The following is a 72,089-nucleotide window of genomic DNA, read 5'->3' as shown; positions in this document are numbered from 1 at the left end:
AGACTAAATGCTTGAAAGTCACCTACTTGAATTTCTGGGAGCCAAGATGGCAGAGTAAGCCCGCCCTATTGACTGTGAAAGCCCAGAGAATATTGCCCCAAGAAAAATCTTGGGATAGTGGAGGGGTACAGCAGACTTTTAGCTTGGGAAGCTAGGGAGATCAATGGGAATGATCCCTCTTGCTGTGGGTGAAGGGGACCAGCATAGGATGGAAGGCATTCCAGCTGACAGAACCAGAGTTCACAGCACACCAAGCCAGTAACCAAGCCCCAAGCCCGCTGTCTATGTATATTGCTTTTAAATGACATAATGAATATAATCTTCTCAAGATTAACAAGTTGCATCCTCCCATATAGGGTTGTAAAGAGTTTGCCCTTATTGAATAATAAAGTTTTTTTTTCTTTTTTTTCTGTTTACCTTTTTATGCCTCCCTTCAGTCTTGCATTTGAAGATCAAGTTTTTCATTGATCTCTGGCCTTTTCATCAGGATGGTCTGGAATTCCCTTATTTAATTGAATGTCCATCTCTTTGCCTGAAAGTTTATGCTCAGTTTTGCTGGTTAGTTGATCCTTGGTTGTAGTCCAAGCTCCTTTGCCTTACAGAATATCATATTCCACTCCCTCCAATCTTTTAGTGTAGAAGCTGCAAGGTCCTGTGTGACCCTGACTGTAGTTCTGCAACATTTGAATGGTTTCTTTCTGGCTGCTTGCAGTATTTTCTCCTTGACCTAATAATTCAGGAATTTGGCTACAATATTCCTTGGAGTTTTCAATTTGGGATCTCTTTAAGGGGTGATCAGTAGATTCTTTCAATGACTATTTTACCCTCTGGTTGTATCACCTCAGTGGTTTTCCTTCGTGATTTCTTGGAAGATACTGTCTAGGCTCTTTTTTTGATCATGGCTTTCTGGTAGACCAATAATTCTTAGATTATCTCTCCTGGATCTATTTTACATGTCAGTTGTTTTTCCAATGAGTTATTTTTCATTTTCCATGACTCTGTTTCTTAGCTAATACCAGCTAGTTTTGATGACTGCTGCTTTATAGTACAGTTTAATATCTGGTATGGCTAGACCACCTTCCCTAGCATTTCTTTTCATAAATTTCCTGGATATTCTAGACCACTTGTTCTTCCAGATCGATTTTGTTATTATTTTATCCAGCTCTGTAAAATAACTTTTTGGTAGTTCAATTGGTATGGCACTGAATAAATAAATTAATTTAGGTAAAGTTGTCATTTTTATTATATTAGCTCAGCCTAACCATGAGCAACTGATATTTTTCCATTTATTTAGATCTGACTTTATTCATGTGAAGAGTGTTTCATAATTATGTTCATAGAGGCCCTGGGTTTGTCTTGGCAGATTGATTCCCAAATATTTTATAGTGTCTGCAGTAACTTTAAATGAAATTTCTCTTTCTATCTCCTGCTGTTGGGCTTTGTTAGTAATGTATAGGAATGCTGAGGATTTATATGGGTTTCTTTTATATCCTGCAACTTTGCTAAAGTTGTTTATTATTTCAAGTAGTTTTTTTACTTGATTCTCTAGTATTCTCTAAGTAAATCTTCATATCATCTGCAAAAAGTGATAATTCAGTTTCTTCTTTGCACATTCTAATTCCTTCAATTTCTTTTTCTTCTCTTATTGATACAGCTAACGTTTCTAGTACCAAATTGAATAGTAGGTGTGATAGTGGACACCCTTGTTTCACCCCTGATCTTATTGGGAATGCATCTAGCTTATCCCCATAACAATAATGCTAGTTGATGGTTTTAGATAGACGCTATTTATAATTTTAAGGAAGGCTCCATCTCCATTTATTCCTATGCTTTCTAGTGTTTTTAATAGGAATGGGTGTTGTATTTTGTGAAAGGCTTTTTCTGCAACTATTGAGATGATTATATGGTTTTTGCTAGTTTTGTTGTTGATATGATCCATTATGCTGATAATTTTCCTAATATTGAACCAGCCTTGCAATTCTGGAATAAATCCTACCTGCTCATAGTTTATTATACTCATGATAACTTGCTGCAATCTTTTTGCTAATATTTTATTTAAAATCTTTGCATCAATGTTCATTAGGGAAATTGGTCTATAATTTTCATTCTCTGTTTTGACTCTTCCTGGTTTGGGTATTAGTACCATATTTGTGTCATTAAAAGAATTTGGTAAGACTCCTTATTCATTTATTTTTCCTAATAGTCTATAATGTGTAGGAATTAGTTGTTCTTTAAATGTTGATAAAATTCATGTGTAAAACCATCTGACCATGGAGATTTTTTCCTAGGGAGTTCATTGATGGCTTGCTCAATTTCTTTTTCTGAGATGGGGTTATTTAGGAATTTAACTTTCTCTTCTGTTACCCTGGGCAATTTATATTTTTGTAGATATTCATTCTCTTCCCTAAGGTTGTCAAATTTATGGGCATACAATTGGGCAAATAATTCCTAATTATTGTTTTAATTTCCATTTCATTGGAGGTGAATTCATCCTTTAAATTTTTGATACTGGTAATTTTGTTTTCTTCTTTTTTAATCAAATTGACCAAAGGTTTATAAATTTTGTTGTTTTTTTCATAAAGCCAGCTCTTAGTTTTATTTATTAGTTCAATAGTTTTCTTGATTTCAATTTTATTAATCTCTCCTTTGGTTTTCAGTATTTCTAATATATTATTTAACTGGGGATTTTCAATTTGTTCTTTTTCTAGCTTTTTCAGTTGCATGCCCCATTCATTGATCTCCTTTTTGTCTATTTCATTCATGTAAACATTTAGAGGTATAAAACTTCCCCTAAGAACTGCTTTTGCTGCATCCCATAAGTTTTGGAATGTTTTATCCTTATTGCCATTCACTTGAGTGAAGTTATTAATTGTTTTTCTTTGGCCCAGTCATTCTTTAGAATTAGATTATTTAGTTTCCAATCACTTTTTAGCTTATTTTTCCATGGTTCTTTATTACAAATAATTTTTATTGCATCATTATGAGAAAAGGATGTTTTGACTACTTCAGCCTTTCTGCACTGGATTGTGAGGTTTTTATACCCCATTACATGGTCAATTTTTCAGTTTGTGCCCTGTACCACTGAGAAAAAAGGTATATTCCTTTTTATCCCCATTGCTTTTGCTTTGTCTGAGATTAGGATTGCTACCACTGCTTTTTTTAACTTTAGTTGAAGCACAATATATTCTGCTCCAGCCTTTTACCTTTACCCTGTGTGTATCCTCCTGTTTCAAATATGTTTCTTGTAAACAGCATATTGTAAGATTATGGTTTTTAATCCATTCTGCCATCTGCTTCCATTTTATGGGACAGTTCATCCCATTCACATTCACAGTTATGATTACTGTCTGTGTCTTTTTCTCCATACTATTTCCCCCCTGTTTATGCTTGTATTTCTCCCCTTTCCCTTCCACTCCTAACAAAGTTTTGCTTTTGACCACAGCATTGCTCAGTTTGCCCTCCCTATTGATTCCCCTCCCTTAAATTACCATTTTCCACTTGGTATTTCTTACTACTGTCTGTAGGAAAAGTTAGATTTCTACACTTATGGGGGTATGTTATTCCATTCTTTAACCAAATCTGATGAGAGTAAAGCTCAAATACTGCTCTTCTCCCTCCCTTCTTTCCCTCTACTACAATATGTTTTTGTGCCTCTTCATGTGATATTATTTACCCTTTTCTACTACCTCCTTACCTCTCCTCCCAGAACCATCCCTTTATATCTCTCAATTATATTTTTATCATAATATCAGTTATTTTATAGGGATATCCACAGTTTTTTTTTAAAAGGTGTTTTATTTATTTTTAGTTTACCACGATATCCACAGTTTATGACTATCCCTTTCAATTGTCATGGTGAGTATACTGTTCTAAAGATGGACATGTATATAAAACTTATATAAAACAAAGTAATCCTATATAAGGATGTAATTAATTAGCCTGATTGAATAACTAAGGTCCCCCCACCCCTGCCATTTACCTTTTTTATGTCACCCTTGAGTTTTGTATTTGGAGATCAAACTTTCATTGAGCTCTGGCTTTTTCATCAGCAAGGTCTGGAATTCCCTTATTTCATTGAATGTCCATCTCCTTGCCTGAAAGTTTATGCTCAATTTTGCTTGGTAGTTGATCCTTGGTTGTAGTCCAAGCTCCTTTGCCTTTCAGAGTATCGTATTCCAATTTCTCCTGTCTTCTAATGTAGAAGCTGAAAGATCCTGCGTGATCCTTACCATAGTTCCATGATATTTGAATTGTTTCTTTGTAGCTGCTTACAGGATTTTCTCCTTGACCTGGTAGTTCCAGAATTTGGTTATAATAAGTCTTGGAGTTTTCAATTTTGGATCTTTTTCAGCGGGTGATAGATGGATTCTTTCTATGACAATTTTACCCTCTGGTTCTAGGACCTCTGGGCAATTTTCCTTAAGGATTTCCTGGAAGATACTGTCCAGGCTCTTTTTTTCATCATAGCTTTCAGGGAGACCAATAATTCTTAGATTGTCTCTCCTGGATCCATTTTCCAGGTCAGTTCTTTTTCTAATCAGATATTTCATGTTTTCTTCTTTTTTTTCATTTTTTAGATTTTGGTTCACTGATTCTTGATGTCTCATAGAGTCATTAGCTTCTACTTGCCCAATTCAAATTTTTAATGTTTTGTTTTCTTCCTTTATCTTCTCTATCTCCTTTTCCATTTGGTTGATTTTTCTTTTCAATGAGATATTTTCTCCAATTATATTCTGATTTTTCCTAACCATTTCCTGGATTTTACCTTTTAAAGATTTGTTTTCCTCACTGAATTTTTTTTCCATTTTTTCTTTTACCTCCCTAATTTGGTTTTTAAAGTCTTCCTTGAGTTTTTCCAGTAGTGCTTTTAGTTCTGGAGACCAGTTCACTTTCCCTTTTGAGGTTTCAGATGTGGGTGTAGTGTCCACGCTGTCCTCTTCTGAATTGGTATTTTGATCATCCCTGCCCCCATAATATGAATCTATCATCTTTGAAAGCTTCTTGCTATTCTTTTTCATGGTGTTTTCTTTTTTCTCCTGGTTCCCAAAGTGGATCGCTACTTCTGGGGCTCAGGGGCTCTGGCCCAAGTTTCTTGTGTTGGGATCTAGCTTTATTTGCTATGGCCTTTGGTTTTGTGAGGTGTGGGGGAGGGGTGGTCTGGCTGCTGGGGTTTCCTCTTCCCCAGGACTGTTCTGTAGAATGGGTGGTCTCAGATCTTGTCTGTGCTGGTATCTGCCACTTCCCCTGGCTATGCAAAGCCAAGTCTGGGGTACTGGCGTTGACTTTAGTTAGCTCCACTCCCTGTGGCTCCATTACTCTTGTTCTGCTGAGGTGGGGCCTGCTGGGACACCTTTCTTCCTGCACTAGTCTCCTTCCTCCACCACAGGAAGGCCCTCCTCCCCCACTTCTCTTGCTACTGAAGACCCCCTTCTGGTTCCTCTGTTTCTCCTGAGTTATTATTTTCTGGGTTTATTCAAGAGAGGGATATGAGTCATTTTACCTGGCCATCCTGACTCCCAGAAGTTCAAGAAGGCACCTTTCAAACCTTTAGACTGTGGGTTGGAAGCCTCTGGGCTATCTGCTCCCATGGTTGCAGGTTCTGTGCTCCGATAGACTCCAGCTTCTGGGATAAGTGCTCACTGTCTGACAAAAACTGCTGGAAAAACTGTAAAATAGTATTGCACAAACTGGGCATAGACCACAGTATGACTGTATACAAGAATACAGTCCAAATCTGTACATGATCTAGGTTTAAAGAGTGATACTGTAAACAAATTAGGGGAGTAAGGAATAGTTTATCTGTCAGATTTATAAGGCGTGTAGAAATTTATGATGAAACAAGTGATAGAAAACATTAAGAAATGTGAAATGGATAATTTTGATTACATTAAATTGAAAAGTTTTTCCATAAAGCCAATGCAACCAAGATAAGGAGGGAAACAGAAAACTGGGAAAGAATTTTTACACCTAGTGTCTGTGATAAAGGCCTCATCTCTAAAGTATATAGAAAACTGAGTCAAATTTATAAGAATACAAGTCATTTCCCAATTGATAAGTGGCCAAAGTATATGAATAGGTAGTTTTCAGAGGAAAAAATTAAAGCTGTGTGTAGCCATATGAAAAAAAAATGCTCTAAATCACTGTTGATTACAGAGATGCAAATCAAAACAACTCTGAGGTACCACATCATACCTACCAGATTGGCTAACATGACAAAACAGGAAAGTAATGAATGCTACAGAAGATGTGGAAAAGTTGGAGCACTAAGCCATTGTTAGTGGAGCTGTGAGCTGATCCAACCTTTCTGGAGAATAATTTTGAACTATGCCCAAAGTGCTATAAAAATATGTATAGCCTTTAACCCAGCAATAGCACTTCTAGGGCTGTGTCACAGAGATCATAAAAACAAGAAAACGTCCCACATGTACAAAAATATTTATAGCAGTTCTTTTTGTGGTGGCCAAGAACTAGAAATCAAGGGGATGCCCATCAATTGGGGAATGGCTGAACAAGTAGTGTTATATGAGTATAATGGAATACTATTGTGCTATAAGAAATGACAAGCAGGCAGAATTTGGAAAAACCTGGAAAGATTTATATCCAGTGATGCTGAGTGAAGTGAGCAGAACCAGGAGAACATTGTAAGCAGTAACAGCCATAGTGTGTGATGACTGATTTTGGTAGACTTAGGCCTTCTCAGCAATTCAAGGACCTAAAACTTTTCCAAAGGACTCATGACAGAAAATGCCATCCACATCCAGAGAAAGGAATATGGAGTTGGAATGCAGAGTGAAGCAGACCCTTTTCTCTTTTATTTTGTTTTGTTTCCTTTCTCATGGTTTCTTCCATTCATTATAATTCTTCTATGCAACACGAATAATGTGAAAATGTGTTTAATAGGAATGTATAGAGCATGTATCGACTTGCACGCTGTCTTGGAGAGGGAAGTGGAAAGAAGGGAGAGAAAATTTAAAATATCCAATGAATGTTGAAAACTGAAAATAAATAAATCAAATATTAAAAAAAGACATCTTGGAAGAACTTTAGGAAAGGGCTATCTCACTAGGGTAGAAGGCGAGCACAGCACAGAGTAGAAGGTGTCCAGGCAAGCCAGTGGGAAGATCTTAGCCAGAGTGCAGATCAGTAACCAAGGCCCACAGTTCTGGCTTAGCAAGCAAGTGGCTCAACAGGCAAGCTATGAGGTCTCCAGCACCAATGCAGAAAGCAAATTGCCAGACGCAGAACCCAGGGCTAAATAGAAATAACTAGCCCCATCCACCCCAGCACTTTGGCCAACCTGCCAGCACCTGAGACCCTGGTGCAAAAAGCCAGGCCCCTGGCTCCAAGCACAAGAATCTTGGGACAATGGCCCCTGTGCCCCAGAATTAGAAGTCAACTTTAAAGGCCACAAAAAAGGCTAAAGAATGAACAAGAAACAGAAAAGAGCCCTGACCATAGAAAGTTACTATATCCACAAGGAAGATAAAAACACAAACTCAGGAGAGGGCAACAATGACAAAATGGTTACATGTAAAGCCTCAAAAAGCAATATGAATTGGTCTTAAGCCCTTCTTGGAAGAGTTCAAAGAGGGTATTAAAAATCAAATAAGAGAGGGAGAAGAAAAATTGGGAAAAGATATGAGAGTTATACAAGAGAGAGTCAACAGCTTGGAAAAGGAAGGACAAAAATTGACTGAAGAAAACAATTCCTTAAAAAATACAATTGGCCAAATGGAAAAAAAAATCTATTGAAGAAAATAATTCTTTAAAAATTAGAATTAGGCAATTGGAAGCTAATGAACATATGAGACATCAAGAATCAGTCCAGCAAAATCAAAAGAATTAAAAAATAGAAGAAAATGCAAACTACCTCATACAGAAAAAAAAAAAAACTGAACTGGAAAATAGATTCAAGAGAGATATTTTAAGAATTACTGGACTGCCTGAAAGCAATTATAAAAACAAGCAAACAAAAAAAAACCACAGCATCTTTCATGAAATTATCAAGGAAAACTGCCATGATATCCCAGAACCAGAGCATAAAATAGTCATTGAAAAAATCCACTCATTACCTCCTGAGTAGGATCCCCAAATAAAAGCTATAAGGAATATTGTAGCCAAATTCAAGAATTATGATGTCAAAAAGAAAACTCCACAAGCCACTAAAAAGATACAATTCAAATATCAAGGAGCCATACTCAGGATTACACAAGATTTAACAGCTTCTAAATTAAAGCATTTGAGGAGGAAGAGTTTGAATATGGTATTCCAGAAGGCAAAGGAACTTGGATTACAACTAAGAATTAACTACCCAGCAATATTGTGCATGTTCTTTTAGGGGAAGAGATGGACATTCAATGAAATAGGGGACTTTCAAACTTTCCTGATGAAATGTCCAGAGCCGAACAGAAAATTTAATCTTCAAATACAAGACTCAAGAGAATCATAAAGAGGTAAAGAGTAAGGAAAAAACATGTATTCAGTGAAGTTAAACTGTTTACACTCCTACATGGGAAGATGATATTTGTAACTCTTGAGATCTCTATTGCTGTTTAGGGCAGTTAGACAGGGTATATGTAGATAGAGTGTGGGGGTGTAAATTGACTTCGCTGTGATGATATAAAAGAATTAAAGATTAAAATATGGATTGTACTGGGAGAAAAGTAAAGGGGAAGGCAGAATAGGAGGGAGAAAATAAGGTGGAGGGTAATACATAGTAATCATAATTGTGAATGTGAATGAGATGAACTCTCCCATAAAACAGAAGTAAACAACAGTGTGGATTAAAAACCATAATTCTGGAATATATTATTCACAAGAAACACATTTGAAACAGAGAGACACACACAGAGTAAGGGTAAAAATCTGGAGCAGAATCAATTATGCTTCTGCTTTAGTAAAGAAAATAAAACAAAAATTGGTAGCAATCCTGATCTCAGACAAAACAAAAACAAGAATACATCTAATTAAAAGACAGAAGGAAGAAAACAACTTCTTGCTAAAATGTACCATAGAAAATGAAGTAATGTGATACTAAATACATATATGTACTAGGTAGTATAGCATCCAATTTATTAGAGGAGAAGTTAAGTGAGTTAGATCAAGAAGTAGTCATCAAAACTATACTAGTAAGGGATCTCAACCTCCCCCTCTCAGAACTAGATAAATTTAACCAGAAAATAAACAAGAAAGAAGTTAAGAAGGTGAAAATAATTTTAGAAAAGTTAGATATGATAGAACTCGGGAGAACACGAAATGGGGAAAGAAACAAATATACCTTTTTCTCAGTGGTACATGGCACCTACACAAAAACTGACCACATATTAGAGCATTAATACCTCACAATCCAATGCAGAAAGGCAGAAATACTAAAGGCAGCCTTTTCATATCATGATGTAATAAAAATTATGTTTAAAAGGGGCCAAGGAAAGATGGACTGAAAATTATTTGGAAACTAAATAATCTAATCCAAAAGAAAAAATAATCCAAAGAATGAGTAGGTCAAACAACAAATCATAGAAACAATAAATAATTTCATCAAAGAAAATGGCAATGAGACAACATACCAAAACTTATGGGATGCATCCAAAGAAGTTCTTAGGGGACATTTATAACTAAAAATGCTTACATAAATAAAATGGAGAAAAAAGAGAAAAATAAATTGGGCACACAACTAAGGAAGCTAGAAAAAGAATAAATTAAAAATCCTCAATTGAATATGAAATTAGAAATTCTGAAAATAAAAGGAAAGAGAAATAAAATTGAAAGTAAGAAAATTCTTGAGCTAATTAAAAATAAGAGCTGGTTTAATGGAAAAAAGACAAATTTTTGGTTAATTGATTTAAAAAAAGAAAGAAGAAAAGCAAATTGCCAGTATAAAAAAAGAGATCAATTCACTACCAATGAAGAGAAAATTAAAGCACTAATTAAGAGCCATTTTGCCCAACTGTATGCCACTAAATCTGACAATTTAAATGAAATGGATGAACATTTACAAAAATATGACAAGAAGAAATAAAATACTTAAATAAACCCATTTCAGAAAAAAAGAAATTGATCAAGCAATCAATGAGCTCCCTAAGAAGCAATCTCCAGGGCCAAATGGATTTACAAGTGAATACCTCTGAACATTTAAATAACAAATAATTTAAATACTAAATAAAATATTTGGAAAAATAGGGGAAAAAGTATTATCAAATTATTTTTATGACACAAATATGGTGCTGATACCTAAACCAGGAAGAGCCAAAAGAGAGAAAGAAAATTTTAGACTGATTTCCTAATGACTATTGATGCAAAATAATTTTAAATAACTATTAGCAAAGAGATCACAGCAATTTATCACAAGGATAATATACTATGGCCAGGTGGGACTTATACCAGGAATGCAGGGCTGGTTCACTATTAGGAAAATTATCAGCATAACTAACCACATCAATAACAAAACTAATAGAAAGCATGTGATAATCTCCACAGATGAAGAAAAAGCTTTTGACAGAACACTGTACCTATTCTTATTAAAAACATTATAGACCATAGGTATAAATGAAATTTTTCTTAAAATAAGTGGTGTCTATCTAAAACCATAAGCAGGTATTGTATGTGATGGGAGTAAGCTAGAAACTTTATTACAAGATTGGAAGTAAAACATGAATGCCCATTATCACCACTATTATTTTATGTATTAGAAATCTTAGATTTAGCAATAAGAGTAGAGGAAGAAATTGAAGGAGCAAGGCAGAGCCAAGAAAGTGGAGTGAAAGTAGTGACATACCCAAGCTTTCTCACAAATTCTTTCAGATACTTCTTAAAAAGTGAATCTGAATAAATTTAAGAGAGGTAGAATTCACTAGGAGATAGACCATGGCAGATTTCCAACTCAGGAGAGTCCAGAAAGTCACGACAAGAGGGATCTGCTGCACCTGGCCAGGACAGCATTGGGCAAGCAGAATTACACCTGACCATACCCAAGCACAATACTGAACAGGAGCAGGCCCAGCCTGCCACCTGAGGTGGTGATCCCCAGGACTCTCAGCCCAGGACAGGAGTCTGTCAGAGCTAAGTGAGACAGAAGTGCAGAGCCTGTGGCAGCAGCAGCAGCTACTCCTGGGGCTATCTGCCCACAGTCTAAAAGTTTGAAACTAATCTTCTTGAACTTCCAGGAGCCATGATGACCCAGTAAACTCTATGAGTTCTCATCCTTACCTTGAATAACCCAGAGAATAATGCCTGAGGAGAAACCCTGGAATAGAGGAGCCAGAAGTAGGGGTTCAGTAGTGTTTTAGCTTGGGAACCTGAGGATACTCCCCCTTGTGGTGACTGAAGGAGACCAGTGCAGGCAGGGAGGCATTCCAGTAAGTCCCACCTTAGCAGATCAGGAGACGTTCCTGAACCCCAGATGGGGTGGAGCATGTAAGCACCATCATGAAGACCCCAGGCAGAAATAAGTCAGGATCACACAGGATCTTGCAGCTTCTACATTAAAAGGGTTGGAGGGATTGGAATATGATATTCTGAAAGGCAAAGAAGCTTGGAAATACAACCAAAATAAAATATCCAGCAAAACTGAGCATAATCTTTCAGGTAAGTGTATTGGCAAGCAAATTGGGACTTTTTGCTGTTTTTTTTTTTTTGTAGTGCTTCTTAGCACTAAGGCAATCAAGTGCCTTTGATTGGGCTTTGCCTTTTTTTGAATTGAGTCTTTGATTGAATCAAGAGTCTTTGATTACCTGCTTAATTCACAAGAAAGCATAAGTCACAATGGCTTGAGTCACAAGTTTATGATGCCCTCTGACCATGAAGGTGTGTGTTTGTATATGTGTGTGTATATATCTATATCTATATCTATATATACATATACATATATATATGCATGTATATATACATACATATGTACATACATTTGCTTTGGGGCTCACTCTTTGGAAGAGTATTCATGTGACTTGGCCAGATGAAACTCTGGGTAGCTGTTAAAGACCCCCTGGTTTTGAAAACCCAGATGTTGGTGCTTTTCCTTTTGGTAACTATTTATGTATTGCTATAGACAGACAGCTAGAATCACTGTCTGTTGATTTGTGTTTATTTGTTCTTTTTATATAATTTCTGCTTGTGACTTCTGTTTGTGTTTTCTCTGAAGATCAGGGTGCTGACTTTTTCCCGTGAAGTAAGTTAATGATATATGTATGTTTAATTAAAGTGAGATTTTAAACCCCTTAAAGTTGCTTTCCTTAGAAAAGCAGATTAAAGACCCTGTGCTAGCAGCCCTTCTATGTGCTGGTGTTATTGGCCTAATACCCCCAGGGCAGCTGCAAGAACCATTATTATTACAGAAAGGAAATGGTTATTCAATGAAATAAGGGAATTACAAACCTTCCTGATGAAAAGGCCAGAGTTCAATGGAAAATTTGATCTTTAAATAAAAGTTGCAAGAGAGGCATAAAAAGGTAAACAGGGAAAAAAGAAAAAAAATTAACTGATATGATGATAAAAAACTTAAGGGATATAAAGGGATTGTAATAGGAGAAGAGGTAAGGAAGAGGCAGGGAAGGGTAAATTACATCACATGAAGAGGTACAAAAATATTAGAGGGAAAGAAGGGAGGGAGAGGAGCAGTATTTGAGCTTTACTCTAATCAGATTTGGTTCTCTGTTAAGTATAGAAATCAAACTTACACTATTGGCAGTAGGAAGGGAAAGTGGAAACAAAAGAGGGAGTGGTTAGAAGGGAGGGAAGGGATAAGAGAAAAGGGAAAGAAAAGGGGGGGGGCTGAGAGGCAGGGAATCTTGAGGGAGGCAGTGATCAATAGCAAAACTCTTTTGAGAAGGGGAAGGGAGAAAGGAGAAATAAAAGCATAAAGGGGGGAATAGTATGGAAAAATGACACAAATAGCAGTTGAAACTGTGAATGTGAATGGGAAGAACTCTCCATAAAATGGAAGTGGATAGCAGAATGGATTAAAAACCAAAATCCTACCATATGTTGTTTAAAGGAAACACATTTGAAACAGGCAGATACACACGGGGTAAAGGTAAAGGACTGGAGTAGAATATATTATGCTTCAGCTGAAGTAAAAAAAACAAAGTGTACCATCCTAGTCTCAGAGAAAACAAAAGCAAAGATAGATCTAATTAAAAGAGATAAGGAAGGAAATCTTATCCTGCTAAAAGGCAATATAAACAATGAAGTAATATCATTTTTACTTAACATATATGCACCGAGTGGTATATCATACAAACTGTTAGAGGAGAAGTTAATGAAGTTACAGGAAGAAGCAGACAGCAAAAATGCACTAGTGGGGGGAAACTCAACTTCCCCCTCTCTAGACTTGATAAATCTAACCTCAAAATAAACAAGAAAGAAGTTAAGGAAGTTAATAGTATTTTAGAAAAGGTAGATATTAAAGACCTCTGGAGAAAACTGAATGGGATTAAAAGGAATATATCTTTATCTCAGTGGTACATGGCACATACACAAAAATTGACCATGTGCTAGAGCATAAAAGCCTCACAATCCAGTGCAGAAAGGCAGAAATAGTCAATGCATCCTTTTCATAACATGATGCAATAAAAATTGTTTATAATAAAGGGCTATGGAAAGATAGACTAAAAAGTAATTGGAAATGAAATAATCTAATGCTAAAGAATGAGTGGGTCAAAGAACAAATCATAGAAACAATTAATAAGTTCATTCAAGAAAATGACAATAATGAGACAACATACCAAAACTTATGGGATGCAGTGTAAGTGGTTCTTAGGGACAGTTTTATATCTCTGAATGCTTACATGAATAAAATAGACAAAAAGGAGATCAATTTATTGGGCATGCAACTGAAAAAGCTAGAAAAAGAACAAATTGAAAATCCCCAATTAAATACCATATTAGAGATATTGAAAACCAAAGGAGAGATTAATAAAATTGAAATCAAGAAAACTATTGAAGTAATAAATAAAGCTAAGAGCTGGCTTTATGAAAAAAAACAATAAAATTGATAAAACTTTGGTCAATTTGATTAAAAAAAGAAAGAAGAAAACCAATTGCAAGTATCAAAAATGAAAAGGGTGAATTCACCTCCAATGAAGAGGAAATCAGAACAATAATTAAGAATTATTTTGCCCAATTGTATGCCCATAAATTTGACAACCTTAAGGAAATGAATGAATATTTATAACAATAAAAATTGCTCAGGTTAACAGATGAGGAAGTAAAATACCTACACAACCCCATCGCAAGAAAAGAAGTTGAACAAGCCATCAATGAACTCCCTGGGAAAAAAAAAATCTCTGGTACCAGATGGTTTTACATGTGAATTCTATAAAACATTTTAAAAATAATTAATTCCTATGCTTTATAGACTATTTGGGAAAATAGGAAAGAAGGAGTCCTACCAAGTTTTTTCATGACACAAATATAGTACTAATACTTAAACCAGGAAGAATCAAAACAGAAAAAGGGAGCCAAGATAGCGGCTGGTAAGCAGGAACTAGTATGAGCTCCGTACCTGAGTCCCTCCAAAAACCTATAAAAAATGGCTCTGAACCAATTCTACAATGGCAGAACCCACAAAACACCAGAGGGAAGCAGGGCTCCAGCCCAGGACAGCCTGGATGGCCTCTGGGTGAGGTCTATCCCACAAGGAGCTGGGAGCTGGGAGCTGGGAGCTGGGAACGGAGTGGATCAGAGTCGAGCGTGGGCAGTGTGGACCATCCAGACCAGAAGCTGGGCGGAGGGGGCCCTAGCACCCTGAATCAGTGAGCTGCGGCAGTTACCAGACTCCTTAACCCACAAACACAAAAGACAGCGGAGAAGGTTAGTGGGAAAAGCTGCGGAAGTAGAAAGAATTCGCAATTCGGCTTCCAGCCCCAGGGGCAGTGGAGGTGGGACAGCTACAGCTGTTGTTACTTCCGGCTCCAGGCCCACCTGGTGGGAGGAATTAACTGGTGGATCAGAGCAGGGGGGCACAGCCTGCCGAAGATCTAAGCCCAGTTCGGGCTGGGGGTTCTTGGGGAAGGAGCAGTGCTGGTGTGGCAGAGCTGGAACCTCCACCCCAAACGTGGAACATAGAACTCGTTAGTCTACAAGCAGTCATACCCCACTGAAAAACTCAAAGGTCAAGTTAGTTGGCTGGGAACATGGCCAGGCAGCGAAAACGCACTGAGATTCAGTCTCAGACTTTGCATTCTTTATTTGCTGACAAAGAAGATCAAAACATACAGCCTAAAGAAGTCAATAAAGTGCAAGAGCCTACACCAACAGCCTCCAAGAAAAACATGAACTGGTCCCAGGCCATGGAAGAGCTCAAAAAGGATTTGGAAAAGCAAGTTAGAGAAGTAGATGAAAAATTGGGAAGAGAAATGAGAAGGATGCGAGAAAACCATGAAAAACAAGCCAATGACTTGCTAAAGGAGAACAAAAAAAATAGGAAAAATACACTGAAGAAAACAACACCTTAAAAAACAGACTAACTCAAATGGCAAAAGAGCTCCAAAAAGCCAATGAGGAGAAGAATGCCTTGAAAGGCAGAATTAGCCAAATGGAAAAGGAGGTCCAAAAGACCACTGAAGAAAATACTAATTTAAAAATTAGATTGGAGCAAGTGGAAGCTAGTGATTTTATGAGAAATCAAGATATTATAAAACAGAACCAAAGGAATGAAAAAATGGAAGATAATGTGAAATATCTCCTTGGAAAAACCACTGACCTGGAAAATAGATCCAGGAGAGATAATTTAAAAATTATTGGACTACCTGAAAGCCAAGATCAAAAAAAGAGCCTAGATATCATATTTCAAGAAATTATCAAGGAGAACTGCCCTGATATTCTAGAGCCACAGGGCAAAATAGAAATTGAAAGAATCCATCGATCACCTCCTCAAGTAGATCCCAAAAAGAAATCTCCCAGGAATATTGTCACCAAATTCCAGAGCTCCCAGATCAAGGAGAAAATACTGCAAGCAGCCAGAAAGAAACAATTTGAGTATTGTGGAAACCCAATCAGAATAACCCAAGATCTGGCAGCCTCTACATTAAGAGATCGAAGGGCTTGGAATACGATATTCCGGAGGTCAATGGAGCTAGGATTAAAACTTATAATCACCTACCCAGCAAAACTGAGTATCATGCTCCAAGGCAAAATATGGATTTTCAATAAAATAGAGGACTTTCAAGCTTTCTCAGTGAAAAGACCAGAACTGAATATAAAATTTGACTTTCAAACACAAGAATCAAGAGAAGAATGAAAAGGTAATCAAGAAAAAGAACAAGCAAAAGAAATTGCAAGGGACTTACTAAAGGTGAACTGTTTTGTTGACATTCCTACATGGAAATATGATGTGTATGATTCATGAGACCTCAGTATTAGGGTAGCTGAAGGGAATATGCATACACATATGTTTATGTATATATATGGGTGAATGTGTATGTATGATTGTGTTTATGTATATATATATACATATATACAGAGATAGAGAGAGAGAGAGAGAGAGAGAGAGAGGGAGAGAGGGAGAGAGGGAGACAGCAGACACACAGGGTGAGTTGAAGATAAAGGGAAGATATCTAAAAGAAATAAAATCAAATCAAGGGATGAGAGAGGAACATACTGAGAGAGGGAGATAAGGAGAGATAGAATGGGATGGATTATCTCCCATAAAGGTGGCAAGAGGAAGCAGTTCTGTGGGAGGAGGGGAGGGGGCGGATGAGGGGGGAGTGAGTGAACATTGCTCTCATCAGATTTGGCCTAAGGAGGGAATACCATACATACCGAATTGGGAATCTTACCCAACAGGAAAGAAGATGGAAGAAGATAAAAAAAAATGGGGGGATGATGGAGGGGAGGGCAGATGGGGGTGGAGGTAGTCAAAAACAAACACTTTCAAAAATGGACAGGGTCAAGGGAGAAAATTCAATAAAGGGGGATGGGTTGGGAAGGAGCAAAATATAGTTATTCTTTCACAACATGAGTATTGTGGAAGAGTTATACATAATAATACACATGTGGCCTATGTTGAATTGCTTGACTTCTTAGGGAGAGCGGGTGGGAAGGGAAGAGGGGAGAGAATTTGGAACTCAAAGTTCTAAAAACAGATGTTCAAAAACAAACAAAAATGTTTTTGCATGCAACAAGAAAATAAGATACACAGGCAATGCGGCGTAAAAATTTATCTTGCCCTACAAGAAAGGAAGGGAAAAGGGGATGGGAGGGGAGTGGGGTGACAGAGGGGAGCGTTGACTGGGGAACAGGGCAACCAGAATATATGCCATCTTGGAGTGGGGGGGGGAGGGTAGAAATGGGGAGAAAATTTGTAATCCAAACTCTTGTGAAAATCAATGCTGAAAACTAAATATGTTAAATAAATTTAAAATAAGGGAAAAAAAAACATTGAAAAAAATTATAGAGCAATTTCCCTAATGAATATTGATGCAAGATTTTTAAATAAAACATTAGCAAAAAGATTGTAGCAACTTATCACTAGAATAATACATTATGACCAGGTTGGATTTATTCCAGAAATGAAAGGGTAGTTCAATATTAGGAAAGCTATCTGCATAATTGATCATATCAACAACAAAACTAGTAGAAATCTTACGATTATCTCAATAGGCGTAAATAAGCTTTAGCCCAAATAGAACACCCATTCCTATTGAAAACACAGGAGAGTGTGGGAATACATGGATCCTTCCTTAAAGTGATAAGTAGCATCTACCTAAAACCATCAACAAGCATTATATGTAACGGGGGTAAGCTCAATGCATTTCCAATAACATCAGGGGTAAAAAACAAAGATGTCCATTATCACCCCTATTATTCAATTTAGTACCAGAAATAGAGTGTTGGGTCAGTAGAATAAGTTAGGTACAGAAAACCCAGTCATCAATGACTATATCAACCTACTCTTTGATAAACCCAAAGAGTCCAGCTTCCAGGTTAAGAATTCACTATTTCACACAAACTGCTCGGAAAACTGGAAAATAGTATGGCAGAAACTGGGCATAATAAACCAATGTCTTATACCGTGCAATGAAATAAAGTTAAAATGGGTCCATGATTTAGATTTATGACTAAACAAGAGATAGAGAGCATTACAAAATGCAAAATGGATAATTTTGATTATTTTACATTGAAAAGTTTTTGTACAAACAAAGCCAATGCAACAAAGATTAGTAGGGAAGCAGAAAGTTGGGAAACAATTTTTACAACCAGTGTCTCTGATAAAGACTTCATATCTAAAATATACAGGGAATGGAGTCCAATTTATAGGAAAAGAACTGGTTCCCTGATTGATAAATGATTAAAGGATATGAACAGGAAGTTTTCAGAGGAACAAATTAAAGATATCCATAGTCGTATGAAAAAATGCTCTAAATCACTATTGATTAGAGAAATGCAAATCAAAACAACTCTTAGATACCACATCTCTCCTGTCAGACTGGCTAGCATAACAAAACAGGAAAATGACAAATGCTGGAGAAGATACGGGAAAATGTGAACACTGTTACATTGTTGGTAGAGTTGGGAACTGATCCAGCCATTCTGGAGAACAATTTGGAACTTTGCCCAAAGGGCTATAAAAATGTGCATACCCTTTGACCCATCAATACCACTTCTATGACTGTATCCTAACAAGATCACACAAGTGGGTAAGGGACCCATATGCACAAAAATATTTATAGCAGCTTTATTTTTGGTCAAAAAGAATTGGAAAGCAAGGGGATGTCCATCAATTGGGGAAAGGCTAAATAAGTTGTGTTATATGAATATAATGGAATACTATTGTGCTATAAGAAATGAGGAGCAGATGGACTTCATAATGACCTGAAAATAATTACAAAATATGATGCTGAGTGAGGGGAGCAGAAGAAAAAGAACATTGTACAAGATTACAGACACACAGTATCTGTGATGACTAACTTTGATAGACTTGGCTCTTTTCAGTGACACAAGGTTCTAAGACAGCTCAAAAAGACTTACGATGGAAAAACTATCCATATCCAGAGAAATAATTATTCAGTCTGAATGCAGATTGAGGCAAACTATTTACTTTCTATCTTTTTTTTCCTTCTTTTTTTGGTTTTGTTTCTTCTTTCTCATGGTTCATTATAATTCTTCTTCACAACTTTACTATTGTGTAAATAAGTTTAATGTGAAGGTATATGTAGAACCTATATCAGATTATATGGTGTCTTGTAGGGAAGGTGGAGAAGAGGTAGGAGGATAAAATTGGGAACTCAAACATATGTTGAACTGAGTGTTGTAAACTAAAAATAAAAAAAAAAATGAAAGAGAAATTGAAGGAATTAGAATAGGCAATGAGGAACCCAAACTATCATTCCTTGCAGATGATTTGATTATACATTTACACAATCCTAGAGAATGAACTAAAAAACTACTTGAAATAATTATCAACTTCAGCAAATTGCAGGACATGAAATAGACCCACATAATTAATTAGCATTTCTAAAAGTTACCAACAAAACCCAGCAGCAAGAGATAGAGAAATTCCATTTGAAATAACTATAGACAATATAAAAGATTTGGGAGTCTATTTGCCAAGACAAACCCAGAAGCTATGTGAACATAACTATAAAATACTTTTCACACAAATAAAGTTAGATCTTATGAATTGGAAGAAAATATCAATTGTTCATGTTTTGGTTGAGCTAATATAATAAAAATGATAATCTTTCCTAAATCAATTTACTTTTTCAGTCATAAGAGTCAAGCTACAAAATAGTTATTTTATAGAGCTATAAAAATAATAACAAAATTCATCTCAAAAGATGAAAAAGTCAGGAACATTAAGGCATTTAATGAAAAGAAATGAATGGGAAGATGGCCTTGCCATACCAGATCTAAAACTATAGTAAAAAGCAGCAATTATCAAAGCTACTTGGTACTGACTAAGGAATAGTATGGTAGATCAGTGGAATAAGTTAGATACCAAAGACACTGTAGCAAATGACTATATTATTCTACTGGTTGACAAAACCAAAGACTTAGACTTCTGTGAAAAGAATTCACTATTTAGTAAAAACTAGGGAAACTGGAAAATGGTGTGGTAGAAACTAGGCATAGGATAACATCTCACTCCCAATATCAAGATAAGGGCAAAATGGGTACACAGTTTAGATATAAGAGGTGACTCCATAAGCAAATCAAGAAAGCAAGGAATAGTTTACTGCGGGATTTATGGAGAGAGTAAGAACAAGAGAGAGAAAATATTGTGAAATACAAAGTGTTTAATTTTGATTACATTAAGTTAAAAAGATTTTGCACAAACAAGCCAAGGCAACCAAAATTAGAAGGAAAGCAGAAAGCTGGGGGAAAAAATTATTACTAACGTTTCTGATAAAGTCTTCATTTCCCAAATATATAGAGAACTGAGTTGAATTTATAGAAGTACATTTCATTCCACCATTGATAAATGGTTGAAGGATATTAAGAGGCAGTTTTTAGATGAAGAAATCAAAGCTATCTATAGTCATATAAAATACTCTAAATCACTATTGGTTAGAGAAATGCAAATTAAAAGAATTCTGAGGTACCACATCATGTCTATTAGATGGCTAATATGACAGAAAAGGAAAATGATAAATGTTGGAGAAGATGTGGGAAAATTGGAACACTACTGCGTTGTTGGTTGAGTTGTGAAGTAATCTAACCATTCTGGAGAACAATTTGGAACTATGCCCAAAGGGATATAAAACTGTGTATATCATTTGATCCAATATTACCACTACCAGTTCTGTATCCCAAAGGGATGATAAAAAAGGGAAAAGGACCTATATATACAAAAATGTTTATAGTAGCTCTTTTTGTGGTAGTAAAGAACTGGAATTTGAGGGGATGCCCATCAATTCAGGAATGTCTGAGCAAGTTATGATATATGAATATAATGGAACACTATTTTGCTATAAGAATTGATGAGCAGATGGTTTTTAAATAAACATTGAAAGATTTGCATGAACTGATGTTGAGTGAAGTGAAAAGAACCAGGATAACCTTGTACACAGTAACAGGTAACTGTGTGATGATCAACTCTAATAGACTTAGTTCTTTCAGCAATACCATCCAAGACAATTCAATAAGTCTCATGATGAAAAATTCTATCCACATCCAGAGAAATAACTATGAAGTATGAATGCAGAGTGAGGCACATTATTTTCGCTTTTTTGTTTTTGTTTTCTTTCTCATGGTTTTTCTCTTTTTTGTTTTTTTTTTTTAAATTTTCAGTTAATATTTTTAGTTTTCAACATTGACTTCCACAAGATTTTGAATTACAAATTTTCTCCCCATTTCTACCCTCTTCCCCACCCTAAGATGGCATATATTCTGATTGTCCCTTTCTCCACTTTGCCCTCCCTTCTATCACCCCTCTCCCCCCATCCTCTTTCCCCTTACTTTCTTGTAGGGTAAGATAAATTTCTATACCCCATTGTCTGTATGTCTTATTTCCCAGTTGCATGTAAAGACAACTTTTTAAAAACGTTTTTAGAACTTTGAGTTCCAAATGCTCTCCCTTCTGACCTCTCCACCCACCCTCTTTGAGAAGGAAAGCAATTCAACATAGGCCACAGATGCATCATTATGCAAAACACTTCCATAACAGTAATGTTGTGAAAGATTAGCTATAATTGCCTCCATCCTATCCTGTCCCCCTTTATTCACTTTTCTCCCTTGACACTGTCCCTTTTCAGAATTATTTGCCTTAGACTACTGCCTCCCCCAATCTGCCCTCACCTCCATCATCCCCTCCCCTCTTATCCCCTTCCCCCCTAGTTTCCTGTAGGGGAAGATACCCAATTCAGTGTGTATGTTATTCCTTCCTTAAGTCAAATCTGATAAGAGCAAGATTCACTCATTCTCTTTCACCTGCCCCCTCTTACCTTCTATTATAACTGCTTTTTTCTTGTTACTTTTATTTGAGATAATTTATCCCATTGTATCTCTGCTGTTCCTTCTCCCAATATATTCCTCTCTTACCCCTTAATTTTATTTTATTTTTTAGATATCATCCCTTCATATTCAACTCACCCCGTACCTCTGTCCATATATATATATATATATATATATATATATATATATATATATATATATATATATATATATATATATATATACATACATATATATATGTATGTATATTCTCTTCAACTACCCTCATACTGAGAAAGGTCTCATGAGTTACAAATATCATCTTTCCATGTAGGAATGTAAACAAAATGGTTCGACTTTAGCAAGTCTCTTATGATTTCTCTTTCTTGTTTACCTTTTCATGCTTCTCTTGATTCATGTACTTGAAAGTCAAATTTTCTGTTCAGCTCTGGTCTTTTCATTGAGAATGCTTGAACGTTCTCCTTTTTATTGAAAATCCATATTTTGCCTTGGAGCATGATACTCAGTTTTGCTAGGTAGGTGATTCTTGGTTTTAATCCTAGTTCCTTTGACCTCCAGAATATCATATTCCAAGCCCTTCGATGCCTTAATGTATAAGCTGCTAGATCTTGTATTATTCTGATTATGTTTCCACAATACTCAAATTGGTTCTTTCTGGCTGCTTGCAGTATTTTCTCCTTGATCTGGGAGCTCTGGAATTTGGCAACAATATTCCTAAGAGATTTCTTTTGGGGATCTTTTTCAAGAGGCTATTGGTGGATTCTTTCAATTTCTATTTTACCCTCTGGTCCTAGAATATCAGGGCAGTTTTCCTTGATAATTTCTTGAAAGATAATATCCAGGCTCTTTTTTTGATCATGGCTTTTGCGTAGTCCAATAATTTTTAAATTATCTTTCCTGCATCTATTCTCCAGGTCAGTGGTTTTTTTTATCCAGTGAGATATTTCACATTGTCTTCCAATTTTTCATTCCTTTGGTTCTGTTTTATAATGTCTTGATTTCTCACAAAGTCACTAGCTTCTACTTGCTCCATTCTAATTTTTAAGGCCATATTTTCTTCAGTGGTCTTTTGGACCTCCTTTTCCATTCGGCAAATTCTGCATTTTAATGCCTTCTTCTCCTCATTGGTTTTTTGGAGCTCTTTTGTCATTTCGGTTAGTCTATTTTTTAAGGTGTTATTTTCTTCAGTATTTTTTGGGTCTCCTTTAGCAAGTTGATGATTATCTTGCATCATTCTCATTTCTCTTCCCAATTTTTCCTCTACTTCTGTTACTTGCTTTTCCAAATCCTTTTTGAGCTCTTCCATCACCTGAGACCAATTCACATTTTTCTTGTAGGCTTTTCTTGGAGGCTCTTTGACTTTGTTGACTTCTTCTGGTTGTATGTTTTGATCTTTTTTGTCACCAAAGAAAGATACTATAGTCTGAATCCTTTTACACTGCTTGCTTGTGTTCCCAGCCAATTACTTGACTTTTGAGCTTTTTGTCAGGGTATGACTGCTTTCAGAGTAGAGAGCATTTTGTCCCAAGCTTCAGGGGTTTTGTGCTACTGTTTTCAGAGCTACTTCTATTCTGAGGTGGTATGAAGCTCCTCTCTTGGACCATGTTCTGGTCTGTGTGTGTAGGCACTTCTTTCTGCCATGTAACCACCAGGAGAACTCCCTCTCCACAGCCATCACAAAGCTCTGCAACAGCAATGCTCCTCCTCCCCCAAGAACTGCCAAGCAGGACTGCAACCCAGATCCAACCAGGGCAAAGTAAGAGAACCTTGCCTCGGCCCCAGCAAAGCAATCTGTGCACTCCTGCTCTGATCAGCCACTTGATTTCCCCGCAATCTGTGGGCCTGGAACTGTAGAAGAAGCACTTACTGCTGGTGCTGCTGCCACTGCAGTGACCTCCACAGCGCAGGGCTGTGGCTGGACAGATCACTTCCCTCACCCAGATCTGGCAGTTTTCCCACTAACCTTCTCTGTTGTCTTTGGTGTTTGTGGTTTGAGAAGTCTGGTAACTGCCACAGCTCAGTGATTCAGGGCCCTGAGGCCTGCGGCACCCAGTCTACTCTGGCCTGGTGTCTTCTGGCAAGGCCCATGGTAGCCTTTGCTCCTGTCCTAGCATGGTGTGATAGACCCTTCCCAGTGACCATCCATGCCATCTCAGGCTGGAGACTTGTTTCCCTCTGTTATTTTGTGGGTTGTGTAGCTCTAGAATTTGTTTAGAGTCAGATGTTTGGAGGGATTTGGGAAAGAACTTAAGCAATTCCCTATTTTCAAGCAGCCATTTTGTCTCTGCCTGGTTTTTCTCTTTTTTTCTGATTCTTCTTTCACAATATGACTAATGTGGAAATATATTTAACATGATTATACAGGTAAAACTTATATCAGATTCCTTGCTGTCTTGGGGAGGGTGGTGGAGACAGAGGGAGGGAGAAAAATTTGGAAATTAAAATCTAATAAAAGTAAATGTTGAGAAGTATATTTACATGTAATTTAGAAAAAATAGTATTAAATATGGAAAAATAATCACCACTAAAACATTTAGTTTTCCTGTATTTTCTTATTTTTTGATAGTTTGTTGGGTTGAGGTAGAATTTTATAGTGACTTTATTTGAATATCTCTAGATATTTTATAAATTCACATTGGTTAATGAAATAATTTATTTTTATTTTTACCTCATTAACTATAGCTCATTTTTCTTCATTTAAAAAGTATTCAAACACTTTGACTGTCTGTTTGAGAATGGAGTGTGGTACATTGGGGCAAAAAAGAAAAAAAAAACATTCCTTTTTGGATCAGAAAACCTGATTTCATATCCTGATTCAATTACTAGTGGTTTGATCTTAGCCAACTAATTTAGTTTCCTTGGGTATAATTTTCATGATCTTTAAAATAAGGGGAATACAATAACCTTTTAGTTATAAATTCATGATTATATCAATACCTTTTCATGTTAGAGATCTGTGTCAGTTACCTACAGAATTTTTTAATCTCAGATTTTTTGCCAGAAATACTTGATAAAATATTTCCTTCTCAAAATATCCAGAGGTATTTCCAAATTTTAGCTGAATTGATTTTGATTGAGTTATTTGAATTTTCATAGTTGAAATGGTCTAACAATTTTATGAAACCTTTTACCTATAATTGCTTACACATTTGGCCTATGCATAATGATGAGGGATATAAGTTTCCATTCTCCTTTAATTGTTTTTATGCTACACATATATATTTATATATACACATATGTATGTATGTATATATATATGTATATGTATACACACACACACATATATATACATACATACATATATATATATATTTAGAATATTTATTGTTTGGGGATTTATTTTGATGTATGGAACAAGATGATGATCTAAAATACTTTTTTTGGCAAAGTTCATATTAAATTGAGGATTCTTTCACCAGTAATATTTTTTTCAAATCATTGATTTTGTGTAGACTAAAAATGAGACTGCTATACCTCTAGTTCTTTAACATATTAATTTAATTGATGTAATTTTTGTCATCCAATATCAGAAAATTTTGAAAATTACTTCCTTGTAGAATACTCAGATATCTCAAAGCATCCAGGGCCCTAACCTGCTATTTTTAAAATATCTTTTCATGTTCTCATTTTTCCCTAAAATATAATTTTGTTATTATGTAACTGGCTCTTTTAACATATCCCTTTAGTACTTGGCTATAGGTCTAAGAACATAGAATTAATGACACAGCATTATCATGGCTATTTTATTGCAACCAACCCCAAGACCATTAAATATCACTAAGTATTTAGGTTTTCTTTTCTAATAAAATAGTTCAATTGTATTTATGTGTATAGTTAGTGTTTTATTAGATTAATATCTAGATTTTTTAATCTATTTTATCTTCAATGATTCATCTCCCCACCACTTCTTTGTGGCTTTTTAAAAGTAATATGTAGATAATTTATGTCCAATAATGTAATATACAATAACATACAATGATTTTATAGCTAGGATTTCTAACAGTGTGCCAAATAATAGTGGAGAGATGAGACTTCCTTTCTTTACCCCATATCTTATTTGGAGACCTTCTAGTGTTTCTCTGTTACAAATAATGCTACCTAATTATAGATTTTAGATTATTTTTTACCACATGAAGGAAAGTTTCTTTAATTCCTATGATTTTTCACATTTTTAACATAAATGAGTTATATATTTTATAAAAGATTTTTTGTGTCTATTGAGATAATCCTGAGTTTTCTTTTTAACAGTTATTCATATGATTTATTATGCTTATAGTTTTTCCTCATGTTGAATCATCATTGTATCACTGGTTATAATTTGTATGTGTATGTGCAAAAAAGATAAAAGTAATATGGGGCAATGGGAAGAAATAGAAACTGAGGTATCAGGAAAAGCCTTATGTAGGACGCGTGAGCCAAATACTGGAAGACACTAGGGATTCTGAGAAATGGAGAGGAAGAATGAGTGAAATCTAGGCATGGAAGACAACATAAAAGTCTTGAGAGAGGAATTAGAGAACCATGTATAAAGTTTAGCTGTACAACCATATCTTTGCACAGAGTTAATGTGTAATTTCTCAATAAGAAAAGAGAAATAAGAGGCAGCTAGGAGGCTCAGTTAATAGAGCACTAGTCCTGGACCTGAACTGAGTTCAAATTTGGGCTCAGACACTTATGAATTCTGTGATCTTGGGCAAGTCACTCAATCCTGATTGCCTCAAAAAAAAGAAGAAAAAGGTGGCAACTAAGTTGTGAACTACTCTAAATGCAAAAAGGGAAGCTTAGAGAGCCAGTAGAGTTTGAGTAGGGGAGACATAAGGTTGAATTTGTCAATCACTCAATAAACAATAATTAAGTCTCTTCTATGTCTCAGGTACTGTGCTAAGTGTTGGGAATAGAAAAGGAAACAAAAGATAGTCCTTGCCCTCAAAGAGCTTGTGGTCTCATGGAGGAAATAAGAAACAAACAAATGTGTACTAATAAGGAACATATAAGATAAATAGGAAATAATTAAAAAGGAGGCACTATAATTAAGAGGCATTGAGAAAGTCTTCCTATAGGAGATGATATTTTAGTTGAGATTGAAGGAAATCAGGGAAGCCAGTAGGCGGAGACAAGGAAGGAAAACATTCCAGGTATGGGGAATAAGATAACATACTCTGAGATGAGAAATGGAATGTTTTGTTCCTGGAATAGGAAGGAGGTCATTGTTATTGAATCAAACAGTATGTACTGGGGAAGAAAGTATAAGAAGCCTGAGAAAATAGGCGGAGGCTAGAAAATGAAATCTGAGTGCCTAACAGAGGCATTTTGTATTTGATTTGGTAGGCAAGAGAGAGCCATTGACATTTGTGGAATGAAAGGAGTGACATGGTTGTACTTGTGCTTTAAGAAAATCACTTTAGTAGCCAAATGGAAGACAGACTGGAGCGAGGAGTGACTTGAGGCAAGCAGATCCACTAGCAAGTTATTGAAATAGTATAGGCATGAGGCGATAAAAGCCTGCTAGAGGCAGTAGAAGAGATCATGGTATATTCAAGAGATTTTGCAAAGATGAAATCAACAGGCCTTGGCAAAAGAATGGTACAAGGAGTGAGAGAGAGTGAGAAGTTGAAGATGACTTGTAAGTTGTTGCCTGAGTAACTGAAAGGATATCATTGCCTTCTATAGTAATAGGGAAGTTAGGAAGTGTAACAGGGGTGGGCAACCTGTGGCCTTGGTGCCATATGTAGCCATCTAGGTTCTTGGATACAGCCTTTTGACTGGGTCCAAGTCTTATAGAATTAATTTTTTTATTAAGGGGATTTATTCTGTGAAGTTTGGACTCAATCAAAGGGCCATACTTGAGGACCTAGTGGGCCACATGTGCCCTCAAGACCACAGGTTCCCCACCCCTGGAGGGAAAAAAAGATAATGTGTTCCATTTTGGACAGATTGAATTTAAAATGTTTATTAGACATGCACTTCAATATTCTTGAAAGGAATTTGGAGGTAGGAGTTTGATGGTCATCAGAGAGGTTAGGGCAGGATAGGTAGATCTGAGAATCATCAGCAAAGATGATTAAATAGATAATTAAATCCATAGGCACTGATAAATCATCAAGTAAAGTAGTTTAGAGGGAGAAGAGAAAACGGCCCAAGACAGAACCCTGTTGAACACTTAGATGAAGATTTGGCAAGGGATGCCAAGAAGGTGCAGTCTGATAGGTAGGAGGAGAACCAGGTGAAAATGGTGTCCCAACTACCCAGAAGGAAGAGAGTATCAGGGAGGAGAGAATGATCATCAGAGTCAAAGGCTGCAGAGGTCAAGAAGAATGAGGATTGAGAAAAAGAATTACAATTTATAATTTAGGCAAATTAATTGACAGTGTTATGAAGAATTAATTATAGAGCAGGAAGAAGCAAAGCAAGAGACCAATTCTGAGTCTATTGCAATATATTAAAAACTTCAAAAATACTAAAGAACTTTGAATACAGTGATCAATCATCATTTCAGAAGACTGTTGATAAATAATGCTGTCTACTTCATTATAGAAAGATGACAGATTAATATGCAAAATGGGAAACATTTTGGATGTTTTGCATGTGGCCAACGAGGGACTTTGTTTTTCTTAGCTATACTTATAAGATCCTGGATTTAGTCTTACTTTTCATCATTTCCTCTTGCACTCTACTCCCTTTGAGTAAGTGACAGAGAAAAAAAAATCACACTTGATAAATGAAAAAAAAAAATTCCAAGCAAAGAGTAATGGGGGCTTGAAATAGAAAGCTAACTGTGTGAACAGAGAAAAGTGGACATATCTGTGAAATGTTGTAGAGGGATAAGTGGCGATTTTTATTTCTATCATATACTATAAGGAACCTATAAGGAAGCAGAGTTTCAAGGTCAATGGTTCTAGATTTTCTTTTTCTGATTCTTGAATCATGCTTCCTACTTGAATACAGCCTCAAATGTATACTAAGAGTTGGATTCCATTTATTGACTATTGACCAAATCTCATCAATGAACATATTGTGATAAGCCCTTTTATTTCCCTAAAAGAAATTATAGATTTTTAGGAATCTAACTAATAAGGGAAATCCTGTGATACTTGGTGCACTGAGTCACAACCGTGAGAGGAAAAGTTAGAGCAGGGGTGGGGAACCTGTGGCCTCATGGCCATATGTGGCCCTCTAGGTCCTCACGTGTAGCCCTTTGACTGAATCCAAACTTCACAGAACAAATCCCCTTGATAAAAAGGATTTTTTTCTGTAAAACTTGGACTTAGTCAAAATGCCTCACCTGAGGACCTAGAAAACTACATGTGACCTCAAGGCTGCAGATTCCACACCTCTGGGCTAGAATGTCAGGATGACATTCGAAGAAATGGCTTATTTTTTATGAATTAGTTTTTTTCAAGTCTCACTTACATGGCCTTTTTGAATTACCCTGATGGAAATATAGGCAACTAATTTCGATATTTTTTTCCACTTCCAACTACACTAAATAGAATTTATTGAATTTTTCCAGAACCAAATAGAACTAGAGAGTTTACATATGCAAAGATCTGCCCCACAAAATTTAATTTGGGATTTTGTACTGAATCACTGTAAGAAGTGCTGTATCTTAGAATCCATCATTTTAAGATTGTCACATCAATCTCAGATGGCAACAATCACACTATGTTTTGCTCTTATTGCCATAATTTTTAGAAAATCTTCTCAACAACAATTTCACTTTATTTTGATTGAAATCTTGATGACAAGAATAAATTTTTAAACAAACTGTCCTACTTAGAGTGTTTAAAAAGATTAGGGAACTGTCTCATATGGTGTTCTACTATTCCATTTGGTTCCCAGCATTCTTCAGGGGTTGGTGAGAAAGGTTCAAATAAGCAATAGCACAATCATCCTGAAGAACAGTAATTCAATTCTTTGAAAATTGACTGTCAAAGATGACCAGCTACAAACAATTATAAAGGAAACTAGTCAAAACCCGTTAAAGAGAAGCAAGAGATCCTACCCAAGCTAGTTACAGGACAGATGCCTTGTGGGCTGGCAGTAATGACCTTACTTCATTCAGAAAATGCATTATCTTCAAAAATTAATGTCAGAAGAAACAGATGGATTCACATAGAAATATTGGTAATAAATACTGTAATAAAATAATCATTTTCCTCAAAGCCAGGTCAGCAATTAGTTTCAGTTTCTGGGTCATGGTAATAGCTACCTCACATCTATCTGAATCTAGTTACTATAATGGCTAATAAAATAATAGTACCTAGCCCTTATATAGCATTTTAAGATTTGTAAAGCCTTTTACATCTATTATCTCATTCATTTCTCACAACAACCCTCGGAAGGAGGTACCATTATTATCTCCATTTCATAGATGATAAAACTTAGGGGAAGAATTTAAATGATTTGAGCAATGTTACATCAATACCAACTGTCTGAGGCACACCTCAAACTCAGGTTTCCTGATTCCAAATCCTGTGCTATCTCCATTGTACCACAAACTAATAATTCAATACAGTTGTTTAATAAGGATTTGACTCGAGGAAAGAAGGAGTTGCTATTAAGAATGGGATAGTGAGTTGAAAAGGGTTATATAGTTGGATTGCCTAGCAACAATGAGGGCCCAGTTAAAGTTGTGTAACATATATTTATAGGGAACCTAGGCAAAATAGTTGCATGATTTTCTCCACCATTGCTCAACAGCATGTGTTTAGAAATGAAGGTAGTTAATCATGGGGGTGATCCAAATCTTGGTGGAGTAAAATTTGTAATATAGGAGACTAGGGACTAAAGAGAAGAGGAAAATAGAGTTAATATGGTTCATCCAGGGGTCAAGATGGGGAGAAAAAGAGAAAGTGCATAGTGAAAGAGTGATATCCTGGGAGAGAATTAAGAAGTCAAGAGATTAAAGGTCAAGTGTGGATGAAGAAGAGGGCTTAGTAAGAAGAGGCAGAGGAAAAGCGGAAAGCCAACATAATAAGGTAAGATAAAAGAGTTTTGGAATTTTTAAATATGGAAATGGTATATTTGTGGGTGTTGGCATGGTCAACAATATGACTATTTTTGTGTTATGATTGAAGTGGAATTGAAGCATAGGTCATGAGAATCAAATAGGTTGAGTAACACATTAATCTCATCTACATACTCTTTGATCTAGTGACATGATAACGGAGTCCTTGATGTTCCAAGAACAAGCCATCCATCTCTGGCTCTGAGCATGTTCTCTTTCTGTCTTGGCTGATCATTTCCACCTCTGGCCTCTCTTGTTGTTGTTCTTTGTCCTTCATTCTTGAAGAGGACCAGGACATCAATGAGGTGATGCCATGACATGCAAGTGAATTGGATTTAAGGGAAGGAGGGCAATGCAAATTCACCAGCCTCACTTTGTCCTCTGGAGCCATCTGGGTCCAGTGGCAAGCTATAGATCAGGATGACTAGAGATAGCCCCAGATACAGTAGGGGACTTTGGACTTTTTAATCTAAGGTCTGGCTTCCTTTACATTACAACTAAAATCCTATTTTCTATAAGAATCTTTTCCCAAAGCCTCTTATTCTAGTGCTTCCTTCTTTTAATTAATTCCTACTTATCTTGTATCTACCTTGTTTTTTCACACATAGTTGTTTCCCTTTTGTTTCTTCTATGAAATTTTGAGCTCTTTGAGGGCAAGGGCTGCCTTTGCCTCTTTTTCTATCTCCAACACTTAGCTTAGAAGAGTGCCTGGCACATAGTTGGCATAAAACGTCTATTGGCAGACTATTGATTCTAAAGTTCCAAAGGTATTTTATTTGATGATGATAACAACTTTGTACCTCTAACTTTTCATCTTCTCTACAACCATCATTCTACAAAGGTTTTTTCATTTCTTGAGTTACTGTATTTCTGTATCTGTAAGTGTCTGGATGATATCTCTACTCTCTCAAATGTGCCATGAACTCTCTTTTGAACCAACAAATTCACAACCTGCTGAATCATGTGTTTTCTCCTGTGCTGCTGGATGTATAACAGGTGAAGAAACCTCTCTCCTTTCAATATCCAGGACTCTTATTATAGAACTTCTTTGAATATTGACTTATTTTGAATATCTAACAAAATAGCAACTCATTTAAAAATATATTCCTTAGAGATGTGGCCCATTTTCTTCTTATGCAATCATCATGTTCCTTCTGAGTCAATTAGGCAGAGAGCTACATAAATGAAATCACAAGGAGTTAATATATTGTTGTTATAACAAACCTAATTTTAAGAATATATCCAATGAATTATCAGGGAGTTTTATCTGCTCTCCTTTCCAGAAGAATATATCTTAATCAAAATGAAAAAAAGAGAGTTAAAAGTATAGTGTGTTATAACTATAAAGATATACCCCACAGAGAGAACTGGAGGGGAAAACATATGATAGAGCATTTGGATGAGAATTAATAGAAAATCGCTCTGGAGGAGAAAGTGAGGCTGGTGACCTTGAACAGCCTTCACTCACTCAAATCAAAGTCAACTGCAAGTCATGTCATCATTTCCCTGAAGTCATGATCCTCTTTGAAAACACAGGACAAACACAAACTGTGAGTAGACCCAGCTGCCTGAAAGGGGACCCAGCTAGTTGGGTAACTCAGCTTGTCCTCTCCCTCTCCTTGTACCTATCTTTCTCCTCTCCAAAGAAAGGTAAATTTTGATGTCCAGAAGCTGCCCACTTAACTTGGGGTTTACTGGCTAGATTTCTTCCTTCCTTCCTTCCTTCATTTCTTAAAACCTTAAATCCAGTTCACTCTGAAACTCGTAGATTGGACTACAATAAATCCCTGCCCAAGATCCACTTAATGGCTGTATTTTGGGCCCTCTTGCCTTAGAGTGAAAGTCAGTGGCAACTGTTTCTCTTTGGAACAGCAACCCTGAGGGTTTTCCTTTTCCAGCTTGATTTTTTTTTCCTTTTTATTCTAATTAAAGGGGCCATCTCTTGACTCACTTCTTAAAGAGGCCTATTCACTGAATGGGCATTACCTCACTCTAAGTGAGTACATGAAAAGGCCTTAGCCTTAGCCAGGGTCTCCCATTGCATCTTGGGCCATCTCCAGTCATCCTGATGAATATCTGGTCACTGAATCTGGATGGCTCTGGAGCAGAACGTGAGGCTGGTGACCTTGCACAGTCCTCCCTCACTTGAATCAAAGTCAATTGCAAGTTATTTCATCATTTCTCTGATGTCATGGTCCTCTTCGAAAAAGGACAAACACAATAGTAGGTCTATGGACTATCTAGCCAAAAGGAGATGACCTTGGAATGATAATGTTAACCTTTACCCAGAAGCAGATAAGAAGCATGCTTGGATATCTAACGCAAGAAAAAAAAGTAAACACATAATCTGTACAGAATGCTATTCAATAATTAATTATAAAGCTTTTACAAAAGAGCTGGAAACCTGTGATCTCTCACTCCCCCCACCCCCTACCCCCCCAATCACATGCATTAGGGTAGATCCAAATATAGGAGTTTTAGGGCATGGAGAGTTTTTTTTAGCTATTTATCTCTAAGGGCCTTGGGAATGGGCAAAGGCCTCTAACTCTGAAACTATGATTCACAGAACAAGAATATGGAATTTGGGATCCAGGGAGAACTGGAATTTAGGAGAGTTGGTGCTTCTCCTGTCACAGGTAACTTCTTTCAGTTAGGGACCTTTGATCTCACCTGGTCTATTTCAAAAGCAGGACAAACGGACTTAGCTGTCATTTCTGAGATGTCTCTCCATTACTTTGATTACAGACTACTAATTTACCGTGGCTTCATCTATACAAGTCCTTTCACCAACTCCCAAATCCAAAGCCTTCCATACTTCTCATTTTCCTTAAAAAGGTGCATGTGGGGGTGGAGGGTGGGGAGGGGAGGACAGCAGCAGACATTACAGCTGTTACATTTATTACTTGTCTGTACAATAGGCCTATTAACACACAGCTAAAAATGTGAGTCAATAGTCAGGACTGCTAGTACTTAGTTATCTATGGCTACCCTCTTAAGACAGATATTTTTGTAACCCTCAGAGGTTAGGTAGAAAAGCATTAAGCATTTAGGGTTTTCTTCCCCATTGTGGTAGTTTACATACGATGGAAAAATACAGGTGAAGCTTGTGACCTTGGTTTTATCTCTCTCACAAGGTAATGTCCTATGTTGATCTTTGTGAATGAGGAGAAAGGGGAAAGTTGCTACCTGGGAAACTAAGGTTTAAGCAGAAAAACAATTTAGAGTATGAATAATGTAAGTAACAGAGAGCTACCCACTTAGTCAGTGTATGAATTAACTTCACAAGTCTTTTTACTTTCTTGGAAACAACTGCTTTTCTCCACATATGACTATCCTATCTTCAGGTTGTTAAACTGCTGACTGAAGCTGACCTTGTTTCCATTCCCAGGCCAATGAATTCCCTGCAACTGACCAGACATCATCACTGCCAGCCTCTGACTGTTTTGTAAATGTCCTCAACCCATCCCTGCCCCGCCCCGTCCCTGGATTCCTGATTTTTCTCTATGGACTTTTAGTAGTTATGCAAAACATCTCATCTTGTGAAAACAGAGAATGTCCCAACCTCCTGGAATCCTGCCTTAGTACCCTCTAGAAATTCTGTTCCCAGCTCTTCCATTTGGTACCCTAGCATGTGCCTGTGGCACCCCAACTGCAGCTTACTTTCCCCTATTAAAGGCCTCAATTTTGCTATGTTGGCTGTTTTCTCTTGAATTCAGGTTGACAAGTGATAGAAAGTAGTAAGTGATAAATAATAGAATCAGGATAAAATAAATTTCAACAGACTAATAAATTTATGGTCTGAATATAAGACAAAACAAGACATAATGATTTAATGTTTATAGAAATAAATTCATCTTCACAAAACTATAAGGGAGTAGATTGAGCAAATGATATAATATTATGCTTAACTTATGGATTAGAAAACTGAAGTTAGTTGCAGTTATGTTAATTCTTCACAGTCACATAGCTGTAACATTGTCGGACCTCAGACTTGAAACTAGGACGCTGACTTAAAGCACAATTTAATTTTCACTATACTATCCAGCCTCTAAAGGCAAAGTTAAAATTTACACATATGTAGTACATGGCATGTTTGACACCCACCCAATAGGCACTCATGGTATAGTTTTCCAGAGGGGGAGGACACATTTCTATAGCTCCTTCTTGAGATGGGAAATATCCTCTCACTACGCACAACTCTAGTTCTTGAGCTCAACCAGCATTTTCCCAATTTAATATAACAATCAAAATGACATTAATGCTTAATCAGAAACATTTACTGGATAGAAAGCGAAGCAAGAATAAAGCATGATGTTCCTAAGCATTGCAGAACTTTGGAAATGTGCTGAAAGTTTTTTGGACATCAAGGAGGCCAAATCAATCAATACTTAAATAAATTAATTCAGGTTATTTACTGCAAGGTCAAATATGGAAGCTTAAATACTTTGCCCACATAATGAGAAGATGAGACTCATTGGAAAAGACCCTGATGTTGGGAAAGATGCAAGGCAAAAGGATGAGATGGATAGACAATGTCATGCAAACAATAAACATGTACATGGCCAGAATTTGAGAGATAGTGGAGGACAGAAGGGTCTGGAGGGCTATGAATCATGGAGTCATGGAGTTTGACACTACTGAATGGCTGAATAACAACAAGAACCATAACAACAACATTGCATCCATAATCTTAAGACTCACTCTCCCCAAAAGGCAGAAAGTGCTTCTGGGGTAGTGAGCACCAAATTACAGCACCATAGTAGGGAATGATTAGTAAGGAATGATCACATCTTGGGACCATAGGCCTTGATGTCCTTTGCCCCCATAGAGGTAATCTACACGTTTCACTGGTCAGTGGGGCCAATTGTTTTTCAAACCCTTGATGGAGGGAGGTTTGGAAAGGCTGTTTTTCCACTTGGTGTTTTTGTGGACTCCAGGAGCAAAGTTAGGCTCTTTCAGCAAAAATAAAAATCCTGAGCCACAAAGAGTAATGTAAGCTCTAAAGTCTGTTCTGAAGCACTCAGAGGTCTCTTACTGAAAAGCCCTACTGCTCTAAAGCAGGATCTCTTATGTGAAATCACTAACCTCTACTTCATGGTGAAAAAAAAAACATTCGTAGTTTTTTACAGCCATCTTACCCAACAGCATAAAATTTCCCCATTGTCATTGTTTGTTCTTGTTCAGTTGTGTCCAACTCTTTGTGACATCATCTGGGGTTTCTTTGGCAAAGACAATGAAGTGGTTTGTCACTTCCTTTTTGCTCATTTTACAGATGAAGAAACTGAGTCAAAAAGGTTTAAATGATTTTCCCAAGGTCACACGGTAAGTGTCTGAGGTCAGATTTGTACTCAGATGACTCTTCTTGACTCCAGGCCTGGCACTTTATCCACTCACCTTCCACCTGCCTAATTTTCTTGTAGCATCTATCTATCTATCTATCTATCTATCTATCTATCTATCTATCCATCTATCTTATCTATCTCTGTCTATATAGATGTCTATATATAAATACATATACATAGATAGAGATATTTGTCTATCTATCTATCTATCCATCTATCTTATCTATCTCTGTCTATATAGATGTCTATATATAAATACATATACATAGATAGAGATATTTGTCTATCTATCTATCTATCTATCTATCTATCTATCTATCTATCTATCTATCTATATGTCATGTTTTCCAAGCTAACAGGCTTAAAATCCTCCTATTGGTCATACGCAAATCAAATAGTGGGACCAGTGACATTTTTATTATCTTCACTCTGGGTGAGAGTCTTTTTTTTTTCCCTGGGGGCTGACTTACTGTTTCTTTTAAAAAAAAAGTCTTACTGATTTTTTTTAATATTTACATACTTAGTCCACATTGTGATTGATATCTTGTAAAAAAAAAGTAAAATAAATAAAACTAATAACATAGTTACATCATCTGAAAATATATGTAATCTTCCCCATCTGTAGGAATCTTCTCAAAACTTTTTGTTTTGTTTCAAAATAACAGAAATCTATTTTATGTCCCTTGATGTGGGAAGGATTGTTGGATTGTTGTTTTACTTCTGGGTAGGACATTTTAAGAAAGACATTAACAACATGGATCACCTCCAAAGGAGAATGATAAATAAGTATGATGAGGAAACCTGACAGCATTCCATCTAAAGATCTTTTGAGAAAACCAAGACAGTTTAGTCTGGTGAAGAGAAGAATTGTAATTTGCTTCAAGTATTTTTATGACTATTATATGGTAAATAATTACATTTATTTTTTGATTTTCCCAAAAATGTGGCCATTGGACAAAATTCAGAGGAATGGGTGGAAGTTGCAGAGATGATATCCTAATATTAAAAGGTGGCCAAGTGCAGAGTGGGCTTTCAGTATAGGAAAGGAGTGATTAATGCATATCTCTTCTTATGTGACTTCAAATAATCCTATGATCCAAATGCTAATTTAATCATGTGAAGGTGAGATGACAATTTGCCAAGGCTGTTATTGACCTTATTCCTTTGCGTGTACAGGTTGAACTAGAATACATCTATGTGCCATTAGAATTAAGGTGTTCTATTATTTGGGAAGCTTAAGCCATTGTGAAATGAATATTGAACATGTACACAAAGAGGCTGCTTCTGTGAAGGCATATTGTTTTAGTTTTGCCAGAAATACATTTTTAAAAATAATAAATTGCGATACACTTCTCTTACTGTTATTGCAAGGATGAAGAATTTCAGTCTCTAAGACTGAAACTTAACCCACTTCCAAAGCAGTTAATTGAAAAGGAAAAAAAAATATCACTTTGTTACTTCACTTACGGGCTCCCTATGGGATAAATTGTCAGAGAGTAGCCTGGGGTTTTAGCTATCCAACTTCTATTGACTTTAATGACAGATGCATAGCTGAAACCCTGTGCAATCCTATGAAAATTTACCCCATGTGTGCTTCTAATCATATCTGCTTAGTTTACTGACAAAAACAAGTTATTATAACTGTCAGGACAGTGAAGTCAATGCAACTGTGAAAGAGCAAGACAAATCTGGCATTGCCTTATGGATTAGCAACAAACCAAGCCAGTAGTTTCTCATTAAAGTTTCTTTTAATTGAATATATATGCACACACACACATAGCACATAAAGATGAACAGGAATAAAAAAGAAGACTAAAAAAGAACATGTCTTCTATAACCTCATCATTGTGCTCATCTGAATGTATACTGGGCTTTGATCAGAGAGATTTTTGTTCAGAGCTAATTGCTGATGAAATGCAGTTAACCAAGCTAAACTATCATGAGGGTGAAAGTATTAATAATGTAGGTGTACATTCCAATCCAATACTATTCCATACAATAAATATTTATTAGGGATTTAAAAGGTTCAAGGCACTGCAATATACTCTGGACAAACAAATCAAAATGAAAAATAACAAATACAGTCTTTTTTGAACTCATCCCCCAAGTCAGCTGAATAAGCATGGCAGATAGACAATTTTCCATGAAAGTATCTATTTTGGCCATGAGAGCTACCAAGAAATAAAAAAGAGAAGAACAAATATTTTGCTTCAAATGAATGAGATGGACAATGATTTTTTTTTACTTATCTGCAAATATTGTCTGATGCTTGCCTTTTTTATGTTCAAGTAACAACTATATATAAAGTGAAGTTTGTTCTCTCTACTAAAACAAAAAAAATTAAAAAGCTAAATAAATATCTTTTTATTCCTTAATTTATTGGAAAGAGTAAATTGTTCTGGTAAAACATAGAAGGCCTTTGAGATTTAAAATAAAACAACCAAAAATCTGAAGAATTATAAAGGGACCCTGACCCTTGGGAAGGTATATAATGTGTGACACATTTGTTGTGGTTCAGTTATTCAGTCCTGTCCTACTCTTTGTGTCCACATGGGCCTTGATGTGGGAATGTGGGAACATTAGGCTTTTCTATCCTCTACTATCTCTCAAAATCTGTCCAAGTTCACGTTTGTTATTTCTATGATACTATCTATCCATTTTATCCTCTGCAGTTCCCTTTTCTTTTTCCTTTCAATCTTTCCTAACATCCAGGTCTTTTCCAATAAGTCCCATCTTCACATTATGTGACCAGTATATTTAAGTTTCAGCTTTAGTATTTGACCTTTCAGTGAATAGCCTTATTTAATTTAAGTATTAACTGATTTGACCTCCCTGCTGTCCACAGGACTCTCAAAATCTTCTAAGCACCATAATTAGAAAGTATTGATTATGTAGTGCTCAGCTTTCCTGATAGTCCAAACCTTGTAGCCATATATTGCTACTTGAAAGATAAAAACATAGCTTTGACTATATGGACCGTTGTTGGCAAGGTGATGTCTTTGCTTTTTAGTATGCTGTCCAGATTTGCCATTGTTTCCTTTCCAAGGAGCAAGTGTTTTTTTTTTTTTACATTTCATGGCTTCAGTTGTCATCTGCAGTGATCTTTGAGCATAAGAATATATAAAATCTGAAACTACTTCCATTTTTCTCCAACTATTTGCCAGGAAGTGATGGGACCAGCTGCCACGATTTCAGTTTGTTCATTTGTTTATTTTTACTTTAAGCCAACTTTTACTCTCTCTTCTTCCACCTCACCCCATCAAGAAGCTTCTTAAGTCCTTTTCACTTTCTACCATTCAAGTGGTATCATCTGCATAACTGAGATTGATGACATCTCTTCCAGCAATCTTAATTCCAGCTTTTGATTCATCCAGCCTGGCATTTTGTATGATATACTTTGCATATAAAAGTTAAATAAATTAAGTGACAGAAATACAGCTTTGTTGTACTCCTTTTCCAATCTTAAACTGATCAGTTGTTCCATGTTTTATTCTAACTGTTGCTTCTTGGTCCACATACAGTTTTCTCAGAAGACAGGTAAGATACTTTGGTACTCCTATCTCTATGAGGACTTGCTACACTTTGTTGTGATCCACTGTCAAAATCTTCAGTGCAGTCAATTAAGTAGAAATAGATTTTTTGGGGAACTCCCTTGCTTTCCCCATAATCCGTCAAATATTGACACCTAGGTCTCTAGTTCCTCTGATTCTACAAATGCAGCCCAGCCTACTCTTCTTATAGCTCATTTATTCATACATTGCTGAAGCCTGACTTACAGAATTTTAAGTATAACCTGGCCAGAATATAAAATAAGCTCAATTGTTTGGCATTTTGAACAGGCCTTAGCATTGCCTTACTTTAGCATTGAGATGTAAACTGATTTTTTCTTATCCAATGGCCACTATTTTATTTTTCAAATCTGCTGACATACTGATGGTAGAATTTTAACAGCATCATCTTTTAGGATTTTAAATATCTCAGCTGGAATTCTATTACTTTCACTAGTCTTATTGTTGGCAATGATTGCTAAGGCCCACTGGGCTTCATTCTCAAGGATGTCAGTAAGCAAATACTTATGGTTATTGCTGATGTTAAGATCTTTTTAATATAGTTCTTTTTTACATATTCTTGCCACCTATTCTTAATCTCTTCTGCTTCTGTTAAATCCTTATCATTTTTAGTCTTTATAATGCCCATTTTTTGCAAGAAACTTTCCTTGATATCTCTAATTTTCTCCACCAAATCTCTTTTCCCTTTCTCTTGTTTTCTTCTATAACTTTGCATTGCTCATTGAAGAAAACTTTATCTTTCTTTGCTGTTCTCTGAAATCCTGCATTCAGCTGGACTTTTATTTCCCTTGCTTCTTTCCTTTTCCTTTTCCTTCTTTCCTCAGATATTTGTAAAGCCTCTTCATACACAATTTTGTTTTCTTGCTCTTCTTTTTCTTTGTAAAGTTTTTTTGTTGTTGTTTTCTCCTGTACACTATTGCAAACACCTATCCATAATTCTTTAGACACTCTATCTACCAGATTTAATGTTTTAAATCTATTCATCAACTCTACTTCATATTCATCAGGGATGTTTTTAGATCATACTTATATGGTCTGATGGATTTCCCTACTTTCTTTAAGTCACAATTTTGCAACAAGAAGCTCATGATGTGAGCCACAGTGAGCCTCAAGTCTTGTTTTTACTGATTGTACAGTACTTTAACTCCTTTGGCTGCAAAGTATATAAGTGACATTATGTCTATATTGAACATCTGGGGATGTCCATGTGTAAAGTCACCTTTTGGGTTGTTGAAAAGGAATGTTTGGGGGTAGAGCCAAGATGGTGGCTGGAAAGCAGGGACTTGCCTAGGGTTTTCCCCCAGGACCCTCCAAACACTGATAAAAATGGCTCTGAACAAATTCCAGAGCTGCAGAACCCACAAAATAGCAGAGAGAAACACAGGTCCAGCCCAGGACAGCCTGGATTGTCACTGGGTAGGGTCTATCACACATGGATCTGGGAGTGGAGAGGAGCAGAGCCCAGTGTGGGCTGCACGTGAACCAGCTGGACCAACCAGACAAGGAGCCAGGCAGAACAGGCCCTAGCACTCTGAATCAGTGAGCTGTGGCAGTTACCAGACTTCTCAACCCACAAACACAAAAGACAACAGAGAAGGTTAGTGGGAAAAGCTGCGGGAACAGAGTGAAAGGAGTTTGCGGTTTGGCCACCACCATGGGGGCAGCAGAGGTGGTGCAGCTATGGAATTACAGCTGCAGCTGCTTCTGCCCCCAGCCCACCTGGTAGGAGGAATTACCATGGCAGATTACAGCAGGAGTGCAAAGCCTGCTTAAGATCTGAGTCCAGTCCGGGTTGGCGGTTCATGGGGGAGGAGGAGCACTGGTGTGGCAGAGTTTGCTGTGAGAAATAGCTCTGAAAACAACAGCACAGCCCCTCAAACTTGGAACAAAGTATTCTCTACTCTACAAGCAGTCATAGCCCCGTGAAAAACTCAAGGTTCAGGTAGTTGGCTGGCAACATGGCCAGGCAGGGAAAACGCACTCAGATTCAGACTCAGACTTTGGAATCTTTCTTTGGAGACAAAGAAGACCAAACATACAGCCAGAAGAAGTCAACAAAGTCAAAGAGCCTACATCAAAAGCCTTCAAGAAAAACATGAACTGGTCTCAGGTCATGGAAGAGCTCAAAAAGGATTTGGAAAAGCAAGTTAGAGAAGTAGAAGAAAAATTGGGAAGAGAAATGAGAAGGATATGAGAAAACCATGAAAAGCAAGTCAATGACTTGCTAAAGGAGACCCAAAAAAATACTGAAGAAAACAACAGCTTCAACACTAGGCTAACTCAAATGGCAAAAGAGCTCCAAAAAGGCAATAAGGAGAAGAATGCCTTGAAAGGCAGAATTAGCCAAATGGAAAAGGAGATCCAAAAGACCACTGAAGAAAATACTACCTTAAAAATTTGACTGCAGCATGTGGAAGCTAGTGACTTTTTAAGAAATCAAGATACTATAAAACAGAACCAAAGGAATGAAAAAATGGAAGACAATGTGAAATATCTCTTTGGAAAAACCACTGACATGGAAAGTAGATCCTTGAGAGATAATTTAAAAATTATTGGACTACCTGAAAGCCATGATCAAAAAAAAAAAAGCCTAGATATCATCTTTCAAGAAATTATCAAGGAGAACTCTCCTGATATTCTAGAGCCAGAGGGTAAAATAGAAATTGAACAAATCCACCAATCCCCTCCTGAAAAAGATCCCCAAACTAAAACTCCTAGGAATATTGTCACCAAATTCCAGACCTCCCAGATCAAGGAGAAAATACTGCAAGCACCCAGAAAGAAACCATTTGAGAATTGTGGAAACACAATCAGAATAACAAAAGATCTAGCAGCTTCTACATTAAGGAATTGAAGGGCTCGGAATACAATATTCTGGAGGTCAATGGAGCCAGGATTAAAACCAAGAATCACCTACCCAGAAAAAGGAAGTATAATACTCCAAGGCAAAATATGGATTTTTAATAAAATAGAGCACTTTCAAGCTTTCTCAGTGAAAAGACCAGAGCTGAATAGAAAACTTGACTTTCAAACACAGGATCAAGAGAAGCATGAAAAAGTAAACAAGAAAGAGAAATCACAATGGTCTTACTAAAGTTGAACTGTTTTGTTTACATTCCTACATGGAAAGATGATGTGTATAATTCATGAGACCTCAGTATTATGATAGCTGAAAGGAATATATATATATATATATATATATATATATATATATATATATATATATATACACACACACACACACACACACATAGAGAGAGAGAGAGAGAGAGAGAGAGAGAGAGAGAGAGAGAGAGAGAGAGAGAGAGAGAGAGAGAGAGAGAGAGACAGAGGACACATGGGGAGTTGAATATGAAGGGATGATTTCTAAAAACATAAAATCAAATTAAGGGATGAGAGAGGAATATATTGAGAGAGGGAAAAAGGGAGAGATAGACTGGGGTAAATTATCTCACATAAAATTGGCAAGAAATAGCAGTTCTGTAGGAAGGGAAGAGAGGGCAGGTGAGGTGGAGTGAGTGAATATTGCTCTCATCAGATTTGAACTGAGGAGGGAATAACATACACACTCCATTGGGTATCTTACCCCACAGGAAAGAAGGAGGAAGGAGATAAAAAAAGGGGGACGATAGAAGGGAGGGCAGATGGGGGAGGAGGTAATCAAAAACAAACACTTTCAAAAAGGGACAGGGTCAAGGGAGAAAATTCAATAAAGGTGGATAGGATAGGAAGGAGCAAAATATAGTTAGTCTTTCCCAACATGAGTATTGTGGAAGGGTTTTGCATAATGATACACATGTGGCCTATGTTGAATTGGTTGTCTTCTTAGGGAGTGTGGGTGGGGAGGGAAAAGGGGAGAGAATTTGGAACTCAAAGTTTTAAAAGAAGATGTTCAATTTTTTTTTTTTTTTTGCATGCAGCTAGGATATAAGATATACAGGCAATGGGGCATAAACATCTATCTTGCCCTACAAGAAAGTAAGGGAAAAGGGTATGGGATTGGGGTGAAGAAGGGAGGGCTGACTGGGAAATGGGGCAACCAGAATATATGCCATCTTGGAATGGGGGGGAGGGTAGAAATGGGGACAATATTTGTAATTCAAACTCCTGTGAAAATTAATACTGAAAGCTAAAAATATTAAATAAAATAAAAATAAATAACTTTAATAAGAAAAGGAATGTTTTTAATGACAAAACTGTATTAGTCTCTGTCCTGTTTAATTTTGTACTCCAAGGTCAAATTTGCCTGCCATTCCAATTATTTTTTGATTTCCTACTTTAACATCCCAATGCCCTATGGTGTATATCATGTCTTTTTGTGTGGTTATTTGTAGGAGATATTGTTGTTCTCCCTAGAACTTCTCAATTTTGGCCTCTTCAGCATCACTAGTAGGAGCATAGACTTCTGTTACTGTGATACTGAATGGGTTGCCTTGGATTTAAACTTATATTCAGTCATTTTTTGAGATGGCACTCCAGTACTGCTCTTCTCACCCTCTTATTAAATGTGAAGGCTAGTATATTACTTCCAAGGGCCTCTCACTCAGAGTAGTTTATGTAGTAATCATCTGAATTAAATTCACCCATGCCCTGTCATTTAAGTTAACTGACACCAAATATATCATTGTTTAATCTTTCTATCTCCTCTTTGACCATATTCAGCTTAGCATGGTTCGTAGATCTTACATTTCAGATTCCTGGGCAATATTAATCTTTACAGCATTAAGCTTTCCTTGCCTCACCAGATGGAGTCACAGCTAAGCTTACTTTTAGCTTTGCTCCATTCACTTCATTATTACTGAAGCTATTTTAAATTCTCCTCTAGAAGGGGTGGAGCCAAGATGGCAGGGACTAGCATAAGCTCCCCACCGAGGCCATCCAAAAACCTATAAAAAATGGCTCTGAACCAATTGTAGAACTTCAGAACCCACAAAAGAGCAGAAGGAAGCAGGGCTTCTGCCCAGGACAACCTGGATGGTCTCTGGGTGAGGTCTATCCTGCATGGAGCTTGGAGCAGAGTGGAGCAGAGAAGAGCCCAGCATGGGTGGCGTGGACCAACCAGACCAGGAGCCAGGCAGAGCATGCCCTAGTGCCCTGAATCAGTGAGCTGCAGTAGTTACCAGACTTCTCAACCCACAAACACCAAAGACAACAGAGAAGGTTAGTGGGAAAAGCTGCTGGAGTGGAAGGTGCTCGGGGTTCGGGTACTGCCCTGGGGGCAGCGGACGTGGGGCAGCTATAGAACTACAGCTGCAGTTGCTTCTGGCCCAAGGCCCACCTGAAGAGAGGAATTAAGTGGCAGATCAGAGCAGGAGTGAAGAACCTGCTGAAGATCTAAGTCCAGTCCGGGTTGAGGATTCTTGGGGAAGGAGGAATGCTGGTGTGGCAGAGCTGGCACATCCCCCCAAGCTTGGAAAGTAGTTCTCTCAACTCTACAAGCAGTCATACCCCGCTGAAAAACTCAAGGGTCACGTTAGTTGGCTGGGAACATGGCCAGGCAGTGAAAACACACCCAGGTTCAGTGTCAGACTTTGGAATTGTTCTTTGGTGACAAAGAAGACCAAAACATACAGCCAGAAGAAGTTAACAAAGTCAAAGAGCCTACAACAAAAGCCTCCAAGAAAAACATGAACTGGTGTCAGGCCATGTTAGAGCTCATAAAGAATTTGGAAAAGCAAGTTAGAGAAGTAGAGGAAAAATTGGAAGAGAAATGAGAAAGATGTGAGAAAACCATGAAAAACAATTCAATGACTTGTTAAAGGAGACCCAAAAAAATACTGAAAAATTACTGAAGAAAACAACACCTTAAAAAATAGACTAACTCAAACAGCAAAAGAGCTCCAAAAAGCCAATGAGGAGAAGAATGCCTTGAAAAGCAGAATTAGCCAAATGGAAAGGAGGTCCAAAAGACCACTGAAGAAAATACCACCTTAAAAATGAGATTGGAGCAAGTATAAGCTAGTGACGTTATGAGAAATCAGGATATTATAAAACAGAACCAAAGGAATGAAAAAATGGAAGACAATGTAAAATATCTCATTGGAAAAACCACTGACCTGGAAAATAGATCCAGGAGAGATAATTTAAAAATTACTGGACTACCTGAAAGCCATGATCAAAAGAAGAACCTAGATAGCATCTTTCAAGAAATTATCAAGAACTGCCCTGATATTCTAGAGCCACAGGGCAAAACAGAAATTGAAAGAATCCACCGATCGCCTCCTCAAATAGATCCCCAAAAGAAATCTAGCAATATTGTCACCAAATTCCAGACCTTCCAGATCAAGGAGAAAATATTGGAAGCAGCCAGAAAGAAACAATTTGAGTATTGTGGAAATACAATCAGAATAATCCAAGATCTAGCAGCTTCTTCATTAAGAGATCAAAGGAGCTAGGATTAAAACCAAGAATCACCTACCCAGCAAAATTGAGTGTCATCCTCCAAGGCAAAATAAAAAAAATTTGGAACTCAAAGTTTTAATAAACAGATGTTCAAAAACAAAAAAAAAAGTTTTTGCATGCAACTAGAAAGCAAGATACACAGGCAATGGGGCATAGAAATTTATCTTGCCCTACAACAAAGGAAGGGAAAAGGGGATGGGAGGGGAGTGGGGTGACAGAAGGGAGGGCTGACTGGGGAACAGGGCAACCAGAATAAATGCCATCTTGGAGTGGAGGGGAGGGTAGAAATGGGGAGAAAATTTGTAACTCAAACTCTTGTGAAAATCAATGCTGAAAACTAAATATATTAAGTAAAAAAATTAAAAGTTAAAGAAAAAACATGGACAAAAATAAAAAACACACTATATATATATATATATATATATATATATATATATATATATATACATATATATAAATTAAATTGTCCTCTACTCTTCCCCAGTAGTGTTGTGTTGGACACCTTCCAATCTGAAGGGCTCACATTCCAATGTCTTTCTTAATTTTATTACTGACCAGTGATTTTCTTGGCAAAGATACTGGAGTGTTTTGCCATTTCTTTCTCTAGTGGATGTCCTTTGATCAGAACTCTCCACTAAGACCTGTCCATCTCCACTAAGACCTCTCCACCTGAATGCTGTGGGCCATTGTTTTTTGAGCTACATAAGCTTCTCCACCATGACAATGATCAAGATTGGAGGGAGGGTAATATATAGCAGAAAGAAAAAAAGAAAGAACATTAAATAGTAGGAGCAACCTATGTATAAAATGTAGATCTAGCTTTGAAAAGTGTGTATGTACCAGTAGTACAAGGAATGACAGTGTGTCTCCAGAGGTGACATGTAAAAAGAGATAAATAAGTGAGTGCCAGGGGAAGAAGAAGAAAGATTTGTCTGTTGGTGTTTTACCAATGAAGAGAAACAAGAGCATGATTTAAACAAGATAGCCATATACTCTTGTCCTGGCATGCTCATCAAAATCTCTCAAGCTTTCCCTAAACTGTCAATCATTATCAAGTCTAGTGGTTCACAAAGGTAAAAATTATATTTGTCAAAAGACACAGAAAACTTTGCTAAGGATTATAAAGAGTAGAGAAAAAAGGAGGAAGAACCAAGATGGAGGAGTACAGGCAGCAACCCAGCTGAACACTCCCAACATTATCTTCAAAACAACTTTAAAATAACCTCTCAAATAAAAATTTGGAGTGACAGAGTCAGCAAGAGATCAGAGTGAGATATATTTGCAGCCTAAGACAACTTAGGAGATAAGCATAAGCAGTCTGGAATACTGGGATGGGTGCCAGCTGAGAACATAGCATGATAACACCTGTGGTGGGCCTTGGAGGCAGCTGCTGCAGCACGAGTTTCAAAAGCGTTCAGCCTTGAGACAGTAAGGGGGTAAACCAACTAAGCAGAAAGAGATTACAAGGGACTCTTTGTTGGCACTGTGTGCAATTGGCACATATTGATAACACTATTGCTCATAAGCAGTTCATGCTCACAGTTCCAGGTCAGAGGAGAGCATGAGTGGTCAGTCACAAGGGAACAAGGGCTCTGGTCACAGTTCCAAGGGTAAACAGAGTACTAGCCCTTGTTGCAGCAAGAGAACAGGAGACAAAGTAAGTTTCTGGGCCAAGGGAGCACTAGCACTTGTGGCAAAAGGGAAGTAGGAATCCTTCCTGTGCAAAGACCAGGATTGCAGACCAGGAGAGAAGCTGCCACACCTTTGCCTGGATCACACCACTTTGGAAGCCCCCAAAACTTGGAGATGCTCAGAACTAACTCTGGAAACAGCAGTACAAAAATACCTCAAGCTTGGCACAATGTATCCCTACCCTCAGGTGAGCAAAGTCTAACTTTATGATAAAGTTAAAAGTCAAGAAAGAGGCTGGAAAAGTGAGCAAACAACAACAAAAATAACTTCACTAAAAAGCTTCTAAAGTAGCAGGGAAGACCAAAACATAAACTCAGAAAAAGACAATATAAAAATTAGTACAAGCAAAGTCTCAAAGAAAAATGCTAATTTGACCCAAAGCCAACAAGAACTAGTGGAATAGTAAAAAAAAAAAAAAAAAAAAAAAAAAAGATAAATGTGATGGAGGGAATGTTGGGAAGAGAAGTAAAAGTGATGCAAGAATATAATGACTTCATGAGACATCAAGAAACAAACAAAAGAATAAAAAATAGATGAAAATGTGATATATTTTATTAGAAAAACAACTGCCCTGGAAAATAGGTCAAATAACACAATTAGAGTCACACAAGACCTAGCACTGGAAACACTAAAAAATTGCAGTCCTTGGAATACTATATATTGAAGAGCAAAAAACCTGGGCTGTGGCTGAAAATGCCATAACCAAAAAAGCTAAGCATAATTCTGATTTTAAAAAATGGATATTTGAAAAACTGTCAGACTTTCTGGACTCCGTTAAAAAAACAAAAACAAGAAGCCCACCCTGAACTAAGTAGAAGATTTGACATATCAGAGCCAAGAAAAACATAAGGTACATATGAATGACCAAGAATAAAGTAAAAAGTGTACAGCAGAGAACAAAAGAAAACCTACAAGGAAGCAAAGAAAAGATGGACAGCTTTAAACATAAGGCACAGTATTTAATATATAGACTTTCTTGAAATGGTAAGTTATTTCTATATATTCTCAATCCTCTACTGTGTTCTGTTGTGCACACGACATTTTTTTCTTTTCTTATTTTATATTTCAGTTTATTATTTAAGTTTATAATGTTTCTTTTTCTTTTCTTTTCATATATTTAAGTTTTAGTATTTGTCTAAAAAAACTGTTCTGGAAAATAGATCAAAGAGAGACAATTTAAGAAGTACTGGACTATCTGAAAGCTATAATTTAAAAAAAATAGACTACACCTCATATTTCAAGAAATTATCAAGGAAAAGTGCCCTGTTTTCTTAGACACAGAGGATAAAATAGAAATTGAAAAAAATATCTTTAATACCTTCTGAAAGAGATCCTAAAAGAGAAATTGTCACAGGTATTATAGTCAGATCTCAGAGCTCCCAGGTCAAGAAGAAAATATTGCTATTATTCCAAAAGAAACCATTCAAATATCATAAAGTTGCAGTCAGGATCACAACAAGGTTTAACACCTTCCATATTAAAGCAACAGAGTACTTGAAATAGTATATTTCTGAAGGTAAAGGAGCTAAGAATACAACTAAGAATCTCCTATCCAGCAAAACTGCACATAATCCTTCAATGGAAAAAATAAATTGATAATTAATGAAATAGAGGACTTTCAAGTATTCCTGATGAAAAGACAGACCTGAATAGAAAGCTTGACTTTCAAATACAAGATTCAAGAGAAACATAAAAAAAGTAAACATAAAAGAGTAATCATGAGGGACTCAATAAAGTTAAACTGCATACTTTCCTATATAGAAAGATGATGCATGTGATTCCTAAGAAATTTATGATTATTAGAGTACTTAGAAGGAGTCAACATAAACTAATGGTATAAATGTGTGTCAATTATTTTGGAATTATCTCAAAAATTGATAGGCAAGAAAGAGGGATGTATTGTGAGAAAGGGAAAGGAGAGAATGGGGAAAATTTTGTAACATAAAAGATATACAAATAGAGAACATGGGAAGGAGGGAAATACACACTTAATAATAATAACAGCAAATACGAATGGGATGTGCTCATTCATAAAACAGAAGTGGATAGAAGAATGGATTAGAAACCAGAATCCAACAATATGTTTTATCTAAGATATACACTTGAAACAGAAACACATACAATCCAAATAGAGGATTGAAATTCAATCTATTATGCTTCAGCTGATGTTTTAAAAAAAGACAGGGGTAGTAATCATGATATCAAACAAAAAAAGTAAACCAGACCTAATTAAAAGAGAGAATCAGCGAAAATTATATTTTGCTAAAAGGGACAATAAAGCAATATAAAAAATTACAGCAAGTTTTTTTCTAAAAAAGACCCCATTTCTCAAATATACAGGAAAGTGAGTCAAGTTTATAAATAATAAGAGCCATTCTCCAATTGATAAATTTTTGAAAGATATAAATATGCAGTTTTCAGAAGAAAAAATCAAAGCTGTCAATAGTTATTTAAAACATTTTCTAAATCACTATTTATTGGAGAAATACAAATTTAAGGAACTTTTAGGTACCCCTTTGTTCCTATCAGAAATGCCAAATAGTTGAAGAGATGAGTGAAAGTAGGTATCCTAATAAACTTTTGGTGGAGCTGTGAGAGAGAATGTGGACAATCTTTCCTTTATTCCTGACATAAGAACTTTCTATGTGTTTTAAAAAATAATAACAACATTTAGATACCACAGAGAGAGTTTCATGGATTTTACTCTTTTCAGCAGGACGATGAACAAATGCCCCATGAACAATCTTTTTTAGAAATGATAGCTATCTCTATAATAACCCATTTGATGGTGTGCCATTTAAGTATGAAGTGGGATGAGTATCTTATTTTCTAGTTTTGAAGAAAAGAGAAGTTGCTGAACCATTGCAATACTGTTTCATTTGGGTTCACATTCCTATTAAATTTTCAGATTGAAATTTCTCATCATTATGATTTTAGTTACCTTTATCCATAAATATAGCAAAATCTTCATTATTTTACTAATGGAAAAAAGGTAGAAGGACTATTCAGCTAATTTTTTTTTTAATTTGGAATTTTAGACATTTTTAAAAGCTTAATTTTTTAAATTATATTAACCATGATAAGTTGTGTTATAAATTTGCCATGTGAAAAAGGGAATTGCAAGAAGTTGAGGAGAAAGACTTCTCAGAATGAAGCAGTTAGGCATGAGATTGAGACAAGGGTTCTGGGATTCTCACTGGGATACTTATCTGGAGAGATGACAAGTAACAGCTAGAACAAATGACAGAGAACAATTCTCCATTTTGTCCACGGGGGTATTGAAAAAAGAACAAAGGAAAAAAATGGAAAAGCTAGTCTGTTTATACAGTCTCAGATGAAAGTAACCTGGTCCTCAAAGTGCACAAACAATAACTGAAAATAAAGTGGGAGTCCTAGGGTCACTAGGAGGGAATGAGAGTAAAATACCCCCTTGCCTCTCAATTAAGTAGCTGGTGTTAGAGTGGAATTTTAAATTCCATTTCCAATGAACCTGAGGCTTAACCTAGTCTGGAAGAATTTGATGAGCACTGGCCTAACTGCTATATTACTTTTTAAGATTCTTTTGGACTTTAATTCATCAGTTAAGAAAAAGATAAGAAAAGTGTTTAATTAATTTAGAGCTTAGTAAAATATGTTTTGTTAAGCCAGCTCAACTAATTTAATTTAAGATCCTACTATGTACAAGGTGCTGTGCTAGGAGCTGGCAATATAAAGATAAATAAAAATCGGTTCCTACCCTCAAGGAGTTACAATTATAGGAGGGCAGAGATGAAGAGCAATCATGGATATAGAGATTTAATATGTAGCTTAAAAAATAAATACATGTTAATTCAAAGAGAGAAAAACTATTAACTGCTTTGGGAAGCAGGAATGGCTTTTTATATAGGAGATGTTATGTGATCTGAGATGTAAAGAAAATGAAGGATTTTTTCATTGTTATTTTAAATTTTATTATATTTTTATTTTTTATTAAATAATAAATTTTTAGTTTTGGTTTACAACATTCAGTTCCTCAAGTTTTTGAGTTTCAAATTTTCTTTCCCTCCATCCTCTCCCCTCTTCCCACCCAAGATGGCATGCAATTCAATATAGGTGCTACATATACCTTCAAACTAAACATTTTCACAATAGTCAAGTTGTAAAGAAGAACTATAAACTATTGTAACAACAATGCTGCTTGCCACTACTGTGTCTGTGTAAGACCGATAACACCAGCACACAGGATGGCTGCTAGCACAGTTTTTTTGATCTACCTTTCTAAAGAAAGCAACTTTAAGGGATTTACAATCTTGCTTTAATCAAACAAATACACACACACACATACATCTGATTAACTTAGTTTGGTGGGGGGGAGGAGACAGCACCCTGAAATTCAGAGCAAATATAAACAGAAATTACCAACAGAGAAAACATAAACAGAGCAAATAACACAAATCAACATTCAGGCTTCTGTCTAACCATAGTTACCAGAGAGAGAAGCACCAGCATCTGGGTTTTCAAAGCTGGGCAGCTTCTTAACAGCTACACAGAGTCCCCACACCAACACTCTTCCAATGAGTGAGCCCCAAACAAAATGTTAACCCCAGAGTATGTATATATACTTCTTCAGGGCCAGAGTGTTCACACCTGTCCAGGGTTTCACACCTCTCCAGGATTTTACACCTGACCTGACATAACTAGCAAAAAGGTATGGGCCTTCCCACAAACAAAGGCAAAACTCAATCAAAGACACTTGATTGCCCCAGGGGGGAGAAGCACTCAAAAGTAAAAGACAACAAAAAGTACCACTTTGCTTGCCATTACATTTGAAATGCAAAACTCATCAAAGGTACTTGATTACCTCAGCATTCCAAAAGAGAAAACAGTAAAGAAGTCCTACCCTGATTACCACAACACTAATGAATTGAAACACAGAATGAAGAAATGAAACAGAAACAAAAACAAAAACAACAACAAAAAAGAGAGAGCAAATAGTTTGCTTCAATATGCATTCAGATACTATAATTCTTTTCCTGGATGTGAATTGCTTTTTCCATTATGAGTGTTTTGGTATGCTGTAGGCTGGTGTTATTGTTCTTACACATCCCTACAGCAGCTGCTAGCAGATTGTGGCTACATCCCCTCACTCAGCATCATATCATATAAGTATTTATAGGTTATTATGAAGTCCATCTGCTCATTTCTTTTAGCACAACAGTGTTCCATTACATTCATATACCACAACTTGTTTAGCCATTCCCCAAATGATGGGTACCCCTTTCATTCACGTTCCTTGCTATCACAAAAACAGGGGCTAGCAATATTTTTGAACACTTACCCACTTGTATGATTTCTTAGGGATAAAGCCCTAGAAATGGTATTGCTGGGTCAAAGTGTATGCACATTTTTATAGCCCTTTTGGCAAAGTTCCTAATTGCTCTAGAGAATGGCTGGATCAGTTCACAACAGTGCCTTAGTGTTCCAATTTTCCCACATCCTCTCCAGCATTTACGGTTTTCCTATTTTGTCATGTTAGCCAATCTGACAGGTAAGATGTAGTACCTAAGTTGTTTTGATTTGCATTTCTCTAATCAATAGTGATTTAGAGCAGTTTTTCATAAGCCTATAGATATCTTTAATTTCTTCCTCCAAAAACTGCCTGTTCATATCCTTTGACCATTTCTCAATTCTTATAAATTTGAATCAATTCTATGTATATTTTAGAAATGAGTCCTTTATCAGAGACCCTGGCTGTAAAAAATTCTTTCCAAATTTTCTGCTTCCTTCCTAATCTTGGTTGCATTGGCTCTGTTTGTACAAAAAACTTTTCAATTAATTGTAAACAAAATTATCCATTAAACAAAATTATCCATTTTATAGTTCATAATGCTATCTCTTGTTTGGTCATATATTCTTTGTTTCTCCATAAATCTGAGGGATAAACTATTCCCTACTTTCTCAGATTGCTTATATCAGCCTTTATGTCTAAATTGTGAATCTATTTAGACTTTATTTTGTTATATGGTGTGAGATATTGGTCTATTCCCAGTTTCTGCCATAATATTTTCCAGTTTTCCCAGAAGTTTTTGTCAAATAGTGAGTTTTTATTCCAGAAGCTGGAGTCATAGGGGTTTAATCAAACATTAGATTACTACAGTCATTGAGTACTGAGTCTTGTGTAACTAACCTATGGCAATGATCCACCAGTCTATTTCTTAGGTACTACCAAGTAGTTTTAATGGCTGCAGTTTTTTTTTAATTTAATTTATTTATTTAACATATTTAGTTTTCAGCATTGGTTTTCACATGAGTTTGAATTACAAATTTTCTCCCCATTTCTACCCTCCCCCCCTCCAAGATGGCATATATTCTGGTTGCCCTGTTCCCCAGTCAGCCCTCCCTTCTGTCACCCCACTCCCCTCCCATACCCTTTTCCCTTCCCGTCTTGTAGGGCAAGCGAAATTTCTCCTCCCCATTGCCTATGTATCTTATTTTCTAGTTGCATGCAAAAAAAAAATTGTTTTTGAACGTCTGTTTTTAAAAACTTTGAGTTCCAAATTCTTCTTCCTCCTCCCTTCCCACCCACCCTCCCCAAGAAGTCAAGAAATTCAACATAGGCCACATGGGTATTGTTAGGTATAACCCTTCCACAATACTCATGTTGTGAAAGACTAACTATATTTTGCTCCTTCCCAACCCATCCCCCTTTATTGAATTTTCTCCCTTGACCATGTCCCCTTTTGAAAGTGTTTGTTTTTGATTACCTCCACCCCCATCTGCCCTCCCCTCCATCATCCCCCACCTTTTTTTATCTCCTTCCCTCTTTTTTCCTGTGGGATAAAATACCCAATTGGGTATGTATGGTATTCTCTCCTCAGGCCCAATCTGATGAGAGCAAGATTCACTCATTCCCCCCTCACTTGCCCTCTCCCCTCCTCCCCCAGAACTGCTTCCTCTTGGCAACTTTATGTGAGATAATCCACCCCATTCTGTCTCTCCCTGTCTCCCTCTCTCAATATGTTCCTCTCTCATATATATACGTATATATATATGTATATATATGTATATATATATATACATATATATATACACACATATATATGTATATATATATAAACATATACATATTCACTTATATATATATATATATATATATACATAAACATATATACATATATGCATATTCCCTTCAGCTACCCTAATACTGAGGTCTCATGAATCATACACGTCATCTTTCTATGTAGGAATGTAAACAAAACATTTCAACTTTAGTAAGTCCCTTGCAATTTCGTTTTCTTGTTCTTTTTCTTGATTAGCTTTTCATGCTTCTCTTGATTCTTGTGTTAGAAAATCAAATTTTCTATTCAGTCCTGGTCTTTTCATTGAGAAAGCTTGAAAGTCCTCTATTTTATTAAAAATCCATATTTTGCCTTGGAGCATGATACTGAGTTTTGCTGGGTAGGTGATTCTAGGTTTTAATCCTAGCTCCATTGACCTCTGGAATATTGTATTCCAAGCCCTTTGATCTCTTAATGTAGAGGCTGCCAGATCTTGGGTTATTCTGATTGGGTTTCCACAATACTCAAATAATTTCTTTCTGGCTACTTGCAGTATTTTCTCCTTGATCTGGGAGCTCTGGAATTTGGCAACAATATTCCTAGGAGATTTCTTTTTGGGATCTATTTGAGGAGGCGATCGATGGATTCTTTCAATTTCTGTTTTGCCCTGTGGCTCTTGAATATCAGGGCAGTTCTCCTTGATTATTTCTTGAAAGATGATATCTAGGCTCTTTTTTTGATCATGGCTTTCAGATAGTCCAATAATTTTTAAATTATCTGTCCTGGATCTATTTTCCAGGTCAGTGGTTTTTCCAATGAGATATTTCACGTTGTCTTCCATTTTTTCATTCCTTTAATTCTGTTTTATAATATCTTGATTTCTCATAAAGTCACTAGCTTCCACTTGCTCCAATCTAATTTTTTTTAATTTAAGTTTATTTATTTAACATATTTGGTTTTCAGCATTGATTTTCACAACAGTTTGAATTACAATTTTTCTCCCCATTTCTACCCTCCCCCCCACTCCAAGATGGTTTATATTCTGGTTGCCCTGTTCCCCAGTCAGCCCTCCCCTCTATCACCCCCCTCCCCTCTCATACCCTTTTCCCTTCCTTTCTTGTAGGGCAAGAGAAATTTCTATGCCCCATTGCCTGTGTATCTTATTTTTTAGTTGCATGCAAAAACTTTTTTTTTTGAACATCTGATTTTAAAACTTTGAGTTCCAAATTCTCTCCCCTCTTCCCTTCCTACCCACCCTCCCTAAGAAGTCGAGCAATTCAACCTAGGCCACACATGTATCATTATGTATAACCCTTCCACAATACTCATGTTATGAAAAGCTAACTACATTTTGCTCCTTTTCAACCCATCCTGCTTTATTGAATTTTCTCCCTTGACCCTGTCCCCTTTCCAAAGTGTTTGTTTTGATCACCTCCACCCCCATCTGCCCTCCCCTCCATCATCCCCCCCCTTTTATTTTTTTTTTTCTTCCTCCCTCTTCTTTCCTGTGGGGTAAGATACCCAACTGAGTATGTATGGTATTCCCCCTCAGGCCAAATCTGATGAGAGCAAGATTCACTCATTCCCCCCTCACTTGCCCTCTCCCCTCCTCCCACAGAACTGCTTCCTGTTGGCACCTTTACGTGAGAAAATCCACCCCATTCTATCTCTCCCTATCTCCCTCTCTCAGTATGTTGCTCTCTCGTCCCTTAATTTCATTTTATTTCTTTTAGATATCTTCCCTTCATCTTCAACTCACCCTGTGTCTGCTCTCTCTCTTTTACATATATATAATATATATATATATGAACAGACACATATATACACACATACATACACATACATACATATACACATAGATATATACATACATACACATTCTCTTATATATATACATAAACATATACATATATATATATATATATGCATATTCCCTTCAACTACCCTAATACTGAGGTTTCATGAATCATACACATCATCTTTCCATGTAGGAATGTAAACAAAACAGTTCAACTTTAGTAAGTCCCTTGCAATTTCCGTTTCTTGATTACATTTTCATGCTTCTCTTGATTCTTGTGTTTGAAAGTCAAATTTTCTATTCAGTTCTGGTCTTTTCATTGAGAAAGCTTGAAAGTCCTCTATTTTATTGAAAGTTAATATTTTGCCTTGGAACATGATACTGAGTTTTGCTGGGTAGGTGATTCTAGGTTTTAATCCTAGCTCCATTGACCTCTGGAATATCGCATTCCAAGCCCTTCGATCTCTTAATGTAGAAGCTGCCAGGTCTTGGGTTATTCTGATTAGGTTTCCACAATACTCAAATTGTTTCTTTCTGGCTGCTTGCATTATTTTCTCCTTGATCTGGGAGCTCTGGAATTTGGCAACAATATTCCTAGGAGATTTCTTTTTGGGATCTATTTGAGGAGGCGATCGATGGATTCTTTCCATTTCTATTTTGCCCTGTGGCTCTAGAATATCAGGGCAGTCTCCTTGATAATTTCTTGAAAGATGGTATCTAGGCTCTTTTTTTGATCATGGCTTTCAGGTAGTCCAATAATTTTTAAATTATCTGTCCTGGATCTATTTTCCAGGTCAGTGGTTTTCCCAAGGAGATATTTCACATTGTCTTCCATTTTTTCATTCCTTTGGTTCTGTTTTATAATATCCTGATTCCTCATAAAGTCACTAGCTTCCACTTGCTCCAATCTAATTTTTAAAGTAGTATTTTCTTCAGTGGTCTTTTGGACCTCCTTTTCCATTTGGCTAATTCTGCCTTTCAAGGCATTCTTCTCCTCATTGGCTTTTTGGAGCTCTTTTGCCATTTGAGTTAGTCTGTTTTTTAAGGTGTTGTTTTCTTCAGTGTATTTTTCAGTATTTTTTTGGGTCTCCTTTAGCAAGTCATTGACTTGTTTTTCATGGTTTTCTCGCATCCTTCTCATTTCTCTTCCCAATTTTTCCTCTACTTCTCTAACTTGCTTTTCCAAATCCTTTTTGAGTTCTTCTATGGCCTGGGACCAGTTCATGTTTTTCTTGGAGGCTTTTGTTGTAGGCTCTATGACTTTGTTGTGTTCTTTAGTCTGTATGTTTTGGTCTTCTTTGTCACCAAAGAAAGAATCCAAAGTCTGAGACTGAATCTGAATGTGTTTTCGCTGCCTGGCCATGTTCCCAACCAACTAACTTGACCCTTGAGTTTTTCAGTGGGGTATGACTGCTTGTAGAATAACGAGTTCTATGTTCCACGTTTGGTGGGGAGGTGCCAGCTCTGTCAGACCTACACTGCTCCTTCCCCAAGAACCCCCAGTCAAGACTGGGCTTAGATTTTCGGCAGGCTGTGCACCCTGCTCTGATCTGCCACTTAGTTCCTCCCACCAGGTGGGCCTGTAGCCGGAAGTAACAACTGCTGTAGCTGCCCCACCTCCGCTGCCCCAGGGGCTGGAAGCCGAACCGCGAATTCCTTCCACTCCCACAGCTTTTCCCACTAACCTTCTCCGCAGTCTTTGGTGTTTGTGGGTCGAGGGGTCTGGTAACTGCCGCAGCTCACTGAATCAGGGCGCTAGGGCCCCCTCCGCCCGGCTTCTGTTCTGGATGTTCCACGCCGCTCAGGCTGGGCTCTGCTCCACTCCGTTCCCAGCTCCCAGCTCCCAGCTCCGAGCTTGGTGTGGGATAGACCCTGCCCAGAGACCATCCAGGCTGTCCTGGGCTGGAGCCCTGCTTCCCTCTGCTGTCCTGTGGGTTCTGCCATTCTAGAATTGGTTCAAAGCCATTTTTATAGGTTTTTGGAGGTACTTGATAATGGAGCTCACTCTAGTCCCTGCTTACCAGCCACCATCCCAATCTAATTTTTAAAGTAGTATTTTCTTCAGTGGTCTTTTGGACCTCCTTTTCCATTTGGCTAATTCTGCCTTTCAAGACATTCTTCTCCTCATTGGCCTTTTGGGGCTCTTTTGCCATTTGAGTTAGTCTATTTTTTAAGGTGTTGTTTTCTTCAGTGTATTTTTCAGTATTTTTTGGGTCTCCTTTAGCAAGTCATCGACTTGTTTCTCATGGTTTTCTCGCATCTTTCTCAATTCTCTTCCCAATTTTTCCTCTACTTCTCTAACTTGCTTTTCCAAATCCTTTTTGAGCTCTTCCATGGCCTGGGACCAGTTCATGTTTTTCTTGGAGGTTTTTGGTGTAGGCTCTATGACTTTGTTGTCTTCTTTAGGCTGTATGTTTTGGTCTTCTTTGTCACCAAAGAAAGAATCCAAAGTCTGAGACTGAATTTGGATGTGTTTTCGCTGCCTGGCCATTTTCCCAACCAACTAACTTGACCCTTGAGTTTTTCAGTGGGGTATGAATGCTTGTAGACTAAAGAGCTCTATGTTCCACATTTGGGGGGGATGTGCCAGCTCTGCCACACCAGCACTGCTCCTTCCCCAAGACCCCCCAACCCGGACTGGGCTTAGATCTTCATCAGGCTGTGCACTCCTCCTCTGATCCTCCACTTAATTCCTCCCACCAGGTGGGCCTGGGGCCGGAAGCAACAACAGCTGTAGCTGCCCCACCTCCACTGCCCCCCGGGGCTGGTAGCTGAACCACAAACTCCTTCCACTCCCGCGGCTTTTCCCACTAACCTTCTGTGCTGTCTTTGGTGTTTGTGGGTTGAGAAGTCTGGTGACTGCCGCAGCTCACTGATTCCGGGCGCTAGAGCACTTTCTGCACAGCTTCTGGTCTGGTTGGTCTGTGCAGCTCATACTGGGCTCGGCTGGGCTCAGTTCCCCACGGCTCCCCTCTGCTCCCAGCTCTGTGGGGGATAGACCTCACCCAGAGACCATCAAGGCTGTCCTGGGCTGCAGCCATGCTTCACTCTGCTGTTTTATGGGTTCTGTCATTCTAGAATTGGTACAGAGCCATTTTTTATAGGTTTTTGGAGGGATTCCGCAGGGAGGTCACACTAGTCCCTGCTTTGCAGCTGCCATCTTGGCTCCACCCCCAGTGACTGAAATTTTATAATATAGTTTAAGACCTGGTGTGGCTTATCCACCTTCCCTAGCATTTCTTTTGATTAATTCCCTTGATATTTTGGACCTTTTGTTCTTTCAGATGAGTTTTGTTATTTTATCCAGCTCTGTAAATAATTTTTTGGTATATATATATATATATATATATATATATATATATATATATACACACACATATAGTTTTGCTGCCTATTTCTTCCTGTAACTCCTTTAACTTCTCCTCTGAGAATTTAGATACTATAATACTTGGTGCATATATGTTAAGTTATGATATTGCTTCCTTGTCTATTGTGCCTTTTAGCAGGATATACAGCATGCCCCTAAAGTTTGGACCCATAGGAAATTTCATTAACTTCTCATTAACCATTTCTCCGAAGACTCTTTGTTCAGTGACTTCTTTTTCTTTGGTATGCTAAAGGAGAAGGTGTATTCAATTAAGATCACAGATGCAACACACTTGGTTGAATGCATAAAGAGTCAATGCACTAAAATTGATGGCAATGTGGAGTTATTGCGTCGAGTTCATGTGAATCTTGCAAAGCACATCAACCTTTGCATCACAAATGATGGAAATCATATTGAAGATGTTATTTCTTAATATTAGAATAAAATAAAATGTTGTTGAAAATTTCATTCATTTTATTTCTTGAAAATATGCATTTTTGCCTATATGTCCAGACTTTAGGAACACCCTGTAGTTTCCTTCCTTATCTCTTTTAATTATTTCTATCTTTGTTTTTACTTTATCTGAGATTAGGATTGCAACCTCTTTTTTTCACTTCAGCTGAAGCATAATATATTCTACTTCAGCCTGTTACCTTTACCTTGTTTGTATCCCACTGTTTCAAATGTATTTCTTGTAAGCAACATTGTGGGATGATGGTTTTTAATCCATTCTCCTATCCACTTCTGTTTTATAGGAGAGTTTATCCCATTCACATTCACAGTTATCTTTGTCTTTCTCTCCATCCTGTTTCACTCCTGTTTATACTTTTATTTCTCCCTTCTCCCTCCCCCCCAAAAGAGTTTTGCTTTTGGCCACCACCTCCCTCAATTTTACCTTCCTATCAGCACCCCTCCCTTATCTCATCGTTTTCACTTACTACTTCTTCCCTCCCTCTTAACTACCATCCCCTTTTGTGTTCTCCTTTCCCCTCCTACTGCCTTCAGGACAAGTGAGATTTCTGTACTTAAGAGAGTCCATTATTCCCTCTTTGAATCAAATCCAATGAGTAAAGCTGAAACAGTGCTTATTTCCCTCCCTTCTTTCCTCTAGTATAATATATTTTTGTGCCTTTTCATGTGATGTAGTTTACCCTTTTCTGCCTCCTCCTTCCCTCTTTTCCCTTTACAATCCCTTTGTATCCCTTAGTTGGATTTTTTATCATGATATCAGTTAATATATACCCATAACTTTTATCCATGTACAGCTGTGTTTAAATGCTATAATCAATACACAATTCTCAAAATTAACAAGTGTTATCCTCCCATATAGGAATGGAAACAGTTTGGCCTTATTGAATAACAAGGTATTTTTTTAAATTGTTTTTCCTGTTTACCTTTTCATGCCTCTCTTGAGTCCTACACTTGAAGATCAAATTTTCCATTGAGCTATGGCATTTTCATCAGGAAGGTCTGGAAATCCCTATCTCATTGAATGTCCATCTCCTTGCCTGAAAAATTATGTTCACCTTTGCTGTGTAGTTGATCCTTGGTTATAGTCCAAGCTCCTTTGCCTTATGGAATATCATATTCCAATCCCTCCAATGTTTTAATGTAGAAGCTGCAAGATCCTGTGTGACCCTGACTGTAGTTCCTTGATATTTGAATTTTTTTTGGCTGCTTGTAGTATTTTCTCCTTGACCTGTTAATTCTGTTATTTGGCCACAATATTCCCTGATTTGTTCAATTTGGGATCTCTTTCAGGAGGTGACTGGTGGAGTCTTTTGATGACTATTTTGCCTATGGTTCTAGGACCTCAGGGTACTTCTCCTTGATGATTTCTTGAAAGATACTGTCCAGGCTCTTTTTTTCATCATGGCTTTCCGGTAGACCACTAATTCTTAGGTTTTCTCTCCTGGGTCTATTTTCTAGTTCAGTTGTTTTTCCAATAATATATTATACATTTTCTTCTATTTTTTCATTCTTTAGATTTTGTTTGACTGATTCTTGATGCCTTATAGAGTCATTAGGTTCTACTTGCCCAATTCTAATTTTTAATGAATTATTCTCTTCAGTTAGCTTTTGTTCCTACTTTTCCATTTGGTCAAATTTGCCTTTTAAGGAGTTATTTTCTCCAGATAAGCTCTGAATCTCCTAATCAATTTGGTCAATTTTACTTTTTAAAAAATTCTTCTCTTCAATGATGTTTTAAAAATTTTGTCATTTGTATTTTTAAAATCATTGATTAATTTTTCTTCTACCTCTAATTTGGTTTTTAATGCAGAGGCCAGGTCTTTCTGAGTTTCCCTGGGGTTACACTGAAGCTCACAGCATGATGTGTGGGGGAGGGGTAGTTTGTGAGCTGGAAGTCAACTCCTCCCCTAGGGCTGGATAGGTTCAGTCACTGGTGGGCACCTGCATTGGCGTCTGCAGTTTCCCCTGGCTATGCAGAAGCACACCTGGGATCCTGGTGTTGGGGCTTGCTGGTTCCACACCCCTGGGTCACAGGATCCCCTGCTGTTCTACTGAGGTGGGGCTTGGTGAAGCAACTCTCATTCTGCCCTGAACACCTTTAGCCACCTGTAGGAGGGACCCTTCCCTTTGAACTATCTCACCAGCCTCTTGAGCTAAAAGATTGCTGTCCTCCTAGGATCCACTATTTTAAGATTTTTCCTGGGGCAATATGCTCTAGGTTTTTCAAGGTTACCAAGGGGGGAATGAGAGCACTTACTTTACTCTGCCATCATGGCACCAGGAAGTTCAAGTATGTGACTTGTCTGTAGGCTGATATCCCCAGAAGTAGCTGCTACCACTGCTGCAGGCACTGTGCTCCTGTCTCACCCTTTTCTGAGAGACTCCTGTCCTGTGCTGAGAGGTCTGGGGATTGCTACTGATAGCAGTGATTGAGTTAGCTGGGGCCAGGCCTGCTTCAGCTCTGCTATGGCCAAGTCTGTGCTGGTGTAGCCCTCGCACTCTGCCATCTCCCACCCAGGCACAAGAGGTTCTTCCCATCGGCCTTCCCTGGGCTGCAAATCCACCATACTCTATCTCCCAGAGGATTATGCCTTCTCAAAATTTAAAATTCACTTCTTAAAGTGACCTGACAGAATTTATGGGAGAGCTCTGGTGAGTTCCTTTCACTTTGCCATCTTGTCTCTGCTTTAGGATTTGTTTTATAAATTAGATAAAGTCTGTGTCATACATGAGAGACAGACTGTATATAGTTACCAAGGCTAGAGAAAGTAGTTTAAGAAAGTTGAAATTATCTGTCTGCTTTTGTTAGAATTTTCTGAGACTAATTTGTTTTATGTTCATTAAAGTAATTCAAAAGTAAAAGAGAATTTAAGATTAGGACTTAAAAGTCATTTGTCTAGTCTTCCACCAAAAAAGCATGAAAACCTTATATAATATCCCTCCCAGGTGATCATATTGACTTTGAGTCCTTTCAAGGATAACTCCATTCCCTCTTATGGGAGTGTTTGCCACCACTGAATATCTCTAATTATTTGAAACTTCTCACTTATATTGGACTAAAATCTTTACTCCTCCAAAATTCCATTCTTTCATCACACTTCTGAACTCAAGAACTATGCAGAATGAGGCAGCAACAGCAACAGCAGCAGTTGCTACTGCTTTCAATAGTATTGATAACCAAATGGATGGTTGATGCTGATTGTCAAGATGCCAAAAGCAAATACTACAGATTTTGAGTTTTTAAAGTAGTTTTCTGCAGATTTGACTTCTGCTTTTACCTCAAACCATTGGAATTTCTTGAGTTGGGGAAAGGAAGAAAGACTTCAAATATTTAGTCACTATTAATATGAGAAACAAAATGTGGAGAGGAATTGTAGCTATATTCTAGGAGAATCCAAATTTATCAAATATTGTTCTTCCCATTTGACCCAGTCTCTGTGAATTTACAGTGGTCACTCCCTTGCCTGGAATGTTCTCCCTCCCCTACTCTGTCTCTTGGAGTAGACAGATTACTTCAACACTTAGCTGAAGCACCACCCTCTACATGAGACCTTTCATAATTCCCCAACTACAAGTTCCCTTCTTTTTCACAATTACCTTATATTCATTTTGTATTTATTCTGTACAGACTCAAGCATGTATTATCTTTCCCATTAGAATATAAGTTCATTGATGATAGGGATGGTTTCACTTGTTTTCTTTTTTGTCCCCAATGATTATTTCAGCAATGGGCACAGGGTACATACTCATAAACTCATAAATGCCTATAAATTTATTGTAGAGGTACAGAGTTCAAATTTATTTATTTTAATTAAGTTGCATCCTTGAGTATACACTAGGATGAATACTAAATAAACAAACTCCTGGGGTCACAGAGAAAGTCTATGAAAGCCTAGAGGTATGGAATATTAGAGACTTTAAAGATGAGAAAGTTTAAACTCTTCATTTCATAGATGAGAAAAATGTGACCCAGAAAAAAATGGGGAAGTGATTTGTATGCCTTTTAATTATTTTTAGTAGTAGTAGAAATAATCAATCAATAAACATTTAGTAGGCATCTCCTATGTACCATGCACTGGGATACAAAAGGAAGTAAAAGCAGTCCTTGCCTTCAAGGAATTCACAATCTAAAAGGGGAAACAACACAAAAACAAAATGTGTGCAAACAAGCTATACAAAGGATGAAAAGGAAAAAAAAATAATAGAGGGAAAGCTCTAGAATTAAGAAGAGTTGGGAAAAGGTATCTGTAAAAGATGAAATTTTAACTGAAATCTAAACAAACCAAGGAAATGAGTAGGTAGAGTAGCAAAGGAAGAGTTATAGGCATGAGAACCAACCAGAGAAAATGCCCAGTGAAGAGAAAGAATATGTTGTTCATTGAATAGCAATAGTGGTATTACTGTTTGTTTGTTTCTTTGATATGGAGCTTCCTTATGCTACTACTTACCAGCTAATCCCAATTACGATAGGCACAAAAACTTTAACTGGATTCATTTTTTCCCAGTTTGTTCCCCCAGCTTGGATGGGTTAGTGGCTATCTGCTCCTGGGAGCTCACCACATTGATGCCAGAATTAATATGGACACCCTATTGCTTTATCCTTCTCACAGAACTCCTTACCTCCAGTGAACCACCAGCTTTGGCCTGTCTTCGGAATAGAGAGTACATGATGGAGAAACTCCTGAAATTTGAACATTTTTCCTAATTCCCAGTTCAATTCTGTTTTCACTAAATTATATCTATTCACATCTCCCTAAGGTATTCACAATAAAATAATAAGATATAGCCTCGTTTGGCCAATTTTTCCCCATCATAGAAAGCTATACCTCCCATACTCTATATTCATATTTTTCTCCTTTTGCAAACTTTTAGTTTTCTTGATAGATAGGAAAATTACCACAGTTATTTCACAGCAGAGCCAGCTGGGTAGCACAGCATATAAGAACACTGGCCTGGAGTCAGAAAGACAAGAGTTCAAATTTGACCTCAGATATTTACCCTGGGCAAGTCACTTAACCCCTGCCTGCATAAAAGCTGGAGAAGGAAATGGCAAACCACATCGGTATGTTTTTAGGTGAAGGAAATAGAAAACAATTCCAGCATCTTTGTCAACAAAATCCCAAATGGGGTCATGAAGAGTCAGACTCAACTGAAACAACTGTTCTGTCATGGAGCATACAATCAAGCACTAATTTCAATGTGATGCTAGGATAATAAAGAAATAAGTCAAGTTCTGCTATGTGTTCTTTTCTTATCCCTAATATATTTTTGTTTATTTCACTAAATATTTCTCAATTACATGTGAAAAAATGTACATTCTTTAAGATTTTGCATTCTAAATTTTCTCCCTCCCTCCTCTTTCCTCTCCTTGAGAAGGCAAGCAATTTGATACAGATATACCTGTGATGCCATGCAAAACATATTTCCATATTACCTATCATGCAAAAGGAAACATAGACCATAAATCCAAGAAAATAAAGAAAATCTAAAAAGTCTTCTATTTGCATTCAAACTCCATCTCTTCTTTCTCTGGTGGTAAATAGAATTTTTCATTACATGGCTTTGCACTTTTCTTAGAACATTGTATTGATCAAAATTGTTCATTCACAATTGAACATCATAAAACGTTGCTGTTATTATATACAATGATCTCCTGGTTCTGATCCCTCCACTTGGATTCCGTTCATATATGTCTTCCCAGGTTTTATGAAGCCATCCTGCTCATCATTTCGTATAGCACAATAGTATTCCATCACAATCATGTACTGCAATTTGTTCAGCCATTCCCCAGTGTTATCCTCTTAATTTTGAATTCTTTGCTATCAATGAAATATCTTCTATAAATATTTTTGTACATATAGGTCCTTTTTCCTTTTTCTTTGAACTCTAGGATACAGACCTACTAGTAGTAGTACTGTGTCAAAGGGTATGCAGTTTTATACTCCTTTGGGTACAATTCCCAATTGCTCTCCAGAGTGATTGGATCAGTTCACAACTCCACCAACAATGTATTATGTTGCTATTGTTCAGTCCTTCAGTCATTTCTGAATGGGCCATATTTCTGCTATGGATCAGAGCACTTAGGCCCTTCCATCCTCCACTATCTCCCAAACACTGTCCAAACTTATGTTTATTAATTCCATGATATTATGTATCCATCTTATCCTCTGCCATCCCTTTCTCTTTTTAGTCTTCAATTCCCACTCCCCCCAACATCAGGATCTTTTCCAATTAGTCTAGCCTTCTCATTATGTGGCCAAAAGTGTTTAACCATTAAAAGAGGAAATTAGTGTCACAATTTTTCCACATCCCCTCCAACATTTGTCATTTTTTTTCTTTCAGTCATATTAACCAATCTGATATATATAAAGAGGTATCTCATAGTTGTTTTAATTTGCATTTCTCTAATCAATAGTGATTTAGAGTATTTATCCATATAACTAGAGATAACTTCAATTTCTTCTTATGAAAACTGCCTGTTCATATATTCGACCATTTATCAATTAGGGAGTCACTCATAATCTTATACATTTGACTCAGTTCCTTATGTATTTGAGAAATAAGGCTTTTATCAGAGAAACTTGCTGTAAATTCCCCCCCTCCCAGTTTCCTACTTTCTTTGTAATCTTTGCTACACTGGTTTTGTTTGTACAAAAAAGAATATAATCACACTTATCCATTTTACATCTTGTAATACTCTATGTCTTGTTTGGCTATAAATTCTTCCCTTATTCATAGAAATGACAGGTAAAGTTATCTGTGATCCACTAATTTGCTTGTTATATAAACCTTTATGTCCAATTCATTGACCTTCTAGTGGTATATGTTGCTAGATGTTTTTGGTGCCTATTTTCTATCCTACTGTTTTCCAATTTTCTCAGCAAATTTTTGTCAATGGTGTTTTTGTACTCAAAGCTTGGATCTTTAAGTTTATCAACTGCTAGATTACTATGGTCATTTACTAATATGTTTTATGCACCTAATCCATTCCACTGATCCACCACTCTTTTTTCACTAGTACTAGGTTGATTTTATTATTACCACTTTGTAATGAAGTTTGAGATCTGGTACTGTTAGGCCATCTTCCTTCATGTTTGTTTTCATTTATTCCTTTGATTTGTCTGACATTTTCTTCTTGTGATTTCTGTTATTATTACAAGTTACTATTACAAAAATATTACAAACAGTTTTGGTAGTTTGGTGTGACACTGAATAAGTAAGTTAGTTGAGATACAATTGTCATTTTTATTATATGGCTCAGCCTACCATAAGCAATTAATATTTCTCCAGTTTTTTAGATCTCTATTTTTGCTTTGTGTTGATTCAATTCATTTCTGCAGCACTTTACTGAGCTACTGCTATATTTAAAGAATTGTGCTAGGCACTAGGGGAGGGTGGGAAGTATAAGAAAGTGAAAAAGAGTCCTTGCCCTCATGGAACTTAGGCTAATGTGAAGGAAAAAATTAACAAGTGCAAAATAACTATAATAGAAGACAACCATGATATGATATAATAGAAATGCAAATTGTTACAATGATCCTGTTTTACCTTTCATGATTCTTCCATAATATTACATGGTCTAGAAAAAGACCCTAGCTAAAGCTGTGCTGTACAACAATGAGAACTGTTTTTGAGAAGCTACTATATTTTTAAACAACCAAATCAGGTCATTTGTACAGTAACCTAACTCCAAACTCTGGATAGAATGGTGAGATACTAAAAATGAACTTGTTCAAAAGATTCTAATGATGCATAACTTTCTAACATCATATGCCTCCAAAAGTTTGTTCTTCCCACAATAGAGAAAAAGGGAAGATTGGAACTTGTTGTCCCTTAAGCTAACCATTCAACTCATTATATATTTCATGCCCTTTAAATCAAATTTTTCAGGCACCTTCTGCCTTAAAAAAGTAAACATTATTAATTTGTAACAAATGTTGTGGAAGATGGACTTAGAGTTAATAGAGGAAGGAACACTTGCATTTGCTCAACTATAATGTAACAAAGCTTATAAGAACCTATTTATTGAGCAAGAGTTTCAATTTAATGAGCATACTAACATTTCAGCATCCATTATACTCTGAAAAAAGTTTCCAATAATTAAGGATAACTGGCAATAGAAATAAAATGAACAGATGAGGCTGCACTTTCAGCATATCTTGGGATAAGAGAAAAAGGAGGATTATGATTTTAAGAGACAATACAAACCAGTCAACTGTGTCCTGACTATTTTGTACCTAAATTTTTCATACTCTGTTCATTCAACCTCCATTTTGTAATCATTGTGTAGGGACAGCTTGCTCAGCCTGTCCACAGCATAATATTCCAGGGTTAATTACCAGTCAAATTAAGTTTATATTTAATGATCATATACCGTTACTTTCTAATTGTCTATTAACATGAACTTGTAATGTCATAAAACAAAGTAATTCACTTTGAGCATTCTGCCTAAGCTTTCGTGTCAGTTTTTATTATGTTTTTGGATGAAATTTCCTGAGTCCCTAATAACGTTCCTGAGTAGGGAGGACAGCATCTGTTTAAAAAGTGTCTTCCACAGTTTGAAATATTTTTTTTATGTAGAAGCAGAGAGAGAGAGAGGGGGGGGGGGGGAGAAGGACCCTGCAGATCACTGTAATGATTGTATTTTTAATCATATCACAAATTACTTAGTTTAATTAAAATCAATTTAAAACTTGTCTGTATTGTTAACTTTAGAATGTTTCCCCTTCTCCTCTCCTAATGATCCCTGATATAAAAAAAAATTGGAACCAAACTTTAGCATGACCAAGAAATTAAACTTGATTTATTTTCTGATTGAAATTTCAGTCTAGTTCTCAATATTTATTGGGACAAGAGAAGACCTTTTATAAACAGGAACTCCTGAAAGCTAATCCAAATAAATTTAATGCTTTTAAAAGTCATTTCAAGTATTGTATCTCATGATTAAAAACAAAACAAAACTATTTTGTTAAAAAGCCAAATTAATATGCACACCTATTATTCAGCAAATTAATTTGATGAGATAAAATCCCACCTCAGACATTAGAGGTATGAACGGGTAGGGCACTTACCCTTTATGTGTGTCATCTGTCCTCTAAATTCCTTTCTAGTTCTAAATCGCTGATCCTATGATCTTATTCTGGGTCCAAATATATAGGCCAAAAAACAAAAGAAGACACCAGAAATGGTTTCTATAGAAACTTCTAAAGGTATCCTTAACCTGTTGCTAGTTTATAAAAGAAAGTAATTATCTCCTAAAAAGGAAAGTCAGGAAATTACAATAACTTTTCTTAACATGTATCCAGTATTTTGAATTTCTTAAAAAGAAGTATTAAAAAAGTCACTGAGGAAGTCAATTACTCTCATTTGCTTTCAGTTTCCCTTCCTGTAAAATGGGAATCCTATTGCCTACTACATGTTTCACAGCACAATTGTTAGAAAAAAGGATAAAATAGAATAAAAAGACACTACATGAAAATAATGGAATAGATGTGTTTTAGAAATGTAACAATTCTGTTTGAAAAGGAAGAATACCTGGTATCTAATATTTTTTTTTACCATTTATTAGCTTTTTGACCTGTGGCAAATTAAATTTCCTCTCTGAGCTGCAACTTCCTCATTAGTAATATTATGATAGAACACAGGGAGGAACCACCTACTTACTACTTCTCAGGAAAATGTTTTGTAAACTATAAGTATTATAATACTATGACAATTATTTATTTTGTTCCAATTGTCTGTAAAATGAATAAGACAATATACTTCATTGAAGGCAGGACCCTGGACCAAATTAGCTTCTTAGCTTGTTTCAGGTTCAAAGAATGGATTATCGCAAATATCCTAAATCTATCACTACTTTAATTCTGCCTGCTAATATCTCACTGTTTTTTTAACCCAACTCTCTGTGGACATAATTTGTCATATGAAGACCTTTCATAATAATGCTCAGTCTTCACCTTTCTTTGTTGAATAAACTCTATTCCTTTAGCTTTCCTCACAGGACTCACATAATAAGAGATCATATTTGTAGTTATCCTCTATCTAAATTCTCCATTTATGCTCTGAATGGAATGAAACAACACAGTGAAAGTCTTTTTTTTTGAAGTAGGAGTTGGAAGAAAAATACTTTATTTCTGGTGAACATACTGACATATAACTGAAGGCAAGTTTAGAAGCAAAGCAAGGAATTTTGGAGATTAAAATCATTCTAGAATTTGAGGGTCGGCATATATCTAATAGGTGTTTATAGTTTGAAGAGAAATTTTATTGTATCTTTGGCAAAAGGTCACTGATTGTGATATAGTTGTTATTATTTGGTTTTTAAGAAATAATAAAAGTTATAATTAAGAAGTGTACATGGAAGTCATTCAAGGGATCCTTTGGAGGGGTCATTTCAAAATTCTGGATATTTTTAGTGATTGGCTGCTTTTTAGAAAAATTATATTAAAACAACTCAATAAGGCATTTTCAAGCTTCTCCTCCCTCCACTATGTTTTTTTTAAACATCTGCTCTTAAAACATTGAATTCCAAATTCTCCCCCTTCTTTCCTCCCAACCTACCCTCCCTAAGAAGGCAAGCAATTCGACATATCATTATGCAAAATCCTTCCACAATAATCATGTTGTGAAAGACTAACTATATTTTGCTTTCTCCTATACTGTCCCCCTTTATTCAACTTTCTCCCTTGACCCTTTCCGTTTTTGAAAGTGTTTGCTTTTGATCACCTCTTCCCCAATCAGCCCTCCCTTCTATCATCCCCCATTTTTATCCCCTTCTCCCTTCTTTCCTGTGGGGTAAGATATTCAATTGAGTGTGTATGTTATTCCCTCATCAAGTCAAATCTGATGAGAGGAAGATTCACTCATTCCCCCTCACCTACCCCCTCTTCCCTTCCAACAGAACTGCTTATTCTTGCCACTTCAATGTGAGATTATTCACCCCATTCTATCTCTCCCTTTCTCCGTCTCTCAATATATTCCTCTCTCATCCCTTAATTTGATTTTATTTTTTTAGATACCAGATACAAGTTCATATTTTGCATGAAGACTTTCGATGTAGGCTCTTTGACTTCATTGACTTCTTCTGGCTGAATGCTTTGGTCCTCTTTGTCACTAAAAAAGATTCCAAAGTCTGAGTGTGAATCTGAGTCTGTTTTTGCTGCCTGTTCATATTCTCAGCCAACTACTCAACCCTTGAGCTTTTCGTCAGGGTATGACTGCTTGTAGAGTAGAGAGTACTTTGTCTCAAGCTTGAGGGGCTGTGCTGATGTTTTCAGAGCTACTTCTATACAGCCAGTTCTGGCACAGCAGTGTTCCTTCTCCCCCAAGAACCACCAACCAGAATTATGGCCCAGATCCAGACAGACCAAAGCAGGCTTTGCACTCCTGCTGTAATCTGCCATGTCATTCCTCCCACTAGGTGGGCCTGGGGCCAGAAACCACACCAGCTGTATCTGTGGAAGCAGCCTCAGAGCTGCCCCACCTCCGCTGCACCCAGGGTGGTGGCAGAACCTTGA

Source organism: Trichosurus vulpecula, chromosome 1 (genome assembly GCF_011100635.1).
Source record: "Trichosurus vulpecula isolate mTriVul1 chromosome 1, mTriVul1.pri, whole genome shotgun sequence".
Classification (NCBI taxonomy): domain Eukaryota; kingdom Metazoa; phylum Chordata; class Mammalia; order Diprotodontia; family Phalangeridae; genus Trichosurus; species Trichosurus vulpecula.
This window is presented reverse-complemented; position numbering follows the sequence as displayed.